This window comes from Oryx dammah, unplaced genomic scaffold (genome assembly GCF_014754425.2).
Source record: "Oryx dammah isolate SB20612 unplaced genomic scaffold, SCBI_Odam_1.1 HiC_scaffold_4, whole genome shotgun sequence".
Taxonomy (NCBI): Eukaryota; Metazoa; Chordata; class Mammalia; order Artiodactyla; family Bovidae; genus Oryx; species Oryx dammah.
Genome location: NW_024070188.1, coordinates 31,768,485 through 31,840,573, shown reverse-complemented (window position 1 = coordinate 31,840,573; position 72,089 = coordinate 31,768,485).

Below are 72,089 nucleotides of genomic sequence, written 5' to 3'. Positions count from 1 at the left end.
AACGTTTAGAAATGTTCTAAACAAATATGGTATGTTTTTTAATTGAAGTATAGTTGACTTACAATATTATATTAGCTTTAGATGTAAACATAGTATTTCTATATGTTTATAGGTTATGACTATAATAAATCCAAAGTTATTAAAAAATGACTATGACATGGAGGCAACCTCAGCATCCATCAACAGATGAATGATACGTTTTAAAAAATATATTTTGCAGTGCCTCAGCTGCTTCAGATACCTTCTCTCCTTTTCTCAGTGCATCAGAATGCCAACTAACAAAGGAAAGCTGTATTCTTTCCCAAGTGTATTTTAGGTTGAAACGAAATTGAAACGAATAGGAAAAGCTGGTGAGAGACTAACTCTCCATGAGTAACTATTTTCTAAGAAATTAGTTCTAAGGTTAACTAAAGAATTCACTTTTTAAATATTTGTAGCATGTCATGGGCACTGGCATGGGTTATAAATGAAGCACCTAAATCATTGTGTTGTTAAACCATAGTTAATGATAGGGGAGAGATTTCTATTTTTACTTATTAATCAAGATGTAAGTAAAAGTAGGCAAAATGAGAAGTGACTCCAAAATGTTTTTCTAAATGAGAATATAGATTTTTTTCAACTCAAAGCCTTTTGTTTCTTTTGTTCTAAGACAGGCAGCAATTGTGGAGATATGAGTAGGATTTATGGGAATTAGAGAGATCTGCTATAAATTTCTTCTCTTTAATTTACTAGGCTATGGAATTTGGACAAATTCTGAGTTTCAGTTTCCTCTGAAAATGGGGCACATGCCCACCACATGGCTCCTTCACAGTGATTTCATGAGCCAATACATTAAAAATAAGGATTACTTTAGTGATTGACACAGAGCTGTTTCTCAGAAAAGAAAATGCTCCTAGCCAATATGCCAGAGATTGACTTAGAAATAAGAGGAGATTAGGTTACAATGCTGAACAAATACCTGGCATTAAACATTGTGAATGCGTTCTGAATACAGAAGTTCAGTAACTGTGACTTACAGTGCTAAATTAAAAAACAAAAATTAAGAAGACATTCAGACAACCACCCTAAAGAGGTTCTTATCCAACATTTCTGTGTGTTGGGGTAGGGGTTCCCACACACAATGAAGCAATTCTCTGATACCAGCTGGGTGTTTACGATTCAACTCAATTGTGACACTACTCAGAGATGGCATCAGATTCCATAGATTAAGAGCTCAATCCCACAAGACTGTCCACCCTCTTCTTCCACTTCAAATGCCAAATAGCAAAACCAGGTTGTCACCTGTGCTTCTTGACCCACTGGCTATAAATCAGAGGTTCCCACAACCCGCTCTTTGGGTTCAATTAATTTGCAAGAGTGGCTCATAGAACTCGGGAAAACATTGTACTTACTGGATCCCTGGTTTACTGTAAAAGGATGTGACTCAGGACCAGCCAGATGGAAGAGAGGCACTTGGGGAAAGGGTGCAGAGCTTCCATGCCCTCTCCAGGCACGCCACGCCACTCTCGTTGTACTCCACGTGTTCACCAGCCCAGACGTTCTCTGAACACTCACCTCTTTGGGGTTTTATGGAGGCTTCATTACTTAGGCATGACTGATTAACTCATAGGCCATTGGTAATTGATTCAACCTCCAATCCCCCTCCCCCCAACCCGGAAATCAGAGGGTGGTTCTGAAAGTTCCAACCCTCCATTTGTGGTTGGTTCTTCTGGCAACCAGTTTCCATCCTTAGGGCATTTCCAAAAGTAACACAAACCCAAATGTAGTGGAAAGAGGCTTGTTGTAAATAACAAGACACCCATTTCACCTCTGTATCTCTGGAGCATTTTCAGGAAATGATGTCAAAACCAAATGTTACAATAAAAGATGCTCCCATTTCTCTTATCATTCAGGAAATTCCAGGGGTTTGGGGAGCTGAGAGCCAAGAACCATGGACAAAGATCAAATACACATATTTCTTTTAAATCACATTATTGCATACCTTTTCTGAGTTCTTTAATATTAGGCTATGATGAGAATTTCTGCTCCTGGTAAAAAGCTGTCTATATCCTGCCCACTAGCAGTATCAGATGTGACTGAAGTGACTTAGCAGCAGCAGCAGCAATATCAGTTAAAACACCCATTGAAATCACACCCACTGGGACACTAACCCACTGGTATTCATTGAAATGCTGGAACCCATTTGTGATCTTAATACTTTTTACCTGGCTCGCACTGAAGATCTAAACTCTGCCCCCACCAGAGAACTGCTTCCCTTGATTATCATGTAAAACCGCTGGGATCTTCCAGCAAGCCCTGGACTTTCCTTGAGCAGTCAGAGAGAGTTCAAAGCATTCTTCCTTAAGGGGTGGCTTCTATAGCCCCTTCCTCCTCCTCTACAGCCTAGAATTTTCCTGCAGCTATGCAATATGTTGGGGAAGGCTGGCTTGTAATTGTCATTCAGGCATTCTGACTCTTCCTCTATCTGGCGACTTGCTGCCTCTCCTTGAGGCTGATGCCTCCCCCACATCCCTCTCTGGTGTGGACTTAGTGGAGCCTTTCCTTATCTCTGCGCTTCTATGCTGAACACCAGGGACATTTACAAACTTGATTGGAATGAACTTGGAGCCACCAAGCTCAAGTCTCTTGTGAGCCAAATCATTATTTAATCAAGTTGGTGGCTGTGGAAGAAAAGAGCAAAACCACTTAAATATGGATGATAATAGTTCCTGGTTTCACTTCTACTTGTGAGAAATAATCACTCTTCCCAGTGGACACATACAGTAAATTGGGAGATTGCCATTTACTGCTCTTGATTTTAACATATTCCTCATCATTATATATGGCTTTCCATCTATCAGCAAAAAGTTAGATTTCATTGACATATTGGTTGTAAATTCACCTAGAAAAAAAAAGACTCCTTTTTCTGGCATGGGTATATAATATATGAGTATGTACAACTTAGTTCAATCCTTAATTAAAATATGCAGTGTCAAATAACTTATTTGTGTTTTCATCTTATCTACACTTTTTTAATGTTCAAAAGTCTCTGGTGCATAACTATTCCTATTCTATATTTTTTATTGAGAATTTTTAAATTGAGGAATTACTTTTTTCCATTTCCATAATAAATATTGCTGAATTTCCCTAAAATATTATTTTTGAAAGAGAAATAAATATACAGAAGGAAAAGGATATTTTTTATTGTTCACAAAATCTGAATATTATAACTGGTCTACATGAATATTAAGTTTCATCAGTCCTAAAAAATGTCTCTACTTTAATATATGATAGCCATCATTGCAGTTCCTTTGCTCAACACTTTATAGATACTATCTCAGTTTATTGTCACATCACCCCAACAAGGTGGATATTTTTTTACAAATATATGATGCACCTTAGACTTAAAAAAAGTGAAATAATTTTCTCAAAGTTACACAGCTAATTTAGTGACAGACCTAGGATCCAAAATTATATAATACACTCACCTGTAATATAATGAGACATGAACTCTTTTCCCCTTCTAGGATGTGATAGGCAATCATTTTGCCAAATTTATGTAACTAAAAATCAACTAAACAAACACATAAGATACACAGACAAACCCCAGGGATATTTTAGATTTGGTTCCAGAACACTACAATAAAGTAAATATTGCAATAAAACAAGTCACATGAATGTTTGGTTTCTCAGTGCATATAAAAATTATCTTTATAGCACACTTTAGTCTATTAATAATGCACATATCTTAATTGAAAAACACCCGTTACTAAAAAATGCTAACCATCCTTTGAGCCTTCAGCAAGTCATGATAGTAATATCAAAGATCATGATCACAGATTGCTAGAACAAGTATTACTAATGATGAAAATGTTTGAAATATTGTGAGAATTATCGAAATGTGATACAGAGATAGGAAGTGACCAAATACTCTTGGAAAAATGGCACCAATAGAATTGGTCCTAGCAGGGTTGCCGTAAATATTTAAATTTTGTAAAAAAAAAACAAAAAAGGCAATAAATTATTTGCATTTACAAAAAGTTTGTACCATAATACAGGAGGCATGCATGTAAATTCCCACATACCCAGATGTGTAAGAAGAGCATATTCTCTATGTATTGCTGCTGCTGCTGCTGCTAAGTCACTTCAGTCGTGTCTGACTCTGTGCGACCCCATAGACTGCAGCCCACCGCCCACTGGGCTCCCCCATCCCTGGGATTCTCTAGGCAAGAATACTGGAGTGGGTTACCATTTCCTTCTCCAATGCATGAAAGTGAAAAGTCAAAGTGAAGTCGCTCAGTCATGTCCGACTCTTGGCGACCCCATGGACTGCAGCCTACCAGGCTCCTCCGTCCATGGGATTTTCCAGGCAAGAGTACTGGAGTGGGGTGCCATTGCCTTCTCCTCTCTATGGATTACAGCACCTTAATTTCTGATTCCAAGCCCCATGTTTCCATCTTTCTAGTATCCTCAGCCACCTCGTTCCAAAGGCCAAGAAGGTATCACACATTGATGTGGGACTTAAAATGTTTACCATTGCACTAAAGGTACCTTGTATCTATTCCTCTTTGCAAGTTGTCCATTTCTTTGGAATTGTGCCTTGCAGACAGGACCTGAGTCCAGATCCTTTCTGGACCCCTAGAACTGTCGCTGTCTCCTCTCCACATTCTCTATAACAAATTTTTTCTTTTTTTAAGCTGGAGGCAGTGAAGGGGATCTGACAGAGAGCAGGAGATGGGCATAGGTCCAACCAATTTTCACCGTGGTTTGGCAGTTGGTGATCAAATATCACAGTATCATGGGAATGTTTTTGACCTCTATAACTAACAGGGATTCTGGTCCTTTTTGGGGAGATGACCATTTTTTGAACCTTTTGAAAAGGTAGGTTCTGTGTAATAGACTATAATACTCTGGAGATCATCTATATATTTTACCTGCAACAAGGAAAAACACTAAGACAAGGATCATTACTCAAATTTGAAACATATTTCATATGTCCCATAATCAATCTGGACTTCTCTCTCTGGGGAGTCAGCTGCCACATCATGAAGATACTCCTGCAGCCCTGTGGAGGCCCATGAGGTGAGGAACTGAGACCTCCTGCCAACAGCTGTCATTAACTTGCCAGTCATAGGAATGGTCACCTTGGAAATGGATCCTCTAGTCAAGCTTTTAGGCAACTACAGCCTTGTCTGACATCTTGATCGCAACCCCCTGAGAGACACCGGTCAGAACCACTTCCAAATTCTTAGCCAAACCACTAGCCAAACCTAGCCAAACCACTCCCAAATTCTTAGTCCACAGAACTCTGTGCAAAAGGAAATAAATGTTTTAGATATGTCATTAAGTTTGGGACAATGTGTTTTTATAGTGATAGGTAACTAGTATGAAGACAATGAGTACAATGATAACTAATATCAAATGGCCTTTGCATTTAATTTGGACACAGATGACTTATCTTTGCCAGTGTCTGTAAGATTAATCCCATATCAGGTAATTATTGTTAAGGGCAATGGTTTTAGAAATACCATAACCATTGGACAGGATTGTCTATTAACAATTCAGACTCCCGAACCAGCAAAAAGCTAAAGTACTGCCCTTTGCTGAGATTTTGTATTATTTCTTCTAGAAGACTTAGTTTATTTTCTTTTTTCATTTTTTGAATTTTTAAAATTAATTAATTTATTTTAATTGGAGGCTAATTGCTTTACAATATTGTGGTAGTTTTTGCCATATATCAACATGAATCAGCATGGGTGCACATGTGTCCCCTCACCCTGAACCCCCCTCCCACCTCTGGGTTGTCCTGGAGCACTTGTCTTTGAGTGCCCTGCTTCATGCATCATACTTGGACTGGTGATCTATTTCACATATGGTAACATACATGTTTCTATGCTATTCTCTCAAATCATCCCACCCTCACCTTCTCTCATAATCCAACATATGTGTCCCTTTACATATGTATCTCTTTTGCTGTCTCACATATAGGGTCGTCGTTACCATCTTTCTAAATTCCACATATATGCGTTAATACACAGTATTGGTATTTCTCTTTCTGACTTACTTCACTCTGGATAATAGGCTCCAGTTTCATCCACCTCATTAGAACGGACTCAAATGCATTCTTTTTTTAATAGCTGAGTAATACTCCATTGTGTATATGTACCACAGCTTCCTTTTCCATTCATCTGTCAATGGACATCTAGGTTGCTTCCATGTCCTGGCTATTATAAACAGTGCTGTGATGAACACTGGGGTACATGTGTCTCTTTCAATTCTGGTTTCCCCAGTGTGTATGCCCAGGAATGGGACTGTTGGACCGTATGGCAGTTCTATTTCCAGTTTTTTTAGGAATCTCCACACTCTTCTCCATAGTGGCTGTACTAGTTTGCATTCCCACCAACAGTGTAAGAGGGTCCCCTTTTCTCCACACTCTCTCCAGCATTTACTGCTTGTAGACTTTTTGATGGCAACCATTTTGACTGGCATGAGATGGAACCTCATTGTGGTTTTGATTTGTAATTCTCTAATAATGAGTGATGTTGTGCAACTTTTCATGTGTTTGTTAGCCATCTGTATGTAGAAGACTCAATTTCTGTTTATTGCTAGGACCTTTAGGTAATTATAAGGAAGAAGAAGGAATCCCTGTGGATAAGTATGGTAGTTGACCTTTAAGATGGCCCCTGATGAGCCATGATTCCTGATACTCATGTTATTATGTACTTTTTTGTTGTTGTTGAGCACAGATGGTATCTAGTGAGTTGCTTCTCATAGTTCTCCCTTGTTCTCAGTCATGGCCCACTCTGCAACCCCATGGACTGTAGCCCACTACTCCACAGAATTTTCCAGGCAAGAATACTGGAGTGGATTGCCATTTCCTTCTCCAGGGGATCTTCCTGACCCAGGAATCAAACCCAGGTCTCCTGAATTTCAGGCAGATTCTTTACCAATTGAGCTACAAGGGAAGCCCTAAGTAATAAATTATGACAAAATAGATGCAATATTATCTCCAGGATTAGGATACAAAAGCACATGGCTTCCATTTTACTTGCCTCTCTCACTCTCTCACTGGCTCATGCGTAGGGAAGCCAGCTGCTATGTTGTTTGCTGCCCGTTAGAGAGGCCCACAGAGGAACGAAGTGATGTCTCTGGCCAAGAGCCAGCAAGTCCAACAGTCCACAAAAAGCTGAATTCAGCCAATGAGCGAGCTCAGAGGAGATTATCTCCCAGTTGGGGACTCCAGGCAACACCTTGACTATGAGAGGCCTTGAGCCAGAGGCATGCTAAGCTTTGGGAAACAAAGAAGCTATGTGATAAAAAGTTTCTTGTTTTAAGTTACGAAGTTTGGGGGTAACTTGTCACATAGCCATACATTACTGTGTAACAGGTAGATAAAATAAGATTAAATTACCTTGGTTAATTTTTATAATAAAAATTACATTATATTTATGTGTTATATAATTTATACAACAATATTAGAAAGGTGATTTTTCTCTCCTATTGAGTCTTTATACATAATCAGTTTTATAGGAATTTGGTCATTTGATTATCCTGAGAGTAAGGGTATATCATGAACAGTGAGAACACTGACAAATTGTTAATTTAACTCATAAAGTATATTATAAATATCACCAGTTGATGACATTTAAACTTCTAGAAAAAAGTATTCTTTCTCTCATTATTCTATTGACAATTACTATACAAGTCAGTGCATGACCTCAAGTATATCTCTTTTAAACTTGGATCTTATTTACAAGAACACATTTTACTTAAACATAACCCAGGATTGCTAGATTTTGTGTTTGATTTGTCAACTTTTTCTTTTATCGTATGTTTGATTAATATAAGGACTACTGCAATCATTTTGTAATCACTAAAATTTGAAGAATTCCAAATAAATTTCATTTTCATCTTTCATTTTATAAGGCAGAGGAGCAAGTATTTATGTAAGACATCATAATGATTTTATTCTTTGGAATTCAAATTTGGCAAAGACAAAATCAAGAAGCACATCTATTGAAAAAGTAGGATGTGTTATGAGTTAGGTCTCAAAAAGCCACAGGGCTTAGTTTGCTTCCAGAGAGACTGTTTCAAACATTTAAGAAATAGATTTATACTATTTCTTCTTTTGGGGAACATAGCAAAAGAGAGATTATGCTTCCCTGTATAAATTTATGAAGTTAGAATAACTCTGAGAGCAAACTGGGCAGAAAGAATGAGTACTAGGATACAAGCAGAAATGAAAGGTCAGGAGAGCAGAGCCAGAAAATCTCTCAGAGCAATAGGTTGAAAAGGGACCTCAGGAAAATTTTCACTTGAGGATCTAAATTCTGATCCATCGTCCACCCAGAGAAGAATTTTGTGCCTGATGAATATAGTTATTGGTGATTGAACCAGTCCTGACACCCCTGGAAATTAAATGTATACACTTTCCACCTGAGACTTACCTGTCTTTCCATTCATCTTTTTAAAAAATCAACTGTTAAATTCTGGCATCAATTATGGAATTTGATCGTCTAGTTCTTTATTAAAGACCAAAATAAAGGGATATATTTCTATCATTGTCATCTTTTCTTATTTCATAGTTAATCCCTTGGTTTGAGACCACGATAGTTGACGTTTCCATGGATACTAGCTAAATAACAAGGTAGCAATGTGAAAGTTTCCTTTAGAAAATACAGCCTCTATCACATCTTGGCTTGTGCTTTTAAACAATTCCTAGAGTCTCTGCATCTGCCAGAACAAAACTAAGATGGCATATATACAGAAGAACTGAACACCAGAGACCAAGAGGGTAGGGTTTAGAGAGCACATGAATAATCATTTCAGAGGATTGCTAGGTTTTGGAAAGGGGATTATAAGAGACTAACACTGTGGATAAATAAAAGTCTATTTCTGGTTCTGTTTGGTTTTTAACATGTAATCGTCAACGTCCAGCTGACTTGGAAAAAATTCACAAAAAATGATGCATATCAGGTACCAAATTCTATTACACACCGAAAACTCAGCTGTGATCTTTCTTTTCAAAATTCTCTTTCTTCCCGCCCCTAAAACCCCAAGAGGCAAGGAATCCAGGCTTCTAGACACCGCCGAATGAGTCAAGGTACCACGGCCCAGACAAGCTAAGCACTGGCTCTGTCACACACAGACACAAAGGCATGCAAAAAACCACAGCCTTCTGGTTTCATGGCTCCTGGCTTCTTAATCAAATCGCAGCAGTGTGCACACAGAGTTCATCCACAACATCAGCAAGCACCGTGAAACACCTTAGGGTGTTGGCCAGCAGAAGTGTCCACTGAACTGTGATTCACTGATCAAGAGGAAGGCCTCTGAGGCAGCCAATCAGAGTCTAGCTCAGGGAAAAATCACTTGGCTCTTACAGGAAGCCATCTAATTATGTTACCGTAATCCCCGGCCTTGCATTTTTCAGCCACCTCAACACAAACTCACAGACTTCACCGATTATGTAATTACGGAAAGCTTCACAACAAACATGAAGATTCCTTCTGGAGGCCACATTGAGGACTGGGATGTGCATTTGAGCACCCAGCCCACAAAGAGAAGAGCAAAGAGATTTATTGAACTTAAAAGGCTGAAGTTTAAAAGGGGCCTCGAGCAGACCTCCCTTTTCGTGTGCACATTTTTTGCACCTGCAACTGTTTGTGGGCTGGAAAGCAATAGTCCTCCCCCTTCTCCCAAGAGACCCTGCTTTAATGCCTTGGCCCCAAATGTGTCATTTTCCTGCCAGGGGGGCAGAAATCAAAAGAAACCAAGGTTTTAGAACTTTGCTGTAAAGAAAATAATAATTCTGAAAAGGATTGGAGCCACATTTTCAGGTTAGACGCAGTTGTTGGAGAAATGTCAGAAGGGAAAACATTCCTCTTCACTTTCTTTCTTAACTTGCCCAAGTTCTTCGCTGCACTGGGTTCTGGGTGACATCTGTACCATCCCTCTCAGTGGGGGCTGCTGCAAGCTTTCCACTCCACAGCACGGAACAGCGTCTAGAGTCCAAACGGACCCTCCTCATTCTTCCCAGAGGAGATGCCCTATGAATTATTCCCATTGAAACCAATGTTTGATACCAGAAGTGAACTGTGGAATCTTAATTACAGTGCTCACGATTGAAGTGCTGACAAATGTTCCTGCTTTAGATGGTGTTTGTGGGTGGAGCTTGGGTTAAAGCTGGGATCAAAATTTGATTGTAGCCATTGATCCACTTCCTCCCTCCCCCACCACCCACCTCATCTGTTAGATAAAAGTTAAGAGTGAAAAGCCTCTTTTAAACTATTATGAACTGTTTTATTCAAAGAAGCATCTGTGGATTTTTATAAGACTGGCCAAGATTTGCCCAGTTATTTTTTCCATCCTATTCAGGAAACAGAAAGTTTGAAATTAAGGGTCATAATTGAAGCAAAAGTGTTATGTTCATAGGAGATAGAATGTATCACTAAATAGAGGGGAGATGCAATAAAGCCCCTCACTCAGTATATATAACAGCACACAGATGAACTTGACTGAGCAAATGAGACTAGCAGATGCAAACTGAGTAAACTTGATTCTTTGTTTTAGCTTGGTAGACACTGAGGATATAAACCTTGAGGACATAGGGTTTCTCACATACCTTGTAAAATATGAGTGTGCCATGTAGTCAGATGGCTTCAGATTTTTAAAAAGCAGATATATTTAATCTCCTCAATGGGTGTGTTGAGGGGAATAACTTGTCTCGGCTAGATAGAGTGATCCTTTTTCTTATTCTTTGGTTCAATCTAGTATTAACATTTTTTAAGGAGGTAGTTTGGGATTCCTGGTTCTTGTAAAGCAAAGCCCACAATGTTCATCAATTCAGTTGTCTCATGGGGAAAATGAGGGGAGAAGACTTAAGTGGTTCATTATCACTGGCTACTGAGTTATATTTATACACAGAGTTATATTGATGGCATGGAATGGAGAGAGGGTGTTTAGGGTAGAGATGTGAAACCTGGGGTATCAAGAATACAGGTTAAGGGACTGGCGATAATGGAAGAGAGAAGAAAGAAGAGATGAGGCAAACTCAGGAGCAAAACATAAAATAGTAAATTATGTTGGGTTCCTTGGTATAGAAAGTACAAGATTTCTCTCAGGCACATGCTGGCCTGATCTCACTGGGGTCAAAAGAACAGTCAGGAAGGCCTCCTAGAAGATGCCAAGAGGGAAGCTTTAGAGCCAAAGAGAGCAAGGTCAGAATTCGAGGAGGCTTCCTACCTGCAAATGGGTTCCCCAGAAAGTCTTATTTTAGGTCTTTGCTCTTGAGTAAAATAATTCCTCCTTTGATGGAAATTCCTTTCATTTCCACAGAAGGAAAAGGAAAGGATCAGGTGAAAATTCAGTGCCACAGACAGAATAGGGTCCACTAAGAAGATTAACCTGGGAGGAAATTTTGGAGAAGCTGATATACTTAGGAACTAGACATCAGTGTTCAAAGGTCTCTGCATTCCATGTCATTTAGATTCCAAAAGCAGGTTTAGGTGACTGTGGGGACTTTATTACACATCTTTTTACTCTGAAGCTTCTTCTATGGATGGATTTGATCCCCCTTGACTTGTACAAACAAAACAGATTGAGGAAAAGGACAGTGGCATGAAAATCGGATGCCTCCAAAACAGGTTTTATTGTGGCTTTATTTGGAGAAGAATAAATTGTCCTTTATATTTTATTTTCTTCTCTCTTTCAGAAAGTGCATCATTTGATCATGTCTACTTCAGCGTTTTGGTATTTTAAACACCCCTCCAAGCCTATCCCCAGTGGGAGGACTTTCTTCCAATGAGATGGCCTCCCACAGGTTTTCTCGAGGTACACTGGGGTTCCTGGTGTTGGCACTACACGCAGAAGCCATGGAGAGCCCCAGCCGCTGGTACCATAGATATTTGGGGCCCTGTAGCACCATCAGCAAGTTCTCCAAATGCAGTCCCTTCTTCAAGTACGTGGAATTATTAATGAAATAAAACTTAGAGCAACAAATAGAGTGTACCAAGGGGCAAAAATAGAAACAACAGGTTCAAAATGGAGTCGCTTGTGCTAAGTCCCAGGGCAGCAAACCAAAGTACTACTAACTAACCTAACTGCACTTTCAGCCTCTCCCAGGAGTGGAATTTTAAGCCAATCAATCTGGACTTTCCTAATCAACACTGGTGAGGTAAAATACATGATAGACCCTTCCACTTCTGACAAAGAAAGGTAGCTTTGCCTGAAAAAAATCCTTTTTTTTTTTTCATTCCCATATTTCATCCTCTGTCTTAAAAATCTTCCATTTTGTTGAGGTCCTCTGAGCACCTTTCTCTTTGCTAGATGGGTTGCTGTCCCATTCATGAATCATTTAATAAAGTCAATTAGATCTCCGAATTTACTCAACTGAATTTTGTTTTTTACCACAAGAGTTTAAGATTTGCTCACCTTCACTACCAAGCATGAAGAGACATAAGAAATAGATGGTGGTAAAGACATGCTGTGTGGATCACAATAAACTGTGGAAAATTCTGAAAGAGATGGGAATACCAGACCACCTGACCTGCCTCTTGAGAAATCTGTATGCAGGTCAGGAAGCAACAGTTAGAACTGGACATGTAACAACAGACTGGTTTCAAACAGGAAAAGGAGTACGTCAAGGCTGTATATTGTCACCCTGCTTATTTAACTTCTATGCAGAGTACATCATGAGAAATGCTGCACTGGAAGAAACACAAGCTGGAATCAAGATTGCCGGGAGAAATATCAATAACCTCAGATATGCAGATGACACCACCCTTATGGCAGAAAGTGAAGAGAAACTAAAAAACCTCTTGATGAAAATGAAAGAGGAGAGTGGAAAAGTTGGCTTAAAGCTCAGCATTCAGAAAACGAAGATCATGGCATCCGGTCCCATCACTTCATGGGAAATAGATGGGGAAACAGTGGAAACAGTGTCAGACTTTAGTTTGGGGGCTCCAAAATCACTGCAGATGGTGATTGCAGCCATGAAATAGAAGACGCTTACTCCTTGGAAGGAAAGTTATGACCAACCTAGGTAGCATAGAGACATTACCTTGCCAACTAAGGTCCGTCTAATCAAGGCTATGATTTTTCCAGTGGTCATGTATGGATGTGAGAGTTGGACTGTGAAGAAGGCTGAGAACCAAAGAATTGATGCTTTTGAACTGTGGTGTTGGAGAAGACTCTTGAGAGTCCCTTGGACTGCAAGGAGATCCAACCAGTCCATTCGGAAGCAGATCAGCCCTGGGATTTCTTTGGAAGGAATGATGCTGAAGCTGAAGCTCCAGTACTTTGGCCACCTCATGCAAAGAGTTGACTCATTGGAAAAGACTCTGATGCTGGGAGGGATTGGGGGCAGGAGGAGAAGGGGACGACAGAGGATGAGATGGCTGGATGGCATCACGGACTCGATGGACGTGAGTCTGAGTGAACTCCCGGAGTTGGTGATGGACAGGGAGGCCTGGCGTGCTGCAATTCATGGGGTCACAGAGTCGGACACGACTGAATGACTGAACTGAACTGAAAGACATGCTAGAGGGAACCTTCTCTTCTTTCCATTATACAGATGCTGTTGACCTGTTTTTGAATTGTACTCTTTGAATCATTTCTTTCTCCATTTATTCCAGCCCTACAAGGCTGTGGGTTTTCAAAGATTAAAGTTTCTTTTTGGACTTCTTCAGCCTTATTCAGGAACATGAATCCTCCATGATGGCCTGCCCCCTTCAGAATAATGGCCTGATTTATGGATACTCTCTGTCATAACCCAGAGGCAATTAGTAACTCTCCACTTGCCCCACCTAATAGATTATCTGTCTGCAGTTGGGAAATTCCACTAGCCACTTCCTGAAAACAAACCTTCTACTTTATGGTTCAAAGGACAGCTGTGGAGTGCCAGGACCACTCCTCCACTCCAATCAATACTCATCCTTGTGGAGAGACACCTAATCCTCTTTGCCTAACATCATCCCTCACTCCTTCCCTGTCCTAACCTACCATCTGCCTTTTTCTTGCATTTTTCAGGGTTTACAAGTAACAGATATTTCTCTTTAAGAGGGAAAAATCACCTTGACAATTCCCCCAAATATTGCCAGTAAGGACACACAAAATAAAAAGTAAATCATTGTGGACATACAGTCAGGTTTTGTCAATATGTCCAGAGTATTTATTGAGTGACTAGTGTGTGCAGGAAGGGCCTGGTAGGAAATAGTCTTTGGGGATAATAAAACAATAGTAACAAGGGCCAACAGATTGAGTGCCTGCTGTAGGATTCAGAACCTTCAGAGAAAGAATCTGTGTAGGTTTCAGAACATACTCATCAAATACAGCATCTATATGACAAAAGAAATCTTCTTTACAACACTTCAAATGAGGGTATTAACTCAAAATATACAAATCAGTGTATATTCCAGGGTGTAATAGTTCAAAAAATGTTGTTTTGATTTACCTATACACATATCAACATAAAAAGATTAATAAATAACTAAGACTTAGTGTTCATTTTTAACCAAATCTAAGCTCTTAAAAGCTTGGTATACTAGATATATGTATTTTTTAAATGTTATGTTTCTCTGTCACATTAATAAACATAATTATACTTGAGGGAACAAATTATATTTGTTTGAATAATGTTAATGAATTAAATCTAAAGATACTGTAAGGCAGCAGCCTAAAACTCTTTTGGACCAGGGCTAATACCAGCACACAGATCCCATGGGAGGACTTGCAGAATGATAGCTCAGGCAAGAAAGATAAAGGAAAGAACATTCTGGAACTTGGGTGGAAAGCAATATTGAAACCTGAGAACTTTCTTCCGTAGACAGAGGCTTTCCGAACACAGCTGTCTTGGAAAAAATTCAAACTGCCCTCTTTCAGTGATTCATTTTACGATAATTCTATGTTTGCGTATTTACCATGTGAGGAAAAGAAGTGGAGTGTTTCATCAGACTTCTTAAAAAAGGTGCTGTTTAGTGGACCCCTGGGCTCCCTGGTCTTGAAATCAATCCTGGTCTAAGGCGGGAGGGGCCTAAGGAGCTCGACAGAGAACTCAGCATGGAAGCATCCTCAGGGTTTGTCCTGCCAAGATCTCAACTCTGGGTTCTGGTATACGAGCTTCTGCTTTGTAAGACCAGGTCCCCACTTGCAGATCCCTGACTTGGGTTCGGAGCCCAAGTCACGCCCAGTAACCTGCTGTTCCCCAAGTTCCTCTCGGCTGGGTGGTTACCCGCCCAGAGAATGGAGAAACACCTTCATCTGTTTTTAATGACTGCTACTTTATATTGGATGGTGTGCTGCTGTCTGTCTCCCTAAACATCCATATACTCTCTAGACGTCCCTCTTGGCATCTACTAATCACAGCTCTCACTTATGGAACATGTACATTATAGCAGTCAGCATGCAGAATCACTCACATGCACTCTCTCACTTAAACCTCACAGCAAGGCCATGAGTTAGATTGTTATTTCCATTTAACAGAAGAGGAGTCTGAGGGTTTGAGAGGTTAACTTGTTAGTAAGTGGTGAAGCTGGGCTTCAAACCTAGATTGGCCTTATTTCTATCTCCTCCATTCCAATCCCCATGGAGAGAGGAAAATGGTCCAGTCTACAGCAGGGTCTGTCTCTGCTTTGTGGAAGACAGCTTGGTCTAGATTTTTCTCATTGCATGTGTTTTCTGAAATTTGATGGTCTCCCCTTGAACTTTTCAATGCCTTTTTAAAAATAAATGTGCTTTTGCCCATAAACTATATCCTCACTTTTTTCTATCATGGTTGCCACAATCATATCCTCCGTGACATGAAAAGAATCCAACAAACATGCTAGGAAATGCACAAAGCAAAATCACAAAGCATCTCTTTCTTTCAGACGCATAACAGTCCCTCCAAAGACATCATGAGAGGAAAAGGATGGAAAATCTCCGGGAGGAAGTTTTCTGAGAGTGTTTACGTGACGAAGAGGTTGGGAAAATAGGGTATTGTTGTGATTCCCTTCATCATTTCAGGATCTGAAGTGTTTCAGAAAGAAAGACACTCTGAAAGGAAGATGGACTTCCAGGGGATGTGACTCAGAGGAGGAATATGAAAGACAGAGCTAAGTGACTTGTCAGCTGGACAATGGGCTTTTATTGGAAGCACGTGGAGCCATATGGAAGAATGCGAGGGGTGGAAGTAAGGAAGGGAACAAAGAAGATATAGGAAGATGTTCCTGGCTTGCACAGGCTGAGAGGTGAGTGGAAAGGCAGAGGCAAAGGAAACGGGTGGGGGGGAGGACAAGGATACAGGAGACTTGTGTGTGTAAAGGAGAGAAACAAATGCCTTGTTTTTAGTATCTTGAAAAATGTTGCCTATTTACTAACAAGAATGAAAGTATATTTCTCCAATGTTCTCTTCCAAAAGACTCAAAAGGCTTCCAAAGCTTCCTACAGATGCCATCCATTAGCCAAGAGAAAATCTTAACCCTCTGTTCTCTGACAGACAAAATGAAGGCAGTTTCTGGTCTCATAAAGGGATGGTTTCCAGAAAGAAACATGAAAAGTGTGTTTCCTAAAACAGTTACCAAAACTTATGCTTTTGAGCTTGGCTATTAACCAGTAAGCCTCTAGGAGAGCAAAGAAAACAGGTCCAGGCAAAGGCAAGGAGTGGGTCTCCTTGGCTAATTTACCCCTCCTTGTCTCCACAAAGCATGGGCACACATGTGGAGCTTCCGTTGGTCCTACTTATCACCCCAAAATAAAAATCTGTGATGACTTTGTTTCTGAGGAAATGCCCATATCAGACATCTCTGTTTATAATACTGAGTACCTTGGAACATGCCATCTGGTGCTCTGGAACTTAACATTCTTGTACGAGTTTATTCTGATGAAATCCTTGGCATTTTCCTGAGGCTTTTTTTGCTTTCCTGCCAAATGTTAATTGGTACCTGTTCCTGTAAGTCTTGACTTCTCCTTTCCCAGCTATAGAGATCAGCCTTAAGGGCACTTTTTTTTTTTTTTTAATTCAGAAATCTTTTCCCCAAAAATGTGTCCTGGTTTCTAGACCTGACAGGTGCCCCCTCCCCAGGTTCTGCATCCTTGAAGGCCTTGTTTTGTATTTATTCATTTTACAAAACAGACCTGCTAACCTGGTTATCTAAGGGTTTGGAAGATACTATACAGTGTGCCACGTCATATGTCATTTAGTTTTCAGTGGTCACCTTAAGTTCCAAAGCCTTCTTTCTACAGTATCTCCGGATTACCATCCCGCTCCTTTCAGATAAAGAGCCCATACATACTTTCTTTAAGCATTATTTCCATTTCCATTGTTTTTTTGTTTTTTGTTTTTTTTTTCTGGTCTAACAACATAAGCCTGGGAAATAGCATGATGGAGAAGAAAAAAAAAAAGCATTGACTTTGATGCCAGAGAGATCTAATTTTAAATCCTGGTTTCCTCCCTTTTTTTTTTTTTTCCCTCTCTGAACTGGGCAAGTGACCTAACTTCTAATTTCTTTATCTTCAGACTGGAAGTGGAAGTGATGGTGAAGTTGTAAAGATTAAATCTGATAATCCATTCATGTGACTGGCACATAGGAGGTGCTCAAAAATATCTCTTGGATAAAAGCATAAATTACTAAATGAATAAAAGACGAGAGCAAAGAAGAAAAAGGAGACCTAGCTTTGCCTCTCCACTGTGTGCTGGCTTTATGGTGAGTCTGCTAGTTTAGGAAAGGAAATAAAACTTCAAGCAATGCAGTAAGTACAGATGGTGGGGGAAGGTGTAGGGGATGCTGGCACACAGAGGAAATGCTCCTTAACACAGCCTGGGGGGAAGGCAGGAGAAATCCATGCCTTATCGGTCCTATTAGAGCTCCTCTTACACATACTTTGCCTGTCTTTTGTACAGTGATCATTTACTAGTGTATTAAAATTTTATGTAAAATACAATGATCCCTTGTCGTATATCACAAATTTAACCACCTTAGGTGGTGATTTTGTGACATGATGGAGCTGGTCCATATAATGTATGTCTAAGGAAATATTCAAACTTTCCCACCCACCCCCCACCCCAAGGTTTACAGAAGTTGCCTTTTGGAGACCTGATAGGAAATACCCGTATAAGTTTGTGACACTGGAAAACAGAATACAGTCCTGGTTCTATTTCCTACATGTTTTACCATCTACTAAGGCAAAACCCCAAACCTCCGCATGCATTAACTTTATTTAGGTACTGCATGTCACCAAAAGTATCTGTGTGCTATGGAGCTGGCGTTAGTGATGTGAAGGACAAAAGTTAGAGGACAGCTCTCCAAAGTTAGCCATTTCCTATGGGCAGACTGATATCTAATCCTGACAGAGGTATTGGTCAGCTCAACACAAACAAAAGGCTTGCTTTTCTTCTCTATGAGTTTTTAAATTACATGTTTTCCCATTTTAGACTCCTTTTCTGAGAAAAACAAATATTGTATACTAACACAGATATGTCGAATCTGAAAAAATCCGTATAGACGATCTTATTTACAAAGCAGAAATAGACACAGATGTAGAGAACATCCATACCAAGGAAAGTGGGGAGGGCATGAATTGGGAGATTGGGCTTGACCCACATACACTATTGATACTGTGTCTAAAATAGATAACTGATGAGAACTGGCTGAATAGCCCAGGGAACCCTATGCAGTGCTCTGCGGTGGCCTAAATGGGAAGGAAATCTAAAAGAAGAGGGGATATATGTATACGAACAGTTGATGCACTTTGCTGTATGGTAGAAACTAACCCAATATTATACACTGTAAAGCAACTATACTCCAATAAATTTTTTTTAAAAAACTACTCTTCTCCTAAATGAAAGTGCCAGAATGCTAGGACTGACCCCACAAAATCAAATATTTCAGTGAATTATCTCGTAGTACTTTCTATTGGTAAGCTGTCCCCCCCTTAGGTTAGAGGACAGCCCTGTGCTACAGATCAGCACTGTTTTCCTGTTTTACAGATGAGAACACTGAGGCGTGAGTACAGCAGATGATTTGCCTAAACTTTCGTAACAGCTGAAGGGAAGGTCTGGGACTCTCTGTAGTGCCTATGTTTTCAAGTCTGTTGCTTACTTATGACACATCAAGCATCTCAGGAACATTAAAAATGTTCTCTTAGGGGAGGTCAGTGATTCTAGTCCCAGGATATAAAATGTGATAAACTGCAGGGAGGAAAATAAATCATCATAGAACAAAAAACCACATTTGAGAGTAGTGGACTCTCCAATCTCAGCTTTGAAGAGTTGAAAAATTATGTGAGATGACTGCCTTGGATTTGGCCACTCTTCAGTAATGTCTATGCTATTCAAGCACTCTTGTGCAAATTCAATTTCTGAAAGTTAAGAAGGGAATTTTTGTTCAGCAACATGTTCTTGTAAAAGTTGTCTGCTTTTAAACTGTACACACAACTCCAAGGAATCTCTTACTAGAAAGCAATGCATGATTCCAACATGAATCACAGGCTAAACTGACTATTTTCCCAGGATGTTTTAACTGACTGCTGTACTCAACTGAGAACTAGGGTACTCTACCACATCTGTGATTGAGATGCTCACTGAGCAACTGATTAACCAGACATGAGTATGAGTTTGTCATAAGTCAAAGGGAACACAGTGGAATGTAGTTAGGGCAACTTTCAATTAAAAAGAGTTCAAATTAAGTAGAATATGCATTGTGGACGTTAACCACCCCTTACTTAAAACACAGTTGAAGCGGATCAGGAATGTTATTGTAATGCTAGTTTCACCCTAACCATAATTTTATTAGTGGCAGTTGTGAGGGAAGGAAATCAGAAGAAGGTACTGTATTTTTTCATGAAGCTAACATTCAAACAGTGCTTTGTTCTTTGAAAGTAGTTTCACACATCCGTCCCTCACAAAATGCGACTGGCTTACTTCAAAAGGTCCTATCATCTCCACTTTTAAATAAGGAAACTGAGACCCAGATGAAGCTGACATTTGCCGAGGTCAAATACTAAATCGCAGCAGAACTTAAACTAAAAACCCAGATTTCTTTTCTCATGTAGATAGTTTTCATTTGAGTTTTTAATCCTCCTGTACCATGTTCTTTATGTACTTTTGAATAGACTTTAACATTTCCTAATCTCAAACAGTAAATATTTGGCAGACACTTTATAAAACAAACAAACAAATGACTCCTTGGTTCTGAAATGGAATGCTTATGGCAAGCATTTCCTTAGTAAAAATCATTAGGATATTTATTTCACTGATTCACAGGATATTCATTTCATTGATTCAAGAATATATATTTCTGTATAAACACGAAGCTTCTTTTACTGATTTATTTGTCTTTGTTTTAAAAATTAAAAAATTTACTTATTCATTTTACCATAAAACCCAGGGTTTTTGGCCTAGAAGCTGGGGAGTGTGAGGGCACATAGACCATTTGGAGACACAAAACCCTTCCCCAACTCCTGTGGAAAAAGCTCTGACAGAAAAATGCTTAAGTTATCAACAAATCTCTCCCCTAATAAGACACAACCAGCAGACCCCAAAGATAATGCTGCTGGTCTTTTTCTGAGGCAACTGTTGAGTCATTATTTGCCCCATATTTCTAGAATCTTTCTTCTAAAATTTCAGGCAACACTTGGTTCATACTCAGCTCTACAAGCTCAAATAATTTTATTTCATTAAAATTGTTTATCTATCAATTTATCCATCCATCCATGTATGAGCTCCCAGTGAAAGGAAAGGAGAAAGTGCCTTAGGCAAGAGGAGTAGCTGTTATTTGTAAAAGGTAGAAAAATAATTGGTTGTTTTTCCTTGTCTATGCAAGTTCTGCAGATCACCTACTCTGAAGGGTAATAGACTGGTCTAGCACACTGGGAAACTTAGGAGAAAACTGAGGTAATGTGAGACCTTAGGGGCTTTTCTTATTGAAAGGTAAATACCATTTTGTATTCAAGGCATGTAACACATGTGGCATACAAACCGATGAATGAGTCATTTGTTGTTGGAAAGTGAACGAACTTGCCTAATGATATAGTTTTCTTTTCAGGGTGTGTGTATGTCTTTTTTCTTTCTGAGCAATACCTCCCTTTGACTCACCTCATATTTTGAATTATGGCATTTTTTAAACTGGCAAATTCATTTTCAAATTGTTTCCATCTATTTCTTCTTATTTGAGAGACATGGCTGAAGCAATTGAATTACAAATGGAACCTAAAGCATTGATTGTTAAAACTTTGGGGCATAGGAGACAAATCAGAATGACACAAAAGGTGTATTTCTGAAAATCTGTACTTCATGATAAATTGATCTTTACTAGAGTTGTGTACTAAAGAATGAGATGTTGACAAAAGTGCTATGTGTTATCAACATCAAATACTACTATTATTAACATAAAACAATGTACACACATAGCTATACAATTATGTCCAGTTTATCATGATAATTCTCTGTATGAGAATTTACTTCCTATTTAACTCATTTCTTTTTCTTTTCTTTGGGCTTCATTTTCTTCTTGTTTAAGTTATTCACTTCAGTGCTTTGTTTGCAATTAAATTAGAGATGACTTTATCGGTTCTAGATTTATGGGTTCTAGAATGTAAGATTCTCTCTTTCAGTGCACATGTATTCAGTTGGGGCCAGCACCTTATTGATTGACAGCTGGGAAAGAGGAACTCAGTAACTGACATCCTTAGCACAGCACTGGGGTATTTTTCTGTTGCTGGGCTTTTTTTTTTTTTCCCCTTGTATACATTTCTGTTCACCAATCTTCTCTCAGGGAAATTTGGATTTCTATGTATTCCAAAGCTTTTTGCACTTCATTCTGTGACATTCTGCCACATGTATCCTAATACTTACCTATGCTTCTCTCCACTCTTTTGAGACTTTATCTATCAACTAATCAGCAGGTGGAGCCCTGTGAGGTGCCAACATGTGAAAAGTTTTAAGTACATCTTTGATTGTAGTTCTCCAGACTCATCTTCAGAAAGTGTGGAAAAACTATTCTATAAATTAAAATCTTTGGAAACACCCTGGAGAAGATTACTCCTTCTAAAAGAAAAGCATGGTTAATATATCCAGATAGTTTGTTGCATCTTTATATGAAAAAGAGATTCTATAACACCCTTCAAAATACCAAGTGGTATTTAATGGATATTTAGTGGTATTTATCATAAATGGATAATATTACTTTTGTTGGTATCAACTACTAAAAATATTGAAAACTCCATGGTTTATAGACCACAACATGCCCTAAAAGTCTAATTTTTTCATACGAATTAAAAGGTCTATCTGATGCATGTGTTCCAAAGACTTTGTTCATAACATGAATGATATCCTTGGTATTATTAATGCTTTGGCTATTGATTCATGTACCTTTGGCAGATATTTGATTTTATTCACATGCCTGTTATTTGCCCTTTAACAGACACTCACAGGACATTGCCAGTAACTCGGTATTGGATAACTGACTTATTTTTCAGGATACCAATTACTCTTCCCAGCTTACTTCTTGTGTGGGCTTGGCAGACATCAGCACCCTAGTACCTAGAAGGCACTTTCTTCTCCAGAGTAACTTCATGGAAACAAGGACTCTTGTTGCAACTGGCTGAGCTTGGAATCAACTCCTTCTCTGTCTGCATTACAAAATAAGTGAAGACTAACCAGCCCAGGCAGGTTTTTTTGTATCCTTAGATTGATCTCTTTGCCTCTTTTCAAGAGTTTTTTTTTTTTTTTTTCCATAAAATAGCCAGACTTACAGCTAAATTTAGCCATGTGAGATGGTACAAACAGGCTTTCATGCATGCTGTGTCATCCAGGGGATTTCAGGATTGTCTAATTGGTCTGCCTTGGCGAATCTGACGCAATCTCCCATTGGTTTGTGCTCAGGAATCCGGGTGGGAAGTGAAAGTACAGACGAGCCTGCCTAGGCCTTCTCTACCATGCAACAGCTTGCCACTGGCTGTGTGTGGGTCTGAGACCCAGATTCATGCCAATTCAAAATGAAAACCTTCAAATGAGTGCTCCGAAAGTAAAACAAAAACTGAATCTGCTTGCTACCTCTCAATGAGGCCCATAAGATAGCAAAGGTTTTGGGGTACAAGGTCAAGCTAAAGGGTTAACGACAGAAAGGCGTTGGCCTCTCAGACTAACTAAATACCCTTTCCCAGTGGCCTGGCTGTGGGAAAGTGACCCTGAGCAAGGTCAAGCAACCCATACAGGATCTAAATGTCCCCTATTGGACCACATCTGGATCCCACAGAGGAACAGGCTCCAAACTGAATGAGAAGAGTTCTAGGGAATCCTCTCTGATTTAGGACTTTGAAGGGCAAAAAAGAACTAGAGGGATTTGGGAAAACTAGTATTGGGTGAATATTATGTTTATGGACCTTAACCAGAAAGGGAAAAAATTCTCTAAGTTATTTTGTCACTTAAATGAGGAAGAATTTGCTGAATTGTTTGGCATAAAGCATATCACGTTTTTCCTGCTAAAATTGTTTTCTGATTATCAATTCATTCTCACTGGCAAAATACTCAAATATTAGAGAAATGTGTAACATAGAAAACAAGAGGGCTTCTCTCCCAGTACATCCCCAGAGGTAATTTTTTATAGCAATTTGCTTTGTATCTTCAATTTTTCCCCCATTGATACACTATTATCTGTCTATGTCTGTCTATCTATCATCTATTTATCTGTATTTTTTTAACAGGAATGGAATCTCCCTTGATAAATATATAAATTGCTTTTCAACAATATACTTACCCACATTTACTTATAAAGATAAACCTTAATTCTGTGTTTGGTTTTTAACACTAGATTTCTTTAAAATTGTAAGTTATACACAGAATTAAAGCAAAGAATACAGAGAGAAATATACTGAAAATAAAAATGTTTTCCTTCTCTCCTCATCCTACAGTATTTTAATTCCGGTCCTTGGAATGTTTTAAAGCATATACAAGTGTATGCATACATGTACTTATTCACTTTTATATAGAGATTTTTCATACAGATGGAATTGCACTGGATAGTTCTGTATCTCCATTTTAAAATTTAGTACAAGAGGGTCTCAGTTGGACCAAAGCTGAAAACACAAAAGCGGACTCCAGGAGAGTGGCAGCCACATCTGTATGGCTCACAGCTATTTGGACTTTGCTTGGCATCCATCTCAGAAGCTCTGAGTATATTCCATTCCAGTCAGAAAACCTCTGGAACAAAATCTGTCTCAGTCCTAGATGCTCAACAGACCCAGAGGAAGTTTTCTTCTACGGACTCAAGGTCTGGATGTCCATGGAAGAGGGCTTTCCTCTTTTGGTGTCAGCCTGCAGAGAGACTTGACCTGTTCCTGGATCTGGGAACCATTTGATGTCCTAAGGTGGGCAGGGGAGCACATGCTGTCTGGACAGTAAATAAGGAGGCCAAAGAGGCCCACAGACCTCGGCTGTGCTGAAATGCTCCCTTGCTTCTAGCAATCCATGAAATATACAAAGGCTTTCCGGGGGGAGAAAATCCAACATTGATAGCAGAAGTGGATTCCTAGTAGTTAGTAAAATTAGTAAAATAATGAATTTTAGTAAGATTCTTAGGGAAATATTTTAATAAATAAAAGAAAACATTCCTGCATGTATATATAGGCTGATATGGTCAAGTAACAATATTAAATAATGTTTGTTTATTTAACTCTTATGCCCATTACAATTTCTCTAACATATTCACCCTATAATATACCTTCTTCCTCAAATGTGGTATTTGGTTTTTAATTCCTCAGTATTGGGGGGAAAAGGGGATTCACATCACTAAATTTGAGCATCATCTCAGGCTATAAAAAAGCCAAATATTTCAGAATTTTAATCATAATTTTGGGGTTAATAGGAATTGAAACCAATAATAAGCTGTTCTTGAATAAGAGAGAAAATCTATCACTGATGAGACTTCAAAAGTCAACACATTCCAGAAAGGCCTTAACTTATAACAAGAGACATTAATTATGCACTGACTTTGGGACATTAAAATGTCACACAAGGATTTACGGATTTTGAGAAATGTGTACAATTTCTGTGGGGAATTTTCGTCATCCTGAAGGACATGGATAACAGAAAGGAAGCCTTTTATTAGGGCTGATTTTAAAAACACCTTAAAAGTGCTAAGGAGTCAGGATAACTGTTGTGCAGCTGGCTACAGGCAATTGGTACATAAATCAGAAGGAACCGGCCATAGTGAGCCTCCGTGAAAAAGCGAACACAAACTGGAAACTGATCATTCTCTCTCCTTTATTTCTGTATAAACTGTTTACAGAAAACTATGTGCCAAAGTGTCTGAGGCTAGTGACATTCTAATCCCTAGTAATTCTTAGGAAATGTAATTGCAGGAACAGATTTCATAAAGTGCTTTCCATTTTATATAAATCTGTATAAATCACAGACCCCTGGAAATGCCATTTGGATCTCAGAGATCTAGCTGGGACAGCAGCCTCACTCCTCCCTGGAGCTTCCTAGGGCAATTGCTAGTTCCCTGGAGGAGCCCTTGCACGCTGGCTGGCCACATCTTATCAACTGTCTTCAGTTCTGGAGAGTTTAGGGCAATCTCACCCAACTTGCTGTGCCATGGACTTGCACCCTGAATTTGGAAGGCCTTTGCCTTTAAGGAAAAACTAACCCTCTGGTTCTGCCTCATTTTCACAAGAGTTTGCAGATGCCTGAACTGAAGTTATTGCTTACTGTCCTTGGCTGTGAAGAGACTCTCTCTATTGAAAACTGAAAATCTATAGGGAGGATGGCACGAGTCCTGTTGAGTGGTGCATACTTCCTCTCCACAAAGTACTTTTAGATGCATAAGGGATGGAGACTGGAAATGGTTTGCTCACAGCTTCCAAAGCTGATGAGCATCAGTGAATGAGCCTCTTGGAATGCGGGGCATCAGAGTCCCTCTTTCAACATGTACATCATCCTGTAAAATAAGTGGCAAGTATGATCTCAAAGATGCAAATCTGTAAACACAGAGCCAGTAACATTTTCATCTTGTGGTTCATATGGGGAGAATCAAATGGACCAATACAGGAATGGATACTCTGAATTTGGTTGTTACCTAAATGGATCCAAGTCATTCTTCAAAATAGGACCCCAATCCCACCCCTTTTCTCCATCAGTCCTATCATTGTCCCACCTTGGGCCTTCAGGATCTCTCACGGGGATTCCATCTCTAGTTTCCAACTTGTTCCTCTGATTCTAAGCTGATCTCCACTACTTTATCCTTCCATACTATTGTCAAGTTATGATCCAACTACCATGTAAATCTATGATGCCATCCTCTTATTTATCATCTTTTAGAGTTTTCCATCACCTGAAGTCCATCCAAGAGTCTCGGTGCCTGCCTGCTGCTTCAGACTCAGCCCTGTCTGTCTATGCCTGGGTCCTCGGCTAACACATTTGCCGTCCTTGTGTTCCATGCTCCTCTCACCCCTGTGCCTCTGCTGTGCTGCCCTCTCCACCCAAAATGTTTTCCCCATCTCTTGGCTGGTTGAGTACGGCTTGTCCTTTAAGATTCAATTCACACACTACCTTCTCCTGAGATCCTTCTCTAGCCCATCATCCCTCAAGGCAGATAAAGGGCCCAGAGCTCTGCAGGTCCAGCTCTTGTTGCACTGACCTTATTGTAGTCTGTTCATCTAATCATGTGTTTTCTGGCCTGTGAGATGCTTGGGCACACAAACTGTGACTTAGTCATTGTTGTGTTGTTCTTACTCCATGTAGAGCATCAAGTCTGTCATATATCCAGTAGCCTCTGAATGCCTGATGGATGAATGGGGATGGAGAGGCAAAATGAAGACAAGAAGGGTTCACATTTTTATATAAGGTGTAAGGGTTTTAGCAGGTTATATGAAGTTTATAGTAGGTTTTACATAAAGCTATATTAGGTTTTATAAGAAGCATATGTATTTATAAATAAGTAGAAGTTAAAAATAAATTTTTAGAGCTGAAGGAGACTTTAGTGGGCATCTAGTCCTACACCTTTATTTTCCAGAAGGGGAAATAGATACCCTGAAAAGTTATGACCTGTCCAAGAACTCCCAATAAGGTAATAATAACCTTCAAACAGGTCCACATAGAGTATACTATATTAACTGAGATCTGGATAATATATGCTTTAGTATTTATGTTCAAGTATAAAACCAGTATCATGATTCACTGATGGTACATTTAGCCATACTGACACATAAGTTTCAGAATAATACAAAGCTTCCAGAATTGCAACATATTCCTCAGCCACCATCTGCAACTGTGGTGAGTATTAGTACTGAATATCTCTAGAACCTGGGGCTTCCCAGGTGGCACTGGTGGTAAAGAACCCTCCTGCCAATGCAGGAGACATATAGATGTGGGTTCGCTCCCTGGATTGGGAAGATCTCCTGGAGAAGGGCATCCCACTCCAGTATTCTTGCCTGGAGAATCCCATGGACAGAGCTGCCTCGCAGGCTACAGTCCATAGGGTTACAAAGACTTGGACATGACTGAAGCAACTTCGCATGCACACAGGTAGCAAGAGCTTCTGCTACCAAATACTCTCTACTTACCAAAGTAAGGCCCATTTCTGACATGAGTGGTGGCACAGCCTACAAGCCTTCATGGCATTTGGTCACAGTCCTTTTGACCTGAGGACACAGAGCAAGAGGAGTGTAACCATGTTTCCCTGGGACCTGAGCAGGGTTCATTATCAGGGCAGATGTTTGGGGGTATGGCTGGGTTATGCTGGTTATAGCACTAAGCACCCATGTGTTGGTTTATAAATGAGTGTTTGTGACATGTGGTGTCCTCTAAAGCCAAGAGATCAGGGTAAGAGTCCCTCTTGCCTCACCCTAAGAGCAGTACTAAATTAGAATGAATGAAATACACAGTAGGGGCTTCCCAGGTGGTACTAGTGGTAAAGAACTCGCCTGCTGATGCAGGAGACATAAGAGATGCGAGTTTGATCCTTGGGTTGGGAAGATCCTCTGGATGATGGCATGGCAACTCACTCCAGTATTCTTGCCTAGAGAATTGGCACGCATGCAAACACAGTAACTGTCACGTGCGTGCTAAGTCATTTCAGTCGTGTCTGACTCTTTGTGCCCCTATGCACTATAGCCCGCCAGGCTTCCCTGTCCATGGATTCTCCTTGTAATAATACTAGACAGTTGCCATGCCCTCCTCCAGGGGATCATCCTGACCCAGGGACTGAACCCTCATCTCTTACATCTCCTGCACTGGGAGTAAGGTTCTTCACCAATAGAGCCACCTGGGAAGCCCCTGGTAACTGTCACATTCCCCTTTAAAATGTCCTATGATGGTGATGAGGTCATAGTCCATTGGAATCCTTAACACAGGACTTCTTATATTCTTGATGCATTGCATTCAGGATCATCTAAAGTATAAACGTCTAAGGGGAAAGGCCAAGAAACTACGAATTTGCAGTCTTGGCTTGTTTTCTTAAATCTATTCATTACCCTACAGGGTAACTTTGAGAAAATACAACCTGTTAATGGTTAGTCATTTCAGTTTCTCTACTCATAAAAGAAGCCATAAATTATCTACACCCTTGCAGAAATCCTGGGAGAACAAATGCTCAAATGAAAGGAATAGTATAAGTATCACATGGTTTTACAAAGATTGAAATCTGTCCTAACCTCCACTTAAATAGTTAGCATGATGTCAGGCTCACATAAAGAATCTCCAATATAAGCACTCCTAGATGCTGTAGTGTGTTTTTTGAGCTACTAAAAAAAAATAATTTCTAAATCCAATCTATTTTCTTGGGCCAATGAATTAAGTTTTTGTTTAACATGATCCTATTATGTTAAAAGACTCCATTATGAAAACAAAACTATTGCCTGGGAGCCTCTTCCATTCTGTTTATATCCCATCTGTCATTACCTGTCCTCTTCTGGGCTGCCTGCAACTCCTGATTCTCTTGGGCTGGTGATTAACAAGACAGATAGTCTTTTGCCTTCCAGGGCCACATTTAAGCTGTTTGAGTCCTTGAGTCTCCTAGAACAACCTGTGATTTGGATTAAGGAGGTATCAAGTAACTCAAAGACCTTGAGACAAATGTGGTTAAAAGCAGATATTTTTTTGATTTAGGATTGGGGACAAACTTCACAAGCTTGATTAAGGAGACATTCCAAGAAAGCTGACCACACCAAAACCATCTAATCCTGTCTGGAAGGGCTATGGGATCCCTACTCCTTGACTGGAGTCGTCTTCCCTCATAAGGAATGTTATGTCTCAGTAGAAGGGAAAATCTCCCCTCCCATCTACAAACGATGCCACACTGGTCCCTGGAGATGCAAGGACTTTGGAAGCACCAGGAAAAACACACACACACACACACACACGCACAAACACACACAAAACCCACACATGATTGAAGGGTGGGTTTTGATGACCTCTAACTTTTGGAGGTTCAAGGTTGAAGAACTAACCTTCAAAATGGGAGTCAGATGACTCCTTTGTGTGTTCCTCTCCTTTCCTCAGTGAGAAGGATTTTCACCTTGAAAGAACCATGATCCAGTGGTGGATATTTTCCATTCTTGATAAGCCCACTGAACCAGAAACTTCCTGTTCATCTTCCTGTTCAACATCTGTCTCAGCCTTGACTATGATAGATGCTCAAAAAAATATTTGTGGAACCAACCAACAAACAAATAAAACATCATTTCATTACTTTTTCCTTGGTAATTATTCATTTTAAAAAGTGGATACCCCACTTACAAGAACTTCAGAAGAATTTTCCCATCCTAAAGTTCCCAGAAATCCAAATGGACAAAATATTTCCATTTTAATTTTTAAATATCAGAAGAATGCAGTGACCACAGTTTATATTTTCCCTCCTATTTTCCTCAAGGCCTGGGTTGCTCATTTAAATGCAATTTGCTGTATGTTTGGGTCAGTGACTTAAGTTGGGAAGCTCTTACAGTAATTCAGCACAGTGGAAATTCCAGAACTTTGGCTGGGGTCTGGAGGAAAAGCCCAGGATTGGTGGTCCCAGGGGCCATGCTAGTTAGTGCCAGGCAGAGGTCTGGCCTACTTGGGGCAGCAGGTCTCTGGCCTAACCAGTCTGGATTAGCATGGAATTAGTCGCAATACACGAGAAAGCCAGGAGGACAGGCAAGATGACTAGGAAGGTTATAAACCCGAAGACTTCCGCCTTGGTATTTGAAAACCACACGGTATTTTACAACATTCCTGTCTATTAACTGCTGGGAAGGGCACTACCTTATTGCTTTTTGCATAATGAAACCAATCTTTCCCCTCAGAGGCCCCCGTGTTGCTTTGATCAAGTTCAAAAGATGAGGGAAAGGATGACTAAGGACCTTGGGAACCAGACTGAAGAATCTCACAGACATACTCAAGGGTTTTTTTGGGGGATTGTTGTTTGTTTTTTTTAACTGACGCATCATTTTGGTAAACAATTCCTATAGTCTGTGCACTTATCAAATTCCTTTACCCAAATATTTGCTATTTATAAAATAATCAAGGAAACAGACTTGTGTTTATTATTCCGAAATCAGCAGCAGTTTGATGAATTAAAAACAGTCTTACTTTTTCCTCTTTCCTCTCTTTACCAGCCGCTTGTAAAAGTGCCAACATTACACACCCATCTCTCTCTTTAAACAGTAAAAATGAAAAATAAAAGTGACCTTGGTGAACTGTAGGTTGACTCTGCCCAAGTTAGACTTTGGTTCAACCGCCCAGTCCCCCTCTGCAGCAGAGATAGGCTTTTGGAACCAACTGAGTTTGAAGGGAATACTGTCAATGTCTGTTTCCGGTTCACAGGGGCCTCCGCGTCACCACGGAGTTCAGACGTCTGACTTGTTTCCTGACTTTGAGAGTCTCTTACTTTAAACATGAGGGATCAACCCTGCAAAGGAAAGGAAAGACACGCACAAGTCTGCCTCTGACTCCACCGACTGTAACCCTCAGGATGGTTTCTCCAGGCAGGACTTAAGCCACTGTTTTGAGTGGACAGCACTTCCTGTTGCCCTCCTGGCAGGGCGATGGGGATGCTCTGAGTGGGGAAGGCCAGCATTGGGTCAGTTCTTGACAACGTAGCTTCCAGGAAATTCCCCGCTTCACTCATCATGAGATATGTACAGAGCAAAAGCAGTTTCTTCAAACTCAGAAAACCCGGTAAGACGGGATCTCAGATAGCTTGTGGTGAAGTGGTTCTATTTATATTTTATGTGTGTGAAAGAAAGGCTTTGTTAGAGGCACACATCTAAACTTTTCTTTCTAAAAGAGACAAAGAGGCTAAATCATCATGAGGAGGTAACCAAAGCCCTCCAACAAATTCTTTCATTTAAAAATAACTACAGTTATCCATTATCAAGCTAAAACTCCAGGGTTACAAATAACTCAACTCTGTACAGAGCTGCCACAAAGCTTAACAAATAAATTGACATACTGAAGCCCTCTTTAAAGCCACTCTACTCTTGAATGTCCTCAATTTTGTCTTTATTTTCCTGAGCTTGTTTCTGTTAATAAATAAAGCAGGGAATCTCCTGGACCTCTAGAGGTCTCTCACTCATTGCTCCTATTCCTTTATAATATGCTGAGCTGCCTGAAAATCAAGTTTCTATTCAGCCAAGGTAAGACTGCTGCTGCTACTGCTAAGTTGCTTTAGTCATGTCCCACTCTGTGCGACCCCATAGATGGCAGCCCACAAGGCTCCCCCATCCCTGGAATTCTCCAGGCAAGAACACTGGAGTGGGTTGCCATTTCCTTCTCCAATGCATGAAAGTGAAAAGTGAAAGTGAAGTCTCTCAGTCGTGTCTGACTCTTAGTGACCTCATGGACTTCAGCCCACCAGGCTCCTCCGTCCATGGGATTTTCCAGGCAAGAGTACTGGAGTGGGGTGCCATTGCCTTCTCTGAAGGTGAGACTGGTTAAACCCTGAAGGAGATGGGTTCCCATTGGCATGATCTGGTTGAGAGACACCAAAGCCTCCAGTGTCCCAGAGGAAAGTGGGGAGAGGGGCTGGAGGGGATGCCATGGAGGGATGGGGGGCTGAGATTGGGGGTAGGTTGGATTCCCCAGCAACTAATGTGGGCAGGCATTTGTGGGTTCTACTGTACAGCACATGGAACTATATTCAATATCCTTTGACAAACCATAATGGAAAAGAACATGAAAAAAGAATATAACTGAACCACTTTGCTCTATAGAAGAAACTAACACAACATTGTAAATCAACTATACTTCAATAAAATCTAAAAAAAGAGAGAGAGAAGCCTGGGTAGAGCCTTGGAGTTAATGCTGCCTTCAGCTGTCAGTCATAGGCTCTCCACAATGGAAGTCCAGAAAAGAGCGGGGAGCAAAAAGCTTTTGTTGTTTTTCTCTTGTTTACTAGCATTATGAAACAACGAGGAAGGCTGGTCCCTTAGGATTTCATGAAAGGCTCGCCAAGATTACTTTCTCTCAGGAACTTTTGCCTTGAACCACTTTTAGGCTCTGGACTAGTTCCTTTTTGCTGGAAGAACGTTATTGTCTGAAATAGTACGTGCTTCCTTCTAGAATGCCAGCGGAAAACCCCAATGAGGCCTTTTCCCACTAAACTATTAAGATTTCTCCTTCCAGTAAATACAAAAAGAAGAACATACAACTATCACTAACTGGCAGTCTAGGAATATTTTTATAAGTGGAAAAGTTATGTATTTTTTTAATCTTAAAATTTTTACTACTATAAGCTTTATGAGGGCAGAGACCATACCATACAACTTTGTATACTCATAATATCCAGTATTATTTATGCATGTAATTGGAGATGATAATGATTTTTTTAAGTGAAGAAACTTGCCTTCCTCTGGCCATGAAAAGCCTTTTTCTCATAGCACTTTGACCAAGCAAAGGTCCATAATATCTGTAAACATGATGGAAAGCAATGAAGATAGTCCTTGTCCCATAGCCTAGTATGAAAATCTAGATGGAAGATTGGTTTTACTGTTCATTATCTGTTTTAATGACTAGAAAGGAAATGCAATTAATTAAGAAACAATTTAAAGTTGAAACTCATCTGAATTTGGCTTTGGTTTGTGGTGACTTCCACACCTCAATGCTGCTCAAGATTCTTTTCCATTCATCCTTAAGTCAGCCTCTGTTTGGTTGCTCAGGGCCCAGGAGAAGGTTCCAGACATCTAGAGGGACTAATCTGGGAAAAGAGCAGGGAGGGAGGAGGTATTAGAATGTAGGGCCCAGGAGTCATAATTGAGGCTCATCTCTGCTACTCTGTCACTTTGTTTCTTTGGGAAATGCTTCTTCCCTTTTCATGCCTGAGGTTTCCTCTTGTCAACTAACTTAAATGGACTATATAATGTATAATTTCCTGTTGGGACTGTTATTGAAACTCACATATAAATAAAAGTTAATTGAACTTTGCACTTTTGTGGTATTATACTGAATGTGGAAAAAGCTAATGAATATAATAATAACAGCTATAAAAGGATAACTAAATCAGAATTATCAAAAAGCTCAGAGAAATTCAGAGGCAAAATTGGCAAAAAGTAAAATATGCACGTATTTTTAATTCTAGTTTTTACTACTGTTTCCTCATAGCTTATTTGAACAAGCATTTCAAAGTTATAATACTTTTGGGTAAAACCCTCATTGACTTGAACATATGTAAATTTGATCCTCGTCATTTGAACTTGACACAATTTTGCAATAATTGAAATTTGTATTCTAGCTATTCAAGTAAATGAACAGTGTCATTTGCTTATTTGATGCTTTTTTTCAAGGGTCCTTTGAGAAACTACTGGGTATCAATATTAAAAAGAAAACACTGGAAAAATAATAAAAGCAGGAAAATTAATTTCAGGGCATTTTAATCTTCCCCTGCTTCCTGGGCTCACAGGGCTTCAGAAGTTGAGAAACTCTCTCTGATGTCACTGCTCTCTGAAAGCTGATCCATTAGAATCCATATGGTGGACATCTTTGAATTACACACTGCTGACATTTTTCAATGTCTCTGAAAAAAGAATTTCCCCTTTTAATCCTCAAAACCAAACTCAAATGAATTGTTTTATCCACCTGAATCTTCCTCAGAGGAATATAAACTGTTTGATTCAATCCATAATTTCCTTATATTCTATAAGCCTCCAAATTATCCTATTTTAGCCTTAAATTCTGGTCATTATTACTATCACTGTTTCCGAGCTGGGAAAATGGAGGATGACATTTTGTGATGCATCGCAGAGACAGTACACAAACACAAGCCAGGAAAGTTCCCGTTTCCTTGATTTTCTACCACAATCTGCCACTTTGTTAATTCAATGACAATTCAACATGGTTCCACAGACTGTGCATATCCAGAAACTTTTGGCTTCTAAATGCCTCTTTAAGGAAAAAATGTCTATTTGCTAAACAATAAAGATTAGACAGAAGAGTGTGGAGCCCATTGGTTTGAGCCTCAGAGAGGGGTCCCTGGTGGCAGGAACCTAAAAGAAGAGCCTGTAATATAGAATTGCTGCTGGTCCAAGAAGCCCTCACAGAGTGCGCAAGAGTGGGCAGCTGTCAAATGGTTGATGGGTAGGGCCTCTCCTGACCTCTGTCTCTTCACTGTTCAGTGAACAATCCATCCTCGCATTGGCCATGCTCTGCTTCTATCCCATTCCAACACCCTTTAAATGCCTTTAGATATCTTTACTATCTATACACATCCCTATTTTGTGTTTTTGTTTTGTAAGAACATACACCATTGCCGAATTTTTAGACTGAATGTAAGATGTGGTTCTCAAAGTACATAACGTCACCATTTATTCATGAGTTCTTAATTCATACTCAGTTTCAAAGAGTCCACTGTTTGCATTCAGGCTATTTGCTCTATATCTTATAAGGCCTGGTTATTTCTCACATGCTCTATGAGGCCTCTTTGACTGTCACCCTCATTGGGGCTTCCCCAGCATCCTGGGCAGGCTTTACTGTAGTTTTTAATAGACTGTTATGGGATAAGTTGTGTTACCCTCCAAATTTATATGATGAAGTTCCTACCTCCAGTATCTCACAATGTAACCATATTTAAGGATAAGGTCTATAAAGAGGTGATAAATTTAAAATGAAGCCATTAAGGTGAGGCCCTTCCAGTATCACTGGTGTCCTTATAAGAAAAGGAGAGACATCAGGGATGCATGCACACAGTAGGGCCACGTGAAGACACAGCAAGAAGGCACCGACCACAAGCCAAGGAGAGGGGCCTCCGGAGAAACCAGACCTGCAGACACCTTGATCTTGGGCTCCCAGTCTCCAGAACTGTGAAAAATAAATTTCTGTTGTTTAAGCCATCCAATTTATGGTATTTCTCTTATAGCCCTAGGAAACTAATATACGCTCCTAAAAATTGTTGCTTATCTGCCTCTACTTCTCTACCATGAATATTTTTTTAAAAATATAATTAAAAAAATTTTTTTGACTGTACTGGGTCTTTGTCGCTGCATGGTCTTTTCTTTAGCTGTGGAGAATGGAAAATACCCTCTAGTTGCAGTGTGTGGTTTCTCATTGACATGGCTTCTCTTGTGGAGCACAGGCTCTAGGGCAGGCGGACTTAAGATGTTGTGGCGTGTGGGCTCAGTAATTGTGGCTCCCAGTCTCTAGGGCACAGGCTTAATAGCTGTGGCTCACAGGCTTAGTTGCTCTGTGGGATGTGATATCTTCCCAGATCAGGGATCAAACACATGCTTTCTGAATTAGCAGGCAGATTCTTTACCAGTGAGCCATCAGGGAAGCCCGATGTGAACACTCTTAGAAGGTATTGCCGTTCATCATTCTATGAAACTAGCAAAGTGCCTGGCATATATTAAAAAATGTTTGTTGAATGAATGAGTGAAGGAATTTCCTGACTCTGAAATTTTATCATGAGCATCCAATCATTGGCTCTCTTATTTTTTATTTTTATTAATCTTCTACCATCTTAATTCTACTAGTTTGAACAAGTGTCTTGGTTTTGCACGTAAGTCTTCAACACTGTCAAATTTATTTAGTCTTCAGAGATGTCATGCAGACATTAGCCATATCTGGACCACTCCTCCCACACTGGATGTACACAGAGAAGTTTGGTGCTGTGGTTTCTCATCATGGCAACATGCCCAGCCCAAAGATGCCAGTATATATGAGTACAAATAGCAAAAGCATGGTAAACATGGCTCTTTTCTAGAGCCAAGCTACCACCTCAATGTTAAGGAGGTTGAAACTGCTCCTAAGAACAACCTCTTCCAACTGCCTGTTCTCAAGTGATCAAAATAAGAGAGGAGGTCATTGTAAATGACCTTGTAAAATGTCAAAAAGTGTGGGAAGTGAGTTGAGAGCTACCCCACTTCCTGAAGTAATTACTCCAATTAAACTCCTTTATGTCTCTCTGTATAAATTTTATACAATTATACATTCACATTTATCTAATACAATGGAAATACAAGGGAGAAAGAAATAAAGTCTCAATTATGAGATATCTCCATATATAACAATTCAGAAAGATCACAGTTATTGAATAAGAAATGTTTGTACTTTGAAAACATTTCCTTTCAGAATCACTCTGCTCAAATCTCCTGGGCCCCAGTGAATTTTGAGTAAGGAAGAGCTGGACAGAGTATTTACACATCCATAAAGGCTATCCTTTTTTTTTTTTTTTTTTTTAGATATTTACTTGCTGCCTGACTGCATTCTTGCTTAAGAAACGTTATGTTGAAATGGAATGTTATTTTACGTGAGTGAGGCTGCAGGGTGAACCCTCTTGTAAAAGAGCAGCCTTGACCTGATGCAAATAGACTCAGGATGACCTGCTGCTCCAGATGTTGGTTAGAAAACTTTGCAGTAGACACTGTCTGAATCTAATGTTTGCAGGGGTGTTTCCCCCATAGCAAGATTTTGTCAAGGCAAATCATTTATTCCTATGTCCGGTTTTGTTTTGCATGTTTTATTTTTTTAATTCTCAGCTTAACTGAGAACAAATTTAACAATTCTATTCTTCTCCATAAGTGTGGATGTGTAAGGGTCCAGAGTACCTTACCCTTACTATACTGCTGCTGCTGCTGCTGCTGCTGCTAAATCACTTCAGTGTGACCCCATAGACGGCAGCCCACAAGGCTCCCCTGTCCCTGGGATTCTCCAGGCAAGAACACTGGAGTGGGTTGCCATTTCCTTCTCCAATGCATGAAAGTGAAAAGTGAAAGTGAAGTCGCTCAGTCATGTCCGACTCTTAGCGACCCCAAGGACTGCAGCTTACCAGGCTCCTCCGTCCATGGGATTCTCCAGGCAAGAGTACTGGAGTGGGGTGCCATTGCCTTCTCCACTTACTGTACTAATTATACTGAATATTTTGGACCAGTTTATTTTGCCTTCCAAGGAGGTATTATAAGGCAGACTACACATTTAAAAGAAGAAATGTTCTACCAAGATGCACTGAGGAATCAAGAACAAGAATCTCCTCTATGAACTGAGATAACAATGCATTAACTTTAGTGAATTCCTAAGACCACGTTTTCTAGAGACTCAATTAAATAAACTCCTTACTAAATGTCCATGAGCATGAGGCACTCCCAGGTGGCACTACTGGTAAAGAACCCGCCTGCCAGTACAGGAGAGATAAGAGACACAGGTTCGATCCCTAGGTTGGGAAGATCCCCTGGAGAAGGGCATGACAAGTCACTCCAGTATTTTTGCCTGGAGAATCCCATGGACAAAGGAGGCTGGTAGGCTACCAGTCTGTGGGGTTGCAAAGAGTCGCACACAACTGAGACGACTCAGCATGCATGAATTCATGTGTGTGAGGCATGACGTGGTTTTCAAGGGCCATAAAGAGTAAAAATCATTGAACTGTTTCTGACCCTCAGGAAGTTTGCAGCAAGGCTGAGGACAATTTAACCATGGTCAAGCTTTTAATTAAGCTAAATGCAAATAAAATATTTCAATAACAGATCTAAATGCTAGAGATGGTAGCTCTCATGAGGCTGTCCATGGTTAATGGCCAAGAGAATTGTATAAGCAGGAAGTGCTCTGAGACCTCAGAGAGGACCAGCTTGGGAAAACATCTTTCAGGATAAGCAGATATAGATAGACCCAGGAGGAGGCCAAACAAATGTATCCAATTGTCTGCTGATCATGAGACCAGGCAGATTTGGGCTCAGTCCCACCTAGGACTACATGAGACAAGGTCCCTTCTACTCTGAATCTGTCTTCTCAGAATAAAATAGGGACACAAAATCTACCCCATGAGTTGTTGTGAGGAGTGGATGAGCTCTTGGGGTAAGTAAATTCTTGGTACAGAGCCTCCCATATGTTGGCATTTATGATATCAGATATTATATTATGTATCATTTTGTCTTGTAGTCTACTGTTTTCTTTCCTCACTCAGAAGTAGGCATTTGAAGATACAGATTTAACATTATTTCATGCTTGGATCCACAGGCTTACTACAGGCTCAGAATAGTGTCTAGTACACATTTGTTGAATAAAGAAATCAACAAATAATTTAACATCAAAAAAATAGATAAGGGGCTTCCCTGGCATCTCAGTGGTAAAGATTCCATCTGCCAGTGCAGGAGATGCGAGTTCAATCCCTGCTCTGGGAAGATACCACATACCACAGAGCAAGTGAGCCCGTGTGCCACAACTACCAAGCCTGTGCTTTAGAACCTGGGAGCTACAACTACTGAAGCCCGAATGCTCTGGAACCCATGCTCTGCAACAAGAGAAGCCACAACAATGAGAAGCCTACACACCCAACTAGAGAGTAGCTGCCACTTGCCACAACTAGAGAAAAGCCCTGTAGCCCACAAAGACCCAGCACAGTCAAAAAATAAAATAAATAAGAAATTTTTAAAAGTAGATTAGCTAATATTATTGTTCAATCTTTTATTTTTCATATTTCTTTTCATCCTTTTCCATTTTCTTCAACCTTGGGAGCAATAAGAGATATTGCAAGCAGCAGGATAAATTCCAAATAAGTGGGATCACTTGGAATTTTAAAGTTGTCCCTAATAGTTAAGGCTATAAGAATCTGGATTATTTGCCTGGAGAATGATAGATGATACAATGGGGAAAAATCCTTGTTTTCCTATGTCTTCTCCCTGCATCAGCTCCTGATCAGGTCTGTGCCCTTTGTGTCCCTCTTATCCCTCAATAGTCAAAAATAAAGAACAAGGACTTCCTTGGCAGTCCAGCAGTTAAAACTCTGTGCTTCCAATGCAGGGGACAGAGTTTTGGTCCCTAGTTAGGGAGCTAACATCCCACATGCTATGTGGCATGCCCAAAAAATAAAACTAAAAAAAAAACAAAAAGAAACCAAAAAACAAAACAGCAACATATTGTGGGGAGGAAACAAATCTTTTTTCCATGTAAACCTTCCAATACCCTTGGAGAGAGAGTTGGAACGTAACTTTCCCTTTCTCTAACCTAGCTCAGTGCCCCATTTGTAAGCCCAAGAAGAGTTAGTTAGCCAAATCACACCCAGTGAAGCATGCTGGTTAGAAAATGCTGTGTTTGCCACAACACCAGGACAGACAAGAATGGCTTCTACTGTGAGGTCATTTGGTTTTATGCAAAAGTCCCTGTTACTGCCACCAGAGACAGACTTACTTATTTTGACCTAATTTTCTGTTTCGTTATGATTTTGTAAACTAAAATTAAATTTAGTTTGTTTTCAGCACATTGACCTGGGAGGGAGGGGATCAACAATCAACATTTTATCATCAGGCATTGGTATGTGACCAGCTAGAGAGTCTCATTAAAATCTTATTTGCAGGAAATGCCCTCATTTACCGTTCCCTGCTTGGTCATATGTTTGTTAATAGCACAGAGGGGAGGTAAAGTGAGTCACAAAAGGTCAACTCTGGATCAAATAAGCATCCTCCAGACTGTAGATTGTGGACACCTCATTGCGTTCATTGTTTTCTCTGCATGTTGCTCAGAGCATCTATCCATCCACACTCTAACTTCTTAGATAAAATCATCTCTCCCGACCTGCAAAACCCATTATTGCCTAAGAAAAGCCAGAATTACTGAATGTTTCCCTTTCTTCTGACTTAAAATGCACGTCATCAACCACGTCAAGGAAAAAGACAATGTGCAAAATATTCTCTGGGGTTTCTCACCCCTTCTGAGATATTCTTGCAATGAATTCTCAGCTTAAAAAATGGTTTCATCAGAAGATTTTAATGTCCCTGTGTGAGTATTCCCAGAGTCAAAGAAATGAAATTCAAACATTTCAGGGACAGCTTGTGGAGAGGTTGATTCCAAAGCTGAGGGATATTTTGCTTTTCATGTGAAAAATATTTTACAGTCTATACCAGGGTCTTAATGGGCTTTATAAAATTTCTTTTGAAGCTGTACACATTAGTCAGGATCCTGGTAAGAAACAGAAATCACTTCAGAAGTTTCTAGGGATGGCAGTTTAATAAGTGACTACTTACAGAGGTATGGACAAGCTAAACAAATAAACAAGAGATGTGGAGGCAGCCAGAGAAGATCGTACCACCCTTAGGTCTGAAGGGCAAAAGGGGAAATAGTGCTACTTAAACTCAGTTACCTACTAGAGGCTACCGTCCCTGTCAAAGACCCACCAAGAAGACAGGGAGCCAAGAAGCCAAGAAGCAATACCCCAACACAGTCTCTTTCCAAACTCTGATCTACTCGTGCTTCCCATTGATCTAAATCAACCAGAAAGCAGTAGCAAGGGAGAGACACTGGGTGAGACACTCCCTAGGGGTGAGCTTCCCAGGACATAATGCAGGGTGAAGGAAGAAAGAGAATTAATCAACTAAGACAACTGGAGCATAACCAGATGTTCTCCACATGCAATGATTTTGCCCAAATTTTTGGCCAGTTTTTAACGATAAATTTGTAACTATCTATCCAGACTTGCTCGATACAATGACCCCTGTGAGATCCTGTGATCTTTACTAACATTCCAGGCCCTGAAACAGAAATTCTTTCTGTGAAATGCTAACTCTTCCCTACTGGGATTAATCCTGATTTCCATGTCAACTAAATACATTAAAAATTTTGAGAACTGTGAAGACTTTTCTTCATGCTATGAATCTTTTAATTCATAATCTCTGACTTGGCACAGATTCATTCCTTCAAAGACCTTAAAACACTTTTACTTTGGTTATCTCATAGATCTTTACCAGTCTGATGTGGTACCTAGTGCAGTGACACACAAAAAGAGATGCTTAATAAATGCTGGTTGACAAGATGAGCATGGTCAAATACCTTGTGCAGATAGGAAAGCTAGAAAGCTGGGCAACTTTGTCAATATCTCATGGTGTGCCAATGAGAATAGAAGCAAAGGCAGAGGGTTTACCCTGAATATGCTGCCTCCCAATGAAGATTTTGCAAACAGATCAAGAATTTTAACAAGAGTTTATTTTCTTCCTATACTTTGACCCAATCTTAAGAATAGTTGGGAAATTCAGGGCATGTTTTTTCAACCGATTTGTTTCCTAGATTGCCAGAGAAATGTAAGTCCCATTATTTCTTCTTAATCATTAAACATGAGATATTGTCACCAGAAGGAAAAAAATGTGGAATTCTACACTTCAAGGAATTGAACTGAACTATTAGGGTTTCTTGTATTATTTCTGGATTGGGGGAAAGGAAATATAAAGAGGAGATTAAGCCTGAGAATTGCTTGTGAAACCAGTGACAGCAACTCCTTCTTATCAATGAAAATAAAGGATAGGAATGACCTGAAAAATAAACGTACTTGGTTTTAAGACCTCCATAGTTACTATCCATCCATCTTCAACCAAACCTACTGTATTCCAAAGTTCTAAATGTCAGTTTTTCTTGGATTGTCACTGGTTTCCTGAATATCCCATGAAGGACTCATATAGAGAAGGAGAAATGGAGGGTTGTGATTCACTGAAAGCCTGAAAACTCTTTGTGGAATAATATTAAATCAGGTAGATGAAATCTTAACAAAATATGCGTTGAAGTTTCCTCCACATCTTTTCATGGTTTGATAGTGTAGTCATTCATCAACATGAAAACATTTGGGCATAAGGCTGAGCTGTACTCTTGGAGGTCTGTGTCATGCCTGTTACTGGGGGGTGTCACCAATCTGCTTCGCTGGTGGCTCAGACAATAAAGAATCTGCCTGCAATGCAGGAGACCTGGGTTCAGTCCCTGAGTTGGGAAGATCCCCTGGAGAATGGAATAGCCACCTACTCCAGTATTCTGACCTGGAGAATTCCATGGACAGAGGAGCCTGGCAGGCTACAGTCCATGGGGTTGCAAAGAGTCAGACACAACTTTCACTTTCACCAGTTTCACTGGTGAAACATTCACTTTCACCAGTCTGCTTGACTTGTAGGTGGCTCCTGTGTGCACAGCCTCATGGTGGGCGTCTAAGACATCACAAGGGAAACTAACAGCGGGCTTGGTTATTCTCAAAATCACATCTACGTCAATGATAACTAGTTTCTAACTACCTTATTTCTTCATTCAGGCATTACCCTCAGCCCCTTCCATAATCACAATGGCATCCTATCCTATAGATCTCTTATATGTGTCCTTGGAACTTAGTGCAGGGCTCATAGGAGGCGCTCAGTGCACGACTGAGGATCAGTTCACAACAGAAAGGAGTGGAATAATTTAGACTCAAGGGAAATAACTCTGTAGCATTTGAGTAAAAGAAAATAATAGAAGATATGAATTATAACTGAATTACCAAACTAGCTAATATACTTCCTAAAAATGTTTATATTCAAAGGGCCTAGTTAAAACATTCTGTCTAGGAAGATGTTATTTACCAAATTAATGGTCAATTTTTTAAAGCCTACTTGAATTTTTCCAGCATCCTTTGATTTCCAAAACATAATACTAATCTACAAAACACTCCACAGATGGGTTAAGAATGAAGTCAAATATGACATGAGTCAATGGCACCCCACTCCAGTACTCTTGCCTGGAAAATCCTGTGGACGGAGGAGCCTGGTGGGCTGCAGTCCATGGGGTCGCTAAGAGTCGGATACAACTGAGCAACTTCACTTTCACTTTTCACTTTCATGCATTGGAGAGGGAAATAGCAACCCACTCCAGTGTTCTTGCCTGGAGAATCCCAGGGACGGGGTAGCCTGGTGGGCTGCCGTCTATGGGGTCACACAGAGTCGGACACGACTGAAGTGACTTAGCAGCAGCAACAGATAGCAAACTCAATTGTGAGTGTTACCCTCCATTTAGACAGGAACAATTAATACAAACTAGCAACAAAATTTCTTGTAACCAGCATTTTAGGTCTATGTCACTTCAAATGACTCCTTTATCTATCATGGCAAATAAAATCATTAATGTGAGGAGGAGGAACATTTGACTTTCAGGTGGAACCTTGAAAACAAAGGTCCTGCTTGCCATAGAGATGATTATTTCAAGGAATGTAGGTGTTTGAACTTTTTCTCAGGTGTAAGAATCAATAGCTCATCATATTGAGTAACCAAAACTTCTTATCTCTTTTCTAAAGATAATACTTTTATTGTCACATAAATGTGTGTTGCTAGCAAGAATAGAAAAATATTCAGGCTAAAATATGTTTACACGTATGCTTATATGTGTGTACATGTATATACATATGAGAGGAGAGAGAGAATTTATTTAATCTGGAAAATCAACTACGAAATATCCTCTGAGTGAATTCTCTATACCCAGCATTTGCCATATTATGCTAAGGATAAAGAATAAAAAGACAAGGTCTTAAAAGAACAATAAGAACTACACACCTACTAGAATGGAAAAAATCTGGAACACTCACAACATCAAATGTTGGAGAGCACGTGGAGCAAGAGAAACTTTCAGTCACTGCTGGTGGGAATGTAAAACCACTTTGGAAGACACTTGGGCAGTTTATTACAAAGCTAAACATATCCTTACCATATGATCCAGCAATTGTGCTTCTTGGTATTTACCTAATTAATTTGAAATTTTATGTCCATACAAAAACTTGCATATGAATATTTAAAGCAGCTTTATTCATAACTGTGAAAACTTGGAAACAACCAAGAAAATGTTCAGCAGGTGAATGGATAAACTGTGGGGCATCCATAGAATGGAACATTATTCAGTCCTAAAAAGAAATGAAAATGAGCTACCAAGCCATGAAAAAATATGAAGGAAACTTCAGTGCATATTACTAGATGGAAGAAGCCATCTCAAAAGGCTGCACACTATGATTCCAACTATATGACATTCTGAAAAAGGCAAAACTATGGAAACAGTAAAAGGATCAGTCAGTTATCATGGATTGAAGGAAGGGGAGGAGAGATGAATAAGCAGAGCACAGAGTATTTTTTAGGGCAGTGAAATTATCAATATATGATACCATAATGATGGATAGCATTGTACATTTCATTACACATGTCATTAATACCTGTACAAATTCATAGGATATACAACACCAAGAATGAACTGCAGTGTAAACTATGGCCTTTGGGTGAGTGATTGCGCTGTGTAGGTTCATCAGCTGTCCCACTCTGGTGGGGATTTTGATCATAGAAGAGGCTATGCATGTGTGAGGGTAGGGGTACATGGGAAATGTCTGTAACTTCTATTCAATTTTCCTGTGAACCTGAAGCTATTCTTAAAAAATAAAGGCCTAAAATAAGAAAATAAGGAAGAAAGACAATGTCATGTTCCCTGGAAAGTTTACAGTATTTGATGAGAGTTGGGTCTTGAGTGACAGCAGAAGTTTTATATGCATAAGTTGATGGGGGTAAGGTGGAGTATGTGACTCAGATTTGCCAATTCTGTCCTATGAATAGGCATTGGAATTAGACGTGTCCTATTAAACTCCAGTATTTTGGCCACCTCATGCGAAGAGTTGACTCATTGGAAAATACTCTGATTTGGGTCAGGAGGAGAAGGGGACGACAGAGGATGAGATGGCTGGATGGCATCACCGACTCGATGGACGTGAGTTTGAGTGAACTCCAGGAGATGGTGAAGCCTGGCGTAGATGGACAGGGAAGCCTGGCGTGCTGTGATTCATGGGGTCGCAAAGAGTTGGACACGACTGAACTGAACTGAATTAAGCTATCTAATTTAACTCTCATCAAACCAGTGTGAATGTAAATACTATCTCCATTTTCCAGATAAGGAAACTAATGTTTAGAAGAACTCAATGAAAGGGGCAATTAAGCAGCTGCCAAAATAACCACTTAAAAGGAACTTACAGAATTGTAACTTAGTATAGCAACTATGGAAAATAGTAAAAATAAAATGACCATATGATCCAGCAATTCCACTTCTGGGTATATATTTGATGAAAATGAAAACAGGATATCAAAGAGATATCTGCCCCCTACCATGTTAACTGCAGCATTATTTGTAATAACTAAGGTACAGAAACGGGACTTCCCCGGTGGCTCAGTGGTAAAGAATCTGCCTGCAATGCAGGAGATGTGAGTTTGATCCCTGGTAAAGAAGATCAACTGGAGAAGAAAATGGCAACCAACTCCAGTATTCTTGCCTGGGAAATCCTATGGACAGAGGAACCTGGTGTGCTATAATTCATGGAGTCATAATGAATTGGACATGACTTAGCAGTTAGAGAACAACAGTAAGAACAAAAGTATGGAAATAGCCTAACTGCCCATCAAGGGATGAATGGATAAAGAAGATGGAATATACACATACATACAGGAATATTATTCAGCTATGAGAAAGAAGGAAATCCTGTCATTTTCAACAACATGGCTGGACCTTGATGCTAAGTGAAATAAATCAGATAAAGATCAATATTGCATGCTATTATTACATGTGGAATCTTAAAAAAGCCAAACTCATAGAAATAGTAGACAAGTGGTTGCCAGGGGTTGGGGACTGGGGACTGGGGGAAATAGGTAAAGTTAGGCAAAAGTACACAAACTTTCAGCTATAAACATGTTGGCTATGTAGATAAGACAGTATTGTATAATCAAAATTTGCTAAGAGAGTAGAATTTAAGTGTTGTCACTAAAACAAAAAAATAATAGGTGATGGAAGTGTTAATTAATTAGATGAGAGGAATCCTCACAATATAAATATCAAATTACTATGAGGTGCACTTTGTCAACTATGCCTCAACGAAGCTGAAAAAAATAAACAGCTGAATCAGATTGCTCACATAATACAGTCGTGTTGTCAAAGACACAAGCAGTTCCCTCTCAATTCATTGCAAGGTTTGCAAATGGGAAAAATGAATGAGTTTCACAGAAATGATCAAGGCTTTAGATACAGAGAATGCATGTACAATGCTTACTTTATATTTCTGGGCTCCAAAATCACTGCAGATGGTGATTGCAGCCGTGAAATTAAAAGATGCTTACTCCTTGGAAGGAAAGTTATGACCAACCTAGACAGCATATTGAAAAGCAGAGACATTACTTTGTCAACAAAGGTTTGTCTAGTCAAAGCTATGGTTTTTGCAGGGGTCATGTATGGATGTGAGAATTGGACTATAAGGAAAGCTGAGCACTGAAGAATTGATGCTTTTGAACTGTGTTGTTGGAGAAGACTCTTGAGAGTCCCTTGGACTGCAAGGAAATCCAACCAGTCCATTCTAAAGGAGATTAGTCCTTGTGTTCATTGGAAGGACTGATGCAGAAGCTGAAACTCCAATACTTTGGCCACCTGATGCGAAGAGCTGATTAATTGGAAAAGGCCCTGATGCTTGGAGGGATTGGGGGCAGGAGAAGAAGGGGACGACAGAGGATGAGATGGCTGGATGGCATCATCTATCAATGGACATGGGTTTGGGTGAACTCCAGGAGTTGGTGATGGAGAGGGAGGCCTGGTGTGCTGTGGTTCATGGGGTTGCAAAGAGTCAGACATGACTGAGCAACTCAACTGACTGAACTGATGCTTATTTAGTGCTAGTAATGCCCCAAATCAAGAAAAGATTTAAAAGTAGAATCAAGCTAATGCTTATCTATGACATCATCAACTCTTCCTGTTTAACCATTTTATTTTAGGTCCTGTGTTGTTTTGAAAAATGTTTCACATGTACTTCAGTTCAGTTCAGTTAGTTCAGTCACTCAGTCGTGTCCGACTCTTTGCGACCCCATGAATCACAGCACGCCAGGCCTCCCTGTCCATCACCAACTCCCGGAGTTCACTCAGACTCACGTCCATTGAGTCAGTGATGCCATCCAGCCATCTCATCCTCGGTCGTCCCCTTCTCCTCCTGCCCCCAATCCCTCCCAGCATCAAAGTCTTTTCCAATGAGTCAGCTCTTCGAATGAGGTGGCCAAAGTACTGGAGTTTCAGCTTTAGCACCGTTCCTTCCAAAGAAATCCCAGGGCTGATCTCCTTCAGAATGGACTGGTTGGATCTCCTTGCAGTCCAAGGGACTCTCAAGAGTCTTCTCCAACACCACAGTTCAAAAGCATCAATTCTTCGGCACTCAGCCTTCTTCACATGTACTTAAGGATGTATATTCTTTAATTATTGGGTAGAGGATCTGTTTACGTGCCTATTAGATCATGCATATGAATTATGTTGTTTAAATGTTCTCTATCTTTACTGAGTTTTTTGATGCTTTACCACCAAATAACTAAGAAAAATGTACTGACATCTCCTAGTGAATATATTACACTTGTAAATTTCTCCCTGTAGTCTTATCAATTTTGCTTTACATATTTTGAGGCTATTTTAGATTTACTAAGTAAGCTTAACTTCCCTGGTGGCTCAGATGGTAAAGCATCTGCCTACAATGCGGGAGACCTGGGTTTGATCCCTGGGTTGGGAAGATCCCCTGGATAAGGAAATGGCAACCCATTACAGTACTCTTGCCTGGAAAATCCCATGGATAGAGGAGCCTGGTAGGCTACAGTCCATGGGGTTGCAAAGAGTTGGACATGACTGAGTGACTTCACTTCAAGTGTGAATTGAAAAAAGAAAGGATAAAGTGAATATAACAGAATGGGAGAAAATATTTGCAAATGATGTGACTGATGAGAAATTATCCAAAATATACAAACAGCTCATGCAGCTCAATATCAAGAAAAAACAACCCAGTAAAAACAATAGGCAGAAGATTTAAATAAACAATTCTCCAAAGAAGACATACAGGTGGCCAAAACACACATGAAAAGATGCTCAATGTAGCTAATTATTATAGAAATGCAAGCGAAAACTACAGTGAGGTATCACCTCACACCAGTCAGAATGGCCATCATCAAAAAGTTTACAAGCAATAAATACTGGAGATGGTGCAGTGAAAAGGGAAACCTCCCACACTATTGGTGAGAATGTAATTGGTACAGCCGCTATGGAGAATAGCACAAAGTTTCCTTAAAAAACTAAAAATATGATACCATATTTTTATGATCTAGCAATTCCCCTCCGGGGCATATATTCAGAGAAAATCATCATTTGAAAAGATACATGGACCCCATTGTTCATCGCAGCACTATTTACAATAGCTAAGAAGCAACCTAAATGTCCAGTGACAGATAAATGGATAGGAAGATGTGGTATACATTAATATTACTCAGCCATAAAAAAGAATTAAATAATGCCATTTGCAGCTTCGTGAGTGGACCTAACAATTATCATACTAAGTGAAGTAAGTCAGAGAAAGACAAAATATCATATGAAATCACTTATGTGCTATGCTTAATCACTCAGTTGTGTCAAACTCTTTGTGTCCCCATGGACTCTAGCCTGCCAGGCTCCTCTGTCCATGGGGATTCTCCAGGCAAGAATACTGGAGTGAATTGCCATGCCCTCCTCCAGGGGATCTTCTCAACCCAGGGATCAAACTCAACTCTCCCACATTGCAGTTGGATTCTTTACTGTCTGAGCCACCAGAGAAGCCCAAGAAAACTAGAGTGGGTAGCATATCCCTTTCTCCAGGGAATCTTCTCGATCCAGGAACTGAACCAGAGTCTCCTGCATTGCAGGTAGATTCTTTACCCGCTGAGCTACCAGGGAAGCCTGATCACTTATATGTGGAATCTAAAAAGATGATACAAATGAAATTATGTATAAAACAGAAAAAAACTCACTGACTTTGGAAACAAACTTAATGGTCACTAAAGGGGAAAGGGGAGGTGGTGTAAATTAGGAGTTTGGGATTAACATATGCATACTACTATGTATAAAATATAGAAGCAACAAAGACCTGCTGTATAGCACAGGGAATTCTACTCAATATTCTGTAATAACCTACATGGAAAAAAGAATCTGAAAAAGAATAGATGTATGTATATGTATAACTGAATCACTTTGCTGTACTCCTGAAACTAACACAACATTGTAAATCAACTATACTCCAATATAAAATAAAAATTAAAACAACAAAAAGGAATGTAAACATTTTGAAATTAATCACGATTATGGTGTCAGTTAGTTCAGAATAATTTTAGTTCAGAAATAACTTTATTCCATGTTACCTCACATAACTTGACATGTAAATTGCTCCAAATTCTGCCTTAGCACATGTATCAATCCCTCATTTGAATTTAATTAAATAACAGGAAAAGTTTACATTTATATTTTAACAATTTCTTTACTACCTCACTCCTAACCTGTTACTGATCCCTCGTTCTTCATTTACTTGAGTTTAATGAAATGTTTATTTGCAACAAAACAGTGTTTGACATATTGAAGATTTATATTATCCTGTGGAAGAAAGTTGCAAGTTCAGTAGAAGCTGAGACAAAAGTTACTCTGCTAAGTGGAGTGAGATCTCAAGAAGTATAAGACCTGAGAATAGGGGGTCAAAGCTAGGAAGTTTGAGTCCAGAAAGAGAAAGGGAGAGATAAAAGAGATCTAGGGTAGGAACAGATCCAAAAGGACTTTCTCAGGGAATGTGCTAGAACACTGTGTGGCGCTTCTCATGTTCCTCCAGTGTCTTTGGTGAAATCTCTGTGTGGAATCTCAATTGGGCTTCCCAGGTGGCTCAATGGTAAAGAATCTGCCTGACAATGGAGGAGATACAACTTGAGTTCCATCGCTGGGTCAGGAAGATCCCCTGGAGAAGGAAATGGCTACCCACTCCAGTATTCTTGCCTGAAGAATTCCAGGGACAGAGGAGCTTGGTGGGCTACAGTTCGTGGAGCCAAAAAGAGTCAGACACCATTGTGCGTGCACACATGTGGATGCACACACAGGTCATTGATGATTTGGCTTGGAGGAGCTGGAGCCATAGGACAGGGAACAAATATAATGTTTTGTAAAAAAAAAAAAATTGAAACTTTGTTATTAGAAAATCAATGTCTCTGTGCTTGCACTCCAGAGAAGGCAATGGCAACCCACTCCAGTACTCTTGCCTGGAAAATCCCACGGATGGAGGAGCCTGGTAGGCTGAGGTCCATGGGGTTGCTAAGAGTCGGACACGACTGAATGACTTCACTTTCACCTTTCACTTGCACACACTGGAGAAGGAAATGGCAACCCACTCCGGTGTTCTTGCCTGGAGAATCCCAGGGATGGCGGAGCCTGGTGGGCTGCCCTCTATGGGGTCGCACAGAGTCGGACACGACTGAAGCAACTTAGCAGCAGCAGCAACAGCATGCTCTCACTCTGTCTATCGTATCTAATCCCTTGAATCTATTTATCACTTCCACTGTATAGTATAAGGGATTTGATTTAGGTCATACCTGAATGGTCTAGTGGTTTTCCCTACTTTATTAAATTTAAGTCTGAATTTGGCAATAAGGAGCAAAAAAGAAAAATGGTTGTCTGAGGACCCCTTACAAACAGCTATGAAAAGAAGAGAAGCGAAAGGCAAAGGAGAAAAGGAAAGATATACCCATTTGAATTCAGAATTCCAAAGAATAGCCAGGAGAGATAAGAAAGACTTCCTCAGTGATCAAGGCAAAGAAATAGAGGAAAACAATAGAATGGGAAAGACTAGAGATCTCTTTGGAGAAGGCAATGGCACCCTACTCCAGTACTCTTGCCTGGAAAATCCCATGGATGGAGGAGCCTGGTAGGCTGCAGTCTGTGAGGTCGCTAAGAGTCAGACATGACTGAGTGACTTCACTTTCACTTTTCACTTTTATGCACTGGAGAAGAAAATGGCAACCCACTCCAGTGTTCTTGCCTGGAGAATCCCAGGGACGGGGAGTCCCCTGGACTGCAAGGAGATCCAACCAGTCCATCCTAAAGGAAATCAGTCCTGAATATCCACTGGAAGGCCTGATGCTAAAGCTGAAACTCCAATACTTTGGCCACCTGATGCAAAGAGCTGACTCATTTGAAAAGACCCTGATGCTGGGAAAGATTGAAGGTGGGAGGAGAAGGGGATGACAGAGGATAGATGGTTGGATGGTATCACTAATTCAATGGACATGAGTTTGAGTAAACTCCGGGAGTTGGTGATGGACAGGGAGGCCTGGGGTGCTGCAATCCATGGGGTTGCAAAGAGTCGGACACGACTGAGTGACTGAACTGAACTGACCTGATGCTCTCACTAAATAAAAGTAAATATTTAAAGATTATTAATTTGAGGAGGCACCTGGTCACCCCACCCACTCCCACCTGGAGCACTAATAACTCTGGCAAAGTAACCTTGTCAGGCAGTGGCTATCAGCAGAGTGGGGATTCACCCAGCCAATGATTTCTTTGACTGACACCACCTCCTGTGTGGTGGGAATAATTCTGAACCTGAAGAGGGGAAACAGCTAGAAGCCTTAGTTCTGCTACTTATTAAGGTTTAAATTAATATAACTGGGTCTAAATTAGACTCATTGGTCCCCATCTGTGAAATGTGAATAATCAAACCTTTCCAGTCTCTTCATAGGTCAATTTCAAGGGTCAAATAAGAAATCAAAGGAGAAAATATTTTGTAGACTACACAGATGTTTGGGTTAATGAACCCCACAGAAAGCCCTGAATAATCACAAGCATGTCTGGCCTGAATTGAAGCTCCTGGGTTCAGCATAAACTGATGATACAGAAGAGTATTAATCACTTGTTAAATGCCCAAATGACCAGAATACAATAAACACCACCACACACACACACACACACACACACACACCCCAAATGAACAAAGCCAAATTAGGCATATTGTTTTCACAGTCAATATCAAAGTTTACTCACCTGCTGTGCTGCTGTGCTTAGTCGCTCAGTCATTTTTGACTCTTTGTGACCCTTTGGACTGTAGGCCACCAGACTCCTCCCTCCATGGGGTTTTTGAGGCAAGAATGCTGGAGTGGGTTGCCAATTCCTTTTCCAGGGGATTTTCCTGACCCAGGGGTCGAATCCACATTTCCTGTGTCTCCTGCATTGCAGGCAGATTCTTTACCCACTGAGCCCTTGAGGAAGTATGGTTTAGTCATGTGACTTTATAAACAGTTTGCTGCTGCTGCTGCTAAGCCATTTCAGTCGTGTCTGACTCTGTGCGACCCCATAGACGGCAGCCCGCCAGGCTTACCCGTCCCTGGGATTCTCCAGGCAAAAACACTGGAGTGGGTTGCCATTTCTTTCTCCAATGCATGAAAGTGAAAACAGTTTAGTATTTTCTTATTGACTCAATTTGTTTCCTGAGAATAGAATGGGGAAAAAAGTTAGGATTCAATCAAGTGTTTAGCTGGAAGTTCATTGGGTAATAGTCTCTTTCCCATAATTCTGAGAATTCTGGAAGTTAATTTGACCATTTTGAATGGTAAGTGCTAGTGAATACCTTCTGGGTTCATTGCATGTTTAAGGTGGAAAGGCTCTGAATTTGCTATCCCTAGTGGTGACAAGAGGTCCTTAGTTTCGCTTCCATCCCAGTACTTACAGACCCAATGTAATTTCCTTTGATTTTAATTGCCAGGGACTAACCTTTTCTTTTCTATAAGTTTTTCCAGGTATACTAAATATAAGTACTTTCCTAAATCTGGTTTTTATTTTTCAGGATTAAGGAGAAAAGTGAACATCAGCACAAGTCTATTTTGGGGTTGGTCCCATTCAATGTCACTTTTTTTTCTCATACATGTGAATCTATTGAGCCAAGCTAATAATTAGGTTAACATTTCTCCTCCTTGATCAACCAATAAAATAAAAGTAATCAGTTTTTTTTTTTTTTTTAATGTATGGAGAAAGTTCATGCAGCACTGCAGGTTTTTAAAGTCCTGTCTTAGGAATCCTTACCCTTACAACTCAGGAAATGTTAGTGCCAGGAAAATCTACATTTATAATTCCTTGAGGCATATAGTCCTATAACAGACCATTTTATATTATGGAAAAATTGTGCTTGTCCTAAAACATAGAAGAGATAAATGAATCAGCTTGTAGTCCCACTCTTGGAGACCGTGTTTGTCATAAGGAAGGATTTACATTTCACCATCTTCAGCTTCAGTTACAGTTTACATTGGAAACTTCAACTTCCATGCCTAGCATATTTTGTGACATTTTTGCTAAACTCTCAATTGAGCAAGGCTGATCTATTGACTGTCAATTTGGATGTCTTTTAAGGACTAGAAGATCATCATCAACCTGTCTCTGAGGCAGTGCAATGAGGATGTGAACACATGCTTTGGAGAACATGCTTTGGGAGGGCTAGGGAAAGGTTTCCTCCTCTTCTATCTCGCATAAGCCTAATACAGAGCTAAAAAATGTATTATAGCAATAAATGCTGAATTAAATTGAATCAAAATTGCCACACTATTAGATCCAAGAGAAAAGTCAAAGCAACCAATGAGAAGAAGGGTTATTAGAGAAATAAGGGAGAAACCAAATCACTCTCTCAATAGGAGGCACAAAGGGTTCTCACCAAATTCAATCCTATTGAACCCATGTGGACAAGTTCCTTTTCCCATTCATCTCCCTACCTACTTTTCCACTGACACATTGACCTTGACAACTATCGTGCTGTGTGTGTATGTCACTGCAGCCATGTCTGACTTTTTGCGACCCGGTGGACTGTAGCCCACCAGGCTTCTCTGTCCATGGGATTCTCCAGGCAAGAATACTGGAGTGGGTTGCCATGCCCTCCTCCAGGGGATCTTCCTGACCCAGGGATAGAACCCATGTCTCTCACGTCTCCTGTACTGGCAGGTGGGTCTTTACCATTAGTACCATTATTAGGTTGGTGCAAATGTAATTTTGGTTTTGAACGGTGAATTTTAAATTGTGTGCTCAGTTGCCCAGTTGTGTCCAGTTCTTTGCAACAACATGGACTGTGCACAGGAGGCTCCTCTGTCCATGGGCTTTTCCAGGCAAGAATACTGGAGTGGGTTGCCATTTCCTCTTCCAGGGATCTTCCTGGCCCAGGGATCAAACCTGCGTCTCCTGCATTGCCAGATGGACTGTTTACCACTACGCCACATGGGAAGCCCTTCAATCATTATAACTAGGCTCAAACATATCTTTATTAATCAAAGTAAGAACCATTATAATCAACAGATTTTTGCAATTAAGAAATAAATTTATTCCTATAACATAAAAATCCATGCTTTGAAATACAACAAATTCTTAGAAAGCATTTTCTGCCTCCTGCTGGTTGTGGAAAGCGTTTTCCTGGCAAAAAGTTGAGATGCTTGAAGAGAGAGATGAAGTAAGATGGCAGATGAGGCAAAATTTCATAGCCTAATTCTTTCAACTTCTGAAGCGTTGGTTGTGTGATGTGCAATCAGGCACTGTCATGGAGAAGAATTGGGCCCTTTCTGTTGACCAATGCCAGCTGCCAAATTGCAGTTTTTCATGCATCTCATCAATTTGCTGAGCAAATTCTCAGATGTAATGGTTTCACCAGGATTCAGAAGCTATAGTGGATCAGACTGGCAGCAGACCACCAAACAGTGACCGTGACCTTTTATGTGGTGCAAGTTTGGCTAAGTGCTTTGGAGCTTCTGCTCGGTCCAGCCACTGAGCTGGTCATTGCTGGTTGTCATATAAAACCCACTTTTCTTCACACATCACAACCCAATCTAGAAATGGTTCATTGTTGTTGTGCAGAATAAGAGAGGATGACACTTCAAAATAATGATTTTTTTGATTTGCGGTCAGCTCATGTGGCATCCAGAAAAGGAAATGGCAGCCCACTCCAGTACTCTTGCCTGGAGAATCCCAGGGACGGGGGAGCCTGGTGGGCTGCCGTTTCTGGGGTCGCAGAGAGTCGGACACGACTGGAGGGACTTAGCAGCAGCATGTGGCATCCACTTATCGAGCTTTCTCACCTTTCCAATTTGCTTCAAATGCCGAATGACTATAGAAAGGTGGATGTTGAGTTCTTTGGTGCTTCTTGGGTAGTTGTAAGAGGATCAGCTTTGATGGTCCTCTCAAATGGCTGGCAACTGTACTCCTCACCTTCAAGACTCTCATTTCCTTTGCAAAACTTCTTGAACCACCACTACACTATACATTTGTTAACAGTTCCTGGGCCAACTGCATTGCTGATATTGTGAGCTGTCTCTGCTGCTTTACAACTCATTTTGAACTTGAATAAGAAAATCACTTGAATTTGCTTTTTGTCTAACATCAATTCTATAGTCTAAAATAAATATAAAATAAACAGCAAGTAATGTTATTAAAAAAAAGAAAAGTGAGAAACACACATTAAAATGATGTAAAGCATAACCACATTTATTAAGAATGTATTCCAATATCAAGCGGCAAAGTTCAACAATGTAAAACCACAATTACTTTTTGCACCAACCTGAATACTAAAATCCAACCCACCCTTTAAGACCTCCCTCCACATCATCTCCCCTGGCAGACTTTTTTGACCTCCCTAGTGTTGGTTGGATCCTTCCCTGTGGAGCTTAGACTCACCTAACAGGTTGTTCTTGACTTTGTTTCAGAACTTATCTTATTATACGTTTATGGTATGTTCACATATCAGTCTCTTCCCTCCTCCAGACCCAGACTATAACCTTGAAGACACTATATCATTTTTGCTGTTATTATGATTATCATCTCTGTATCTAGTCCCTAACTCAGTCCCTGGCCCACAGGAAATACTCAGTAAGTGTTAAATAACAATGCCTAGTGTACCTTTCATTTGTGGTTTCCATTGAAGGCCTAAAGAAAAAAAAGGCAAAGGAAAAAAAAAGCTTCTTGAATGCCTACTTGAACTACAGAAAAGCTACAGCAATGGTCATTTCTCAACAGGTAAGAGGAGAAGGCCCATTAACCACAGAAGGAGCATCATTTGTAAACATTATTCATACCTAAATGTGTAAGCCATAGCCCTCTACACCAGTTCACATTACTCTAGAATGAAGGAAATCAGTAGACCTCTGTGATAGGAAAGTTCTTTCAAAAGATCCACTTCCCTGCTTCACAACGGGACTCCATGTGGGATTACTTTCTATGCTGCTTTCTCAAGGGCCTGGTTTAATCTGGTTTTAAAATAACCACTACAGAGAGGGCTCCATTAATTCCCTAAGATGGCTGTCTCCTGGATTAGTAGACTTCTAGGGATCTCTTGTACAAATAAACAGTTTGTGACACTGAAGCATGGCTGGCCTGCTTTGGTAGTTCTCCGTGTGCAGCTTAACTGAAACATAGCTAGACTTGGAACATGTTTATATAAACTAACTAATCCTACTAGATCATCATGACCTGCAATTACCCTGCTCTTCCCAGCCTGCACTCAACTTGTGCCAAATGAGGCAACAGTTTCACAATGAAAGAGCTTCCATTAAAGAGACAGGTCGGACCCCTGCATGACTTTCCTTTCACTCCAGTGTCCAAGTCTCCCTGCATCTAGCACTCCTAAGGAAACAACATTAGGACACCCACCTCTACAAGGCTGTTCTATTGAACTTAAAAGAAAGCTTCTCTCTGTTATTAGTTGGATCAGACTTAGAAACTCTGAGTTGGAGCTTATTCTCGTCTTCTGGTGGCAGCCATTTTGCTTAAACAGGATCTTATGGTTTCTCTCCACTTGTAATAACTCTAGTTACTAACTAGTTCACTTATATACCTATTAATGAAATGATATTCCTACAGGCTTGCACAGCCATACTTTGAACTCATAGAATATCTTTCAATATTCTATGTTTGGAATATGATGGCACCTCAGTCATCAGTTCAGTTCAGTTCAGTTCAGTCGCTCGGTGGTGTCCGACTCTTTGTGACCCCATGAATCGCAGCACGCCAGGCCTCCCTGTCCATCACCAACTCCTCCTGGAGTTCACTCAGATTGACGTCCATCGAGTCAGTGATGCCATCCAGCCATCTCATCCTGGGTCGTCCCCTTCTCCTCCTGCCCCCAATTCTTCCCAGCATCAGAGTCTTTTCCAATGAGTCAACTCTTGGCATGAGGTGGCCAAAGTACTGGAGGTTCAGCTTCAGCACCATTCCTTCCAAAGAAATCCCAGGGCTGATCTCCTTCAGAATGGACTGGTTGGATCTCCTTGCAGCCCATGGGACTCTCAAGAGTCTTCTCCAACACCACAGTTCAAAAGCATCAATTCTTCGGTGCTCAGCCTTCTTCACAGTCCAACTCTCACACCCATACATGACCACTGGAAAACCATAGCATATTTTCTCTCAAATATCTCCTTTAAATTTTTAAATAGCCTAAAGATTCTAGGAAGGTATGAATCCATGTGTTTCGAATTCATTTACACTCATACCATTAAAATCTATACTGTAAGAGTTAGCTGATGTTCAAGAAACCAGTTCAACCTTTAAATAATCTTTGCAAATCCTTTCTTCTTAACAACAGGAAGATGTGTTTGCCAAAAGAAAATGAACTGAAACACTAGAAAATCTGGGTTTGATTCAAAACTAACTCAGGCAGTTTAAAAGGGCTATAAACTTGGTGAGTGAAAGGAGTTTAGTTTCCATATACTATATATCCATATCCCATGTTGATACTTGGTGTGTGTATCCTTAGCTCACATGTGCTGATGCCTTGTGTTAACATTTGGAAAGTCAGAGTCAGTTGGCAGGTTGGGTTAGAACAGGGTGCTAATGAGGTCAAGATTCCAGGCCCAGTTTTCCTGAGGATAGGGTGCCGTTTCTCTTTAGCCAAACACTTGCCACTAATGAGCTCCTTGGCTTTGAGCTACTCTGATTCAGTCTAATTTAATAAGTTTACTGAGGTCTACAAAGCATCAGCACTGTGCTTAGCACTGGGGCTACTCCCAGGACTGTGATGTGGTCCCTACCCTAAAGGAGCTCACAGTCCATCAGGAAAAAGAAGTCAACATACCAAGGCAGCAGTGTAATATGGGGAAGAGGTAGGAGGCTCTTTGGGGGCCAAGGGAGGCTCCATGGGAGGGGCTTTTCTTCATCTTTTGAGGCTTAGTAAAAGCATTAAACTCTTCTATGTAGAGTCCCCTTCTGTGTAGAGTTTCCTAAGGATGCTTAGATGGTAGAGATAATACAATATTATAGACAGAGTTTGGAAAAAAGAACATACCAGACAAAGGAATAGGGGAAGGGGAATTGGAAGGGCCAATAGATGGAAGAATAGCTGAGGATGAGGCTGGGGAGGTAGAAAAATAGGGCACGGCTCTTGAAGATTTTACATACCCTGCAGAAAAGCTCAGATTTCATTTTGTAGTCTATGGGGAGTTATTACAGATTTTAAGAAGAATTTGACCTGTGGTTTAGCAAGATCAACTTGGTAGGTAGGCTCCCTGGATGGGAAAGAAATGAGTCTGGAGGCAGTGGAACCAATCTGGAACCTACTACCACTCTCTAGGAAGAAGCCAAGGATGATCTGGACTTCAGCTGTGGTGGAGAAGACAACAAGGAGAGGATTGATGCAAGAGAAGGCTAGAAGGCAAAGTCAAGAAGATGCAGAATGATTGGGTGAGGGGTGAGGAAAGGAACGTGTCCTGAATGATCCCAGATTTCTCCTTTGGGAGATGAGGTGGCTAGTGGTGTCACCAGTCAGCGTGAGCGATGGGAAGATGTCCAGGATTGAGCAGGGGGAAAATAAAAGTTCAATTTCAAAAGTAATCAATTTCAGCTGTTGATGGACATTTGTGGGGAAAATGTGGATTGTTCAATAAGAAATCAGTTTTTTCTTCAGGAGTTTGGGGAACTGAAATATAGATATAAGATGAGATGGAGATGGAGATAAATATCTAGGTAGAGAGGCTAAGAGTGAGAAAGAATAGGAATGAAATAGGAACACACTCAAAGACTCTAATATATGAGCTATGGACAGAGAGAATTGACCCACAAGAATATTCAAGATGTAGTGGTGTCAGGGGCAGAAAAGGAGAAGGGAGGTAGAGGCCATTTGTATCAAATGCCCCAGGAAGACCAGGAAGGAAGGGATGGAGACAAGCCCACTGAATTTGCTGTCAGGAGATCACCAATGACTTTACCAGAAAAGGTATCAGAAGCAAAGTCCCATTTTTGGAGGAAAGTGTGACTACATGTGAGGAGTGAACCATGCCTATTGTTGGGCATCTTGAGGACTCTAGAGAGGAGAGGATGAGGTAAAAGTTGGCAGGCCATGCTCCCTTCCTGTAGAACAGGCAAGATTTAGGAAGGCTGAGAGGCTGAAGGTAAAAAGTCTTTGGGGAAGGAAGGATCATATACAGCATCTCCAAGGAGACAAGAATATGCACAAAGGAGGGACTGGCCTCAACAGGAAGGAGCCCTGAAACCTCAGCCTCAATGAGAAAGTTCTTTCTTAGCTTTTAGAGTCAAGTATTTGCAATGTTTTCACACTGAAACCTTTTATTCCATTATTCATCTAAAAGTCTTCCTATGTCCCCACTTTGGAGACATTCTTAAACTTTGTTTTTAGATATGAGACCAAATCTTGGTGAAATGATGTAGAATTCAGAGGCATGTAAAATTATGGGTGTAGTGAGATGAGGTTGTGGGGAGGCATGGGCTGGAGTCCCAGGTCTGTCACTTCTATATTCCCTGGCTTCTTGGGGCCTTGTTCCTTTACCTTTGTCCAACCTACACAGCAGGGCTCCAGGAGGGTCAAATGAGACCAGCTCTATGAACGCTCTTGTTAAACTAGTGCAAGACAATGTTAGCAGCTGTATCCAGTTTCCTGGCACCCGAGACTGTCTTGTTCTGTTTGACTTCCAGGGCCCCCTTGTTTTAAGTGAGGTAACACAGGCATATGAAGCCCTTACATGTTGCTTGGCATGGGTAGGTACACAGTAAAAGTTAACAGTGATCAGACTTTCCGCCACCTCCCCCCCCAACCTCCATTGCCCTAGGAGGCCCCAACAAGTCATCCAGATCCTGTATGGCCTCCTATGGTGTCCATTCTACACCTGTTCTGAAGCATGTCACCCTCCCTAGAATGAAGGCTCACTGGTCTTCTGTCACATCCCTCATACCTACCCCTTTTTAGCAGCTATTACAGTGAAGCCCATCCATTGAGCTAGGTCTCACCATAGCTGTGATGTCTGGTAATATTTTAAATAATTACTCCTCCCAAGATTATTCACAGTTTAGTATGGCATGAATCTGTAGCTGAGATATGAGCCCTCTACACACACACACAAATAAACACACATGCTACAGATTTGACTTTGAGCTTATTGATTACCTGGGCAAAAAGAAAAATAAGACAACTCAATTCTGTAGTGAGAATTGTAACTGCTCACCAGTGTCTATTCCTTTCTAAAAATGATGCTTCACATTTTCCTTATAGTTAACCCAGCCATGAGATTAACTTCTAACCAATGGGATATAAGTAGAATTGATAGGTACAACTCACAAGTCATACTCTTTAGCATAACAGACATGATGGGACGCAGATGTGGTAGCAGGAGCTGAGGAAGTTGTTTGGAACCCAGAGGGACAGTGCATTTAGGATGGCAGAATGTCTGTATGAGCCCTGGACTGCTGACCTTTGGGCTATCACTTTGGAGATAATAATGCAACTTTGGATGTTTTGTTTCACCAGATTAGACTGTACCCTACTAATATACAAATTGGTATCTAGATGTAGAGTCCTGCAGTAAACATAGAAATCCTAAGATAGATGCTAATGCCTTAATGGTCAAGCAACAGATACTGAGGACAAAGAATTTGAAATCTGTTGTTGTTCAGTCACTAAGTTGTGTCTGACACTTTGTGACCCCATGGACTGCAGCAGGCCAGGCTTCCCTGTCCTTCACTATCTCCCAGAGTTTGCTCAAACTCATGTCCATTGAGTGGTGATGCCATCCAACCATCTCATCCTCTGTCATCCCCTTCTCTTCCCTCCTCCTGCCTTCTTTCTTTCCCAGCACCAGGGTCTTTTCCAATGAGTTGGCTCTTTGCATCAGGTGGCCAAAGTATTGGAGCTTCAGCTTCAGCATCAGACTTTCCAATGAATATTCAGGGTGAATTTCCTTTAGGATTGATTGGTTTTATCTCCTTGCAGTCCAAGAGACTCTCAACAGTCTTCTTCAGCACCTCAATTCAAAAGCATCAGTTCCCTGGTGCTCATCCTTCTTTATGGTCCATCTCTGACATTCGTACATGACTACTGGCTTTGACTATATGGACCTTTGTTAGCAAAGTGATTTCTCTCCTTTTGAATACTCTGTGTGGGTTTCTTATAGCTTTCCTCCCAAGAAACAAGCGTCTTTCCATTTCATGACTGCAATCACCATCTCCAGCAATTTTGGAGCCCAAGAAAAAGTCTGTCAATGTTTCTACTTTTTTCCCCATCTATTTGCCATGAAGTGATGGGACCAGATGCCACAGTCTTAGTTTTTTGAATGTTGAGTTTTAAGCCAGCTTTTTCACTCTCTCCTTTCACCCTCATCAAGAGGCTCTTTAGTTTCTCTTCACTCTCTGCCACTAGAGTGGTATCATCTGCATATCTGAGATTGTTGATATTTCTCCTGGCAATCTTGATTCCAGCTTGTGATTCATCCCACCAGGCACTTTGCATGATGCACTCTGCAAATCAGTTAAATAAGCAGGGTGACAATATGCAGCCTCGATGTACTCCTTTACCAGTTTTGAACCAGTCCATTGTTCCATGTTTGGTTCTAACATGGCCTCTTGACCTGCATACAGGTTTCTCAGGAGACAGGTAAGGTGATCTGGTATTCCTATCTTTAAGATTTTTTCACGGTTTGTTGAGACCCACACAATCAAAGGCTTTAGCCTAGTCAATGAAGCAGAAACCGATATTTTTCTAGAATTCCCTTGCTTTTTCTATGATTCAGTGAAGTTGGCAATTTGATCTCTGCTTCCTCTGCCTTTTCTAAATCCAACTTGTACATCTGGAAGTTCTCAGTTCAGGTACTGCTGAAACCTAGCTTGAAGGATTTGAGCATAACCTTGCTAGCATGTTAAATGAGTGCAATTGCATGGTAGTTTAAACATTCTTTGGCATTTCTCTTCTTCAGGATTGGAATGAAAACTGACCTTTTCCAGTCCTGTGGCCACTGCTGGGTTTTCCAAATTTGCTGACATATTGAGTGCAGCACTTGAACAGCACTGTCTTTTAGGATTTGAAATATCTCAGCTGGAATTCCATCTCCTCCACTAGTTTTGCTCATAGTAACACTCCCTACGGCCCACTTGACTTCACACTCCAGGATGTCTGGTTCTAGGTGAGTGGCCACACCATTGTGGTTATCCAGGTCATTGACACATTTTTTATATAGTTCTGTGTTTTCTTGCCACCTCTTCTTAACCTCTTATACTTCTGTTAGGTCCTCACCATTTCTGTCCTTTTTCATGCCCATCCTTGCATGAAATATGCCCTTGATATCTCCAATTTTCTTGAAGAGATCTCTAGTCTTTCCCATTCTATTGTTTTCATCTTGTTCTTCGCATTGTTCACTTAAGGCCTTCTTATCTCCCCTTGCTCTTCTCTGGGATGCTGCATTCAGTTGGGTATATCTTTCCCTTTCTCCCTTGCCTTTTGCTTCTCTTCCTTTCTCAGCTATTTGTAACAGGTCCTCAGACAACCACACTGCCTTCTCACATTTCTTTTTCTTGGGGATTGTTTGGTTACTGCTTCCTGTACAATGTTACAGACCTCCTTCCACAGTTCTTCAGGCACTCTGTCCACCAGATCTAATCCCTTGAAATCTGTCAGCTCTTGACTTTTGTCATACCATGGTAAACACTTGGTAAAACTACCACCAGTAGTAGATGATTAATTATTGGCAATCTTAGTAAAGGCTTAAAGACAGGTTAACTCAGGTGTTGCTAGTCTTCTTACAAGAGATTTCTTTTCTGGGAAGTTCTCTATTGCCTGCAGGCTGCAGTCTAAATTGAATGAAAGTCTGGTGATTCAAAGGTTTGAAAAATAATACATCAAATACACTGAGAGATGAGACTTTAATGCCAAGCCTTCCTCAGAGCCTGATACTGAGTGTTCCCTACTAGACAATGGGGCCACACCCATGGTAAAGACTAAGGATGTTGGCATCTCACTCAAAGCTATTGTTTCAGATGGTCCTAGGGAGTCTCCAGCAATATGAGAGAGAGGTATATTGAGTATGGAGACCAGAAAATGAAAGAATAGAATCTTTTGGCTTAAGAGTTATGGATAGACAAGATCTTTGGCAGTAGTTATTGGTATCTGGAACTGACAAGAAGCAAGTAGACTATAAGTCTGTTAAGTTTTAAGGGAACTGTATTGAACAAGCCTGACCGGAAACAGATGGTGGCCATCTGAAGCTTGACCGGAAACAGATGGTAGCCATCTGAAGCTTAAAGTAATTCTCAATCTCCTAAACCTTCACCAGCAGACACCAGGCTATGCCCACTTTATAAGAGGCTGTGAAGGATAAAGGCAAGAAAACCTCACATAGGACCAGAAGAGTTGCTCCCAGCATCCCAGTCTAGCCGAAGGGCCCTGCATTGCCAGGGCACAGAATCGGCGATTTCCATCTGGTGGGGTGGGACAGTTGCGATGGATGAGTAGCTGCTGTGTGTTCATCATTTTTCACTTTTCTGAATGGGAGTTGTTATTGTGGTTATCCACAATAAAATGGTCATAAAGCTTTGTTTATTGTAGTATTTGGGGGGGAAGGTGGGGCTAAAGATAACTTTTCTTGTAGTTTCTAGGTCACCAGATTACAGAGTAAGAGCTAGACTTGATAGAGAGGATGGTACATTATAGAGATTCTGAACTTGAAGCCTGCGGGAGAATGTTATGTTTGGGAAAGGAAGGGTCTGCATGGATATTTGGATAGCCAGAAGAGCCAATTTTGGCAGATACTGAGTTTGTCCATCACACGTATGCCTCTTTCTTCTTTGATAGTCCAGCTTTTCTTATCCTCCCTCAAAAACAGGTATGGCTATGAGACTACTTTCTGACCAGTGAGAGAAATTAGTGAGCAGAAATATTGTAAACCACTTCTGGTTCCCTTGCACTTTGTTCTTTGGGACAATCACTGTGAACCCAAACATAGAAGCTGTGTGTCAGCAATGGCAGAGATTCCCACCAGCTCTAGATCATCTATGTCTGGACTTTCACACAGAAAAATAACAAGCATCCAATCTGTTTAAAAGCCACTGGTTTGGGGTATCTTTGTCAAGGCTGCTTAGGCTAACATACTCTACTTACTAGGAAGGAGAAAGTCTGCCAGTTTCATAAGAAAAGTCTTTTTGTTTATCCTGGATCTCAACCCCAAAGGCAATTTTTTGAGTGTAGCTGTACATGGAGCGTCCTGTGGATAGTATCCTTGGCAACACTTTACCAAAATAAAAAAAATCACAAGCAATGTGCACATGACATGCACATCTTCCACTCTCTTACATTTTTAAAATGTCAAAACCATAAGCATAACTTTAAAGAGAAGCTCAATGAAAGTAGTTAAGGAGATCAAACAGTACAAACCAATATGTATAAAATCAATAAGGTACGAGAATAGATTGTACAACAAGGGAATACAGCAAATAGTTTACAATGACTTTAGGTAGAGTATAATCTATAACAATTTGTATCACTATGTTACTAGGTTAGTGCAAATGTAATTGTGGTTTTTGCATTGTTGAAATTTTCCATGTGATATTAGAATATATTCTTAAATAAATATGTTATATATCTTGCTTTACTTTTTGCTAATGACTTATTACTTGCTGTTTATTTTACATTTATTTTAGACTATGGAAATTGTTGTTCAGTCCCTCAGGAGTGTCTTGACTCTTTGCGACCCCAAGGACTGCAGCACACCAAACTTCCCTTTCCTTCACCATCTCCCAGAGCTTACTCAAACTCAAGTCCATTGAGTTGGTGATGTCATCCAACCATCTCATCCTCTGTCGTCCCCATCTCCTCCTGCCTTCTCTCTTCCAGCATCAAGGTCTTTTCCAATGAGTTGGCTCTTCACATAAGGTGGCCAAAGTATTAGAGCTTCAGCTTCAGCATCAGTCCTTCCAATGAACATTCATAATTGATTTCTCTTCAGATTGATTGATTTGATCTCCTTGCAGTCCAAGGGACTCTCAAGAGTCTTCTCCAACACCACAGTTTGAAAGCAGCAGTTCTTTGGGGCTCAACCTTCTTCATGGTCCAACTCTCACATCCATACATGACTAGTGGAAAACCCATAGCTTTGGCCATATGGACCTTTGTCGGCAAAGTAATGTCTCTGCTTTTTAATACGCCATCTAGATTTGTCATAGCTTTTTTTCCAAAGAGCAAGTGTCTCTCAATTTCATGGCTGCAGTCACCATCTGCAATGATTTTGAAGCCCAAGAAAATAAAGTCTTCCGCTGTTTCCATTGTTTCTCCATCTATTTGCCATGAAGTGAAATAATGTTACACAAAGAGTAAATTTGAGCAATTTCTTATTTGAGTTCAAAATAGGTCAAAAAGCAGCAGAGACAACTCACAACATCAACAATGCATTTGGCCCAAGAGCTGCTAATAAATATACAGTGCAGCAGTGGTTCAAGAAGTTTTGCAAAGGAGACGAGAGCCTTGAAGATGAGAAGTGTAATGACCACCCATTGAAAGTTGACAATGACCAATTGAGAGCAATCATCGATCTCTTACGACTACACAAGAAGTTGCCAAAGAACTCAGTGTCCTCCATTCTACAGTCCTTTGGCATTTGAAGCAAACTGGAAAGGTGAAAAAGCTTATAAGCGGGTGCCTCATGGGCTGTGTGTGTGCATGCTAAGTAGCTTTAGCTGTGTCCAACTCTTTGAGACCCTATGGATTGTAGCCCTCTAGGCTCCTCTGCCCATGGGATTCTCCAGGCACAAATACTGAAGTGGGTTGCCATGCCCTCCTCCAGGGGATCTTCCTAACCCAGGGGATCAAACCAGTCTCTTCTGTCTCTTCTATTGGCAGGCAGGTTCTTTACCACTAGTGCCACCTGGAAAGCCCTTCGGGGGGGGGGGTGGAGTCTTTGGAAGTGTCATCTTCTTTTATTCTAGGCAACAACAATGAAGCATTTCTCAATTGGATTGTCATGTGTGATGAAAAGTGGATTTTAAATGACTATCAGTGATGATCAGCTCAGTGACTGCATCCAGAAGAAGCTCCAAAGCACTTCCCAAAGCTCAACTTGTACCAAAAATAGGTCATGGTCAGTGTTTGTGATCTGCTGCCAGTCAGATCCACTAAAGCTTTCTGAATCCCAGTGAAACCATTACATCTGAGAATTATGCTCAGCAAATCAATGAGATGCACTAAGAATTGCAATGCCTGCAGCTGGAATTGGTCAACCGAAAAGGCCCAGTTCTTCTGCACAACAACTCCCAACTGCACGTTGTTCAACCAACACTTCAAAAGTTGAAAGAAATGAGCTATGGAGTTTTGCCTCATCCACCATATTTACCTGGCCTCTCAGCAACTGACCACCTCTTCTTCAAGCATCTCAACAACTTTTTACAGGGAAAATGCTTCTACAACCAACAGGAGGCAGAAAATGCTTTCCAAGTTTGTCAAATCCTAAAGTGTGGATTTTTATGCTATAGGAATAAATGAAATTATTTGTTGGCAAAATGTGTTGGTTGCAACAGTTCCTATTTTGATTAATAAATATGTGTTTAAGCCTAGTTATAATGATTTAAAATTCACTATCTGAAACCACAATTACTTTTGTACCAACTCAATACATACAGGAGACTATATATTGTAAATCAACTACACTTCAGTTTTAAAAAAAGGATACAAAAAATAGAGCATCCACCAGAGTATTTCAAATATGGAGTCTTGTGGCAGTGGAGGGGGAGGGACTTGATTCTAGGATAGAACTCAAAATCTTCAAGAGTAGCAGAGTATACAGAATGCCTCCCAACTTAAGTTGCATAAACCTCCCCAGGAAACTCCAGCAATGGCAGTGTGTACACGATAGCACATTGGAGGCCTGTGATGTGAACAGGAGGGTTAACACATTCTATCAGGAAACCTGAGAAGCACAAGTAGTGTTCTCCAGTGTCCTATATCTTCCCTGTCCTTGCTTGAAAGAGTTCAGCTGCATTGGAAGTCAGCAGCTGGCTCAGGATGGGCACAGGTACAAAAGCTGTCTTTGACTTTGGACTTCTTACTACACAGAGTCATCATGCCACTCTGTGCATCTAAAAACAGCAAAAGACCTGGACCCCATGTTTCCACCATCTTTTCAAAATAAATCTCAGAATCCAGAACACAAAGAGCTCACCTTTGAAGCACTGGTCTTTGGCACTTGGCCACACAAAGAAACTTTCAAAAGCCAGATTTAATCTATCTGATTGTTTTATAGAATTGCTGGTTTGTAAGCTGCATTATTTCAACATCAATTAAGAAAAATATTTGAGACACTCTAGGTAGACTTCTGCTTATGAGCCCATGTGAGCCTCTAGTTCTATACCATCGCAGGACACAGCTAATTCAGACCTGGAATATTTTCACAATAAATGTTCTATGACACCTGCTTGATGCATAGACAGTCTTCTACAATATTTATATGGATTTTCAACTAGCCAGTGACCTGGGTATCAGAACATACAGGCTTCCTCTCTGTGGTTATTTGATTTTATACTATTTGAATGCATAAGTTATCTGCCAATGACACTGACTCTGGATTCAGCATAATATCAACCCACGTTTTTAATTGCATATTTAGTATCTGACCATTAACTTCTGTGGGCTGTCAGAAACTTTGGGAGGTTAAAGCAAATGATTTAAGGATAAATCTTCAAATCTGCTGGAGTAGCAGAATATACAGAGTGTTTCCCAACCTGGTATCTAGATGTCTTCAGTAAACTCTAGCCATGACAACAAGAGTCTTGAAGGCATGTATTTTATGTTAGTTTGGAGGTCTGTGGAGTACATGAGGGATTGGTATTCTGTCAGGAAATTAGAGAAACCTCATGATCACTGCCAAGAAAGCTCTTTGTTTCCTATTTGTTGCACAGTGTAAATGCACCAAAACACTTCTCAGTTCATGTTAACTGAAAAAAAAGCTACATACAAAACTACATACCTAACATTTCTGTGTTTATGGGGGGGGGGCGGTGAGGAGTGTTTATAATTTGGAGGGTGAAAGTGAGGATAATTTTTATTTTCTTCTTAGTGAATGTTTGTATTCTTGAAAGAATGACATCTTATTTATATATTGACAAAAAAACACTTTGAGAAATATGCCTCTCCAACTTGCCAGAATTTTATAACAGACAGATTGGGTTGGCATTACCTAAATCCAGGGCTCTGGCCAGTTTTAGCACCTTTAGAAGCATGACAATCAGATGTTATGTCCTTCTTGATATGAGGCAATAGCACACAGCATCTACCCAAGAAATATTCTTTGTCACCCACCCTTGCTTTTTACCCCCAACCCCCCCCAACACACACACACACTAACTTTGAACAATTCAAGCCTCAAGATCTAATTGCCAGTTTATAGGAAATACAGGAGTTAGAGAAGCTACAAGACATTACCAGGAAGCAATCTACCAAATTCAGAATCATGTGAGTATATTACATGATGAAGGATCTGTTTTCTTTAACAGAAGAAAAAAAGAATGGCAGTAAGAAAAAGTATTACCACTATTGTGCTAAAGTTTAAAAGGGGTGATTTGGGAGAATGGCATTGAAATGTGTATAATATCATATGTGAAACGAATCACCAGTCCAGGTTAGATGCATGATACTGGATGCTTGGAGCTGGTGCACTGGGACGACCCAGAGGGATGGTACGGGGAGGGAGGTGGGATGGGGGTTCAGGGTGGGAAACACATGTATACCTGTGGCGGATTCATGTTGATGTATGGCAAAACCAATACAATATTATAAAGTAATTAACCTCCAATTAAAATAAATAAATTTATATTTAAAAAATTTTTTTTAATAAAATAAAAGGGGTTTATGAAAGTTAATGATGAAAGGCAACCTGTGAAACTTGTTTAGAACCTAATCTCAATAAACCAACTATATAAAGATCTTTTTTAGTAATTGGGGAAATATGAATATCAATTGGATCTCTATTAATAAATTAATGAGAAATGTTGATTGAGAAAGAAAAAACTGCCAACCTAGAATTGAGTAGCTAATGAAACTGTTCTTTGAGTTCAGTTCAGTTCAGTTCAGTTCAGTCACTCAGTCGTGTTTGACTCTTTGAGACCCCATGAATCGCAGCACGCCAGGCCTCCCTGTCCATCACCATCTCCCGGAGTTCACTCAGACTCACGTCCATCGAATTAGTGATGCCATCCAGCCATCTCATCCTCTGTCATCCCCTTTTCCTCCTGCCCCCAATCCTTCCCAGCATCAGAGTCTTTTCCAATGAGTCAACACTTCGCATGAGGTGGCCAAAGTACTGGAGCTTCAGCTTTAGCATCATTCCTTCCAAAGAAATCCCAGGGTTGATCTCCTTCAGAATGGACTGGTTGGATCTCCTTGCAGTCCAACGGACCCTCAAGAGTCTTCTCCAACACCACAGTTCAAACGCATCAATTCTTCGGCGCTCAGCCTTCTTCACAGTCCAACTCTCACATCCATACATGAACACAGGAAAAACCATAGCCTTGACTAGATGGACCTTGGTTGGCAAAGTAATGTCTCTGCTTTTGAAATAAAGGTATTTTCAGGCTAACAACCATCCTCTCCACAAATACATCACCACATTAATGTGAAAGTTAAGAGCTTGACAGGATTAAATATTATCTCCCTTAAATCCCTAGTGGTTCAGACAGTAAAGAATCCACCTGCAATGCAAGAGACCCAGGTTTGATCCCTGGATTGGGAAGATTCCCTGAAAAAGTGAATGGCTACCCATGCCAGAATTCTTACCTGGAGAATACCTTGGACAGAGGGGCCTGGAGGGCTACAGTGTATGGAGTTGCAAAGAGTCAGACACAACTGAGCAACTAACAGTTTCACTTTCCCTTTATATCAATAGAGAGTGTGATATTATTTCTATCCTGTTACAATTCGTACAAAGGGATTAGATTCAAGTTTTGCAGCAGCTATCACTAACTATTGTACTAAAGTACAGAAAACATGTTCCTCACACTGATGACTATTGTCCAAATGTCTAAGGGAAATAGCATAAATAGATATGAAAATAAAATGATAAAAGCTGAAACAGACTCATGTCATTTTCCTCAAAATGAATATAATTTTAGTTAATATATCAATATGCCTGAATTCCATTTTTTTCCTCAAATTTTTGCACTAAGGGATACAAACCTGCCTTTGACAGAATGCTAACTCAGACTTCAGCTTCCTCAACCTGTTTGCCATGGATACGCAGGGATCCTGGGGAAGCAGCTAGAAGGTCAGGCCCACAATGGCAAAGCTTTTTGTGTTGTTCAATGATGTGTCCCAAGAATATAGAGTCAAGATCGGCACATAGTCAGTGCTCTGTATTTTGGGGTTGAATTTTAAAATGTGCACCATAAATTTTTAAATTTGCATCATTGAATGCAAATATGCATTCAAATGTGTACCATTGAATGTGCACCAATGGTGCCCCATTAATGTGCACCATTGAATTTTTAAATGTGCACATATTAAAAGAGAGACCATGAAAGCTAGCCTGGGGCTTCCAGTCCTCACTTAGCAAAGGAGATACTGGAGGAGAAACCACTGAGAGTTCTGTGATTTTGTGCACAGGCCTATCCTGGAAAGCCCTTAGGATAAGACATATGGGCACATGGTGGGAAGAAAAGATATAAAAATGAAGGCTTTGTGTATTAATTGACTTGCTGAATAGACAGTCTAGGCTGCCATACAGTATCTTATTCTTCCTTCTGGAGATGAGGTCAAGGAGTACAGGAGAAATTTCTTAACTTACTCCACTTTCAAGATTCCTTTTCAGGAGATAGAGGTTCACAATCAATGAGTAGAGTGGTAAGATTCCTGCTTTGCTGGAAACATGGAGATCTGCAGCAACCAGTTTAAATAATTAGTGTGTTATAAGTTGGGTGGATAACCCAAATGGAAACACCTATCTCCTTCCTACAAAAATCTATGTTCTAGCCAGTATTATACCCATGGTGACAGAAGAAGGACTTAGTTACACATGTGTTTTGATTAATATCATATGCACATTCAACCTGCATCTGCAGACTCTTAGCGTACATCTGTAGTCCATCCAAGCCCATTTATTTATATTGAGATCTGCAGATTTCATAGGGAAATCCACAGATATGTAGATCTCTTCTTAAAGAGCACCATCATACCCAATAAATTCGACTTGGGAAGTTTGACATGAAAACTCCTATGGGCTTAGGAGAAGGTCTGATTCTGGGTACAACTCAGTGTCCCAACAGTCTCATTTTCAGCTTATCCTTGATATTTTGGCAATTTTAAGGTTCTCCCAATTTTCAAAACATTTCAAAGATGCTGGAAAGCAACCAATGTGAACTTGTTAAACATAAACACTCTTCCCTATTGATGTAAAAGTTTTGGTATTAACATCATGGCCATAACAATGGCTGTAAATGCCATTAATTTTCATATGTATTTAATAGCTCAGTTTGTACTAATTTAAAGGGGTAAAGGCTCTTTATAGGCTGGCACAACCCAACTAATCCTTCTACCTTGATTCTCCCAAGCTGTGCCAAAAGGAATTTTCATTTTAATGGGTGTGACACGAAATGATGAGGGAAGTGCCCTTCTGCAGTTCTTGGAATGTTTTTGTCATTAAGTTTCCATGAATGTCTTGATTGTACCATCATGTTAATAGTCTGCTCTGAATTAGGAGGAAATTTTATTTCATAACACTTGTCACCAAAGACAAGCACATCTCACCATCCATCCATAACATGTATAAACATATGAAAAATCAAATCCAGGTGTACTGTTAAACCTGAGATCCTCAGATGGAACAGGTTAGACTGGTAGAAGGAAGTTTTATAGGCTTTTGATATTCCTACTTTGTAAAGT